At 32.7% G+C, this 72089-nt stretch overlaps 1 protein-coding gene across 1 annotated transcript; it reads right to left on the reverse strand.

Moving 5' to 3' along the window:
* Positions 1-24154: 24154 nt before the first annotated feature.
* LOC143078316 (uncharacterized) lies at positions 24155-35622 on the reverse strand. The gene is made up of 3 exons (XM_076253210.1): positions 35378-35622; positions 32155-32364; positions 24155-24635 (listed from the first exon to the last, which is right to left on the reverse strand). Exons 2-3 carry the CDS (start codon positions 32362-32364, stop codon positions 24264-24266), a joined length of 582 nt encoding a protein of 193 aa, XP_076109325.1. The 5' UTR covers positions 35378-35622; the 3' UTR covers positions 24155-24263.
* Positions 35623-72089: the final 36467 nt, after the last annotated feature.

The raw sequence follows: 72089 nt of genomic DNA on the forward strand, positions 1-72089 counted from the left end.
TTATAATATGAAGATAGAAGTGCTTTTATGTGCACTGAATCAATTCCCATGTTTAACTTCCTCTTACCACAATGTTATATTCTATTAAATTAGTCATACAAACTACGTGGCACAATATTAGAAGTATGTTTGAAGGTTTGCGTATTATTTCTTCTTCTGATTTCCGTAGCAGCAACTGAGTTTTAAAGACAAATCCTTTTATTCAGATCTACCAATAATATCTTCTTTATATTTTATTTTTACTTTAGTTTAGGTAAAAGCTTCAAAATAAGCAAATAAAAAAATGGGGTCACCGACCTCGTTTTCGATTTAAAACGCCATATTTTTCATGGAATTTGGAAATCGGGACTTCTAGTCAATAGCAGTGTAATATTTTTTTAAAAGTCCGTATCCAATAAAAACTTGTTTGTTCTGTAAACCTAGTTGTTAATACAAACTATTTTAATAATATTACCATTGTCCGAGTGGAAAATAATAACGATTAGTTGCTATAATTGTTTTCCCGCCTTTTTATTGTGAAATACCTATAAAAATAAAAAATAAGTTTAATAAAAATTGACCAATAATTTCTCTTTGAGTATTCAACAGAATAAGCGTTGTTTATATCTAAATAAAATCATGAAATAAAAAGATGGGGTCACCGGAATGGAAAAAGAGATATTTCTAAAAAAGGTTTAACAATTTGAATTGGCGGGAATACATTGCGCCAATTCTAAAACAACGTCGAAAGACGTTCGGCCGGTTTGGGCAACATTCTTACAAATTACGGACAACACAGATCTCGAAATTTGCTGTTTTGTTGTTTTTTTGTTTTCAACTACAATAAATGCACATTAATTTACACATGATAGTACTTAGTTTTCAGTCAGTTTCACAGACACGTAATATAAATACGGTGGTTGGAAAACAATGCAATGTACAAATGTACTCACGAATACTTCTATAAACAACGTTTCTATTCAGGTTATCTATAGGGCTTTAAAACATGTCTGTCTTGAACAGAAATTCTTCTTAAAATAGTGAATACATTGTTTATATCATTTCATAGTTCAGTCAAAGTATATCTGAAAGACAAGACAGAACTTTGCCTACGATATCATGAATTCTAATTTCGGTTAAGAATTATGTTCCTTTTTTTTATGGCAATTACTTAAAATCAATAGAAATCTAAGACCCCGCTCTCACTAACAATAAAGATCGCCGATCTTTAGTATTGCAAAAATGAGAAGGATCGATTTCTATCGGACTTAAAAATACCACCTCCTGGATTGCGTTCAATATCGTAGCGGCTATATATATATATATACATAGGGCTACGTAGATTTATGACTATTGAACGAGTAGCTAGTCTAGCTTATAGCAATATCTATGTAGCAGCTAGGCTAGCTACACGTTCAATAGTCAAAAATCTAAGTAGCCCAATGTAGCCGCTACGAAATTGAACGCAACCCTGATCTTTGTTTAAATAAGTGTAAACGCTTAGATACATCGCGATAGACCGATCTACAATTCAAAGTGTTTTATGTAGATATGAAAATAAATCTGCGCATGGTCAGTTTAAAATATTCTTATAAGTAACTGATTTTGCACAGTGTTTTAGCCATATTCTCAAATGATTTGAAAGAACATGGAGATAAGAAAGATAAATAGAAACAATGAGAGGTGGTATGATTGCAAATAACACAACTTTCCACAAGAGACAAGAAATATAGGCCTACGTACGGTTTTCAACAATGAGCAAATCTCATACCGCATATATACAGCTATAAAAGGTTCAGAAATGACAAATGTAAAACAATTCAAACGAGAAAATAACGGCTAAATTTATGAACCAAACAAAAATAAATGAAAAACAGATATGTAACACTTTAACAAACGACAACCACTTAATTACAAGCTCCTGGCTTGGGACAGGACCCGTTTCAGTGCTCGACTGATACCGTTACTTATTCGTACCTTATTTGCTAAATACACGTTGTAATACATTGAAACTTTTAAGAAAAATATAGTTTTGTTAATTGATTGTTGATTGATTGTTGGTTGTTTTACTCGACATTAGCACAAAAAGGCTATAGCTTGTCTCTGGTGTAAACTATGTTTTCTTAAAGGTTAAACATCCCTGTTAGCGCATATGTACCCGTTTCAGCGCTAGACCGATGCCGTGTAACTTATTTGCTTATAATACGTGTGTTATATCTTTTAAAACAAATCTTTTCCATTTTTTCTTGCGTCTGGTGCTAGCTATTGGTTCTAATAGGTAAAATAACCCTATTAAGGCGTAAATACTCGTTTCAGTACTTGACTAATGCACTGTTACTTATTCGTTCTTTATTCGCTTAATATAGGTGTGTTAATCGGTGCACATTTTAAAAAATATCTTTACAATTGTATTTAATCATTATTATTGGTTTTTTTTATTTTCTGTAAATTCCTCATCTTCAAACCAAATGACCGTTATAAGTAAAATTATTCTGACATTTCTTTGTTTTTTGAGGACTTATGACATGTTAATCAAAAAGATAATTAATAAATGTAAAAGCATATTTAATGAACCAAATATTTCCTTATTCTATTTTCTACGATTTTTTTTAACGAAATGATTAGACCGATTATTTTATGACTGCAATGTATACTAAATGTAAACGCACAAGTTATGAAAAGATCGTAAACGCGAGATGCTCTTAAAGATCGATTTAATTTTGTGCAAGTGTTAACGGGGTCTATTTAATATACTTTCTGTTTTAATCATGCATCCATAGGCATCTATATATGCATATCGAAATATTCCGTAATGTTGCTAGACAGTCTAAGTATACTCATACAGTTGTCATACCGTGATTATGAATGGAACCTAGTCCGACCTCTTTTTCTCAAATGAAACTATTGATTTTTTTTCATATGTATTCCTCTTTAATTCTTTATTCCGACAACTTTTAAACACAGGCACGATTATGTTGTTTTTATATAAAAATTGCGCACCTAGTACGTAAATATTAAACTTGGCAAATCGGATCAGACTTGGAGTAGTCAAATACAAAAACCTACAATGTTAGAAGCGTATGTGTTAACTTCTCTAGATGAACTTTATTTTACACGTATGCGTGCATGGTTACTGTTTTGTTGGTGTTTATTAGAAATCTTAACACTATATTCGTGTAAAAATGTAATCGCCGTGCACATTCAAAATACATATTTGCCATATCCATATATAGGTATATATGTACGAAATGTACCTTTTGCTATCGATACATTGAATTTTGAAGACATGATTGATGATTTTCGTACTTTCTTAATGATTTATGAAAATATAAATACAATTTAAAACCTACCAAAGAGATTGACTCTAAAGAACACGGAGAAGTTCATACACGTAGCAAATTAAGGAAATTAGTATTATATTATAATTTAATTGGCTCAACTTTTTGTCGAGTCTCCAGATGTTGTTTCGTTTCTTGACAGTCGTTTTATGTGTTTTTTGCTGTTAGATTGCTGTATAGTTGACTCTCTTTTTATTCATATATTTCATAATTTGCTGTTTTGTTGTTTGTTTCAGCCACACTAAATTCACATAATTAATGTGTATATCCAATTCTGGAACATGTCTATTATATAAAAACAATTTTCATTTTCTTCTCGGCAAATCTACGTATCAAAACGATTGTCACTCTCTCCTTCGGGTCAAAGAGGAATAACTCTTATTTACGTTTCGAGTTCGCGGAAACCGCGACGTCATAAACCGCTGACGGCATAGTACTGTTGCGCTTGTATATGCGCAAAAACAATAGAGGGATTTGTCTTTAAGGTTTTTATTGTAATGATAGATTTTACTTGTAAAGAGAAATTATACTGTCTGTCCATGCGGATTTAGACGGGCAAGGACCTGGTTCTTCCCTTTTGGTGCTTATGATATGATGAATGTTTAGATTTTTTTATTTTAACTCCAAACGTTGCTTGCATTGTATCCCCTTTTACAAATTCACGGATCCGGACTAGTTTTATGTTTTATTTAAGACACTTAACATTTTAATATGTGTAACGCATTCTTACTATATAAGGTTATCTTGTAAAAACGACAAACTAATCGGAAAAGATCCTAATGTATGTATAAAGTTCAATAAACGTAAATTTTGTTAAACACTTTAAAATAAATATATATGTCGACGACTTAACCAAAAAAAAAAGAAAAAAAGAAATAGGTTTATGAAGTAACTGGAAAGCATGACATATATTCTCGTTCGAAAATTGGCTTCAGAAAAATAGGAATGTATCTTGATCCACTATCTGCATGAAATTAGGCATTAAATAAACTCATCATTGACTGGATAAAAATATACAAAAAAATGAAAATTCGCTATAAATTGTATGCGGTCGACGCGCTTTTCTGGATTTGCTTCCATTAAGAACACTCAAAGCCGAATATTTGAAAGCCAATGATGTATAAAGACCTCAAAAAAGACACCAACAAAATAGCCAAATCTATCTAAGGTCAACATAGTACGAGGGATATGAAACTGTAGTTTCTAATAATTTCGAAATTTATGAAAGGACAATTTAAAAAAAGTTTGTTATTAATCCTGTCAGTACAGAAGTACTGACTACTGAGCTGATGATACCTTTGGAAAATGTTAGTTGACCAGCAGAGGTTTCAACCCAGTGCTTTTAAAAAAAACACGTTATAAATTTCATCCGTCTGACGTGCTTTTCTGAATTGACCTTTTATCAGGAACTACCAAAGCCGAATATTTGAAAATCAAGGAAGAACAGTTAAAGAGCTATATAACCTAAAGGGCTCTAACCAAACAATAAAATTGAGAATGGAAATTGGGAATGTGCCAAAGAGACAACAACCCGACCATTGAAAAAAACAACAGCAGAAGGTCACCAACAGGTCTTCAATGTAGCGAGAAATTCCCGCACCCGGAGGCGTCCTTCAGCTGGCCCCTAAACAAATATATACTAGTTCAGTGATAATGAACGCCATACTAATTTCTTAATTGTACACATTTTATTTAATGCATTTATTTACCATTCGTTCGAGCGTTAAGAAAACGCAGCTGGCAGGGGCAATAGGTCTGTAATTTGTTGGATCCGAATATCTTTGTTAAGCTTTGGTATAGACACAACGGTTGAGAGCTTAGATAAGTATGTGATAATTATCTATATTCTAAGGTGTTATTCATAAGCTGAAAAGGAGCTACAAGAGAGGAATCTGGCAACTATTTTAAAGCTAAAAATAGACATTAAGAGACACATAGGTTGTACAAAGTATCATGGCTCTTGAACAAAGATGTATTAAGTACTTCTTACACAAAAACTGTTCTAACCGATTGAGATTTGCATGAACAAGAACCATTTAAATCGACAATACATAAGTGGTATGGTCACTATCAAGAATGTCTGTATCTCAACTCAATATCGCGCTTTATTAAAAGGTTTTTCAGTCTACAGTTTTACTCATTTCGACAATAAAACTTGTTTACGAATTCGGGGACTCTTCATTGGAATGCTGGGCAAGTTCAATAAATACATTGTTAACAGCAGAAAGTGCAATTTGTTGTTTTTGAATGAAAAAAAAAAAATGTTTACAAATAAGGAGTATAATAATTTCGATAATGTGCTATATCATGATATTAAATTCGCATTCACGTGCGATGACTAGGCTACGTTGTCAGGATATTAGATAATTTCTGAGTTACAATTTCTTTTTAATAAGGTGTATATATACATAAAATAGACGGGTCAGTATTGTATCGCAATGAGAGCAACCCATAATATCTGTTCAGATAGTATCAATGATTTATATCCATTTCAAAAATATCATATGCTAATATCCTATTTTTCTTATCGTGAGACAGAGAAAAATATCCATGTTTTATATCCATTTCAAAAATATCATATGCTAATATCCTATTTTTCTTATCGAGAGACAGAGAAAAATATCAATGTTTTATATCCATTTCAAAAATATCATATGCTTATATCCTATTTTTCTTATCGAGAGACAGAGAAAAATGTCAATGTTTTATATCCATTTCAAAAATATCATATGCTATTATCCTATTTTTCTTATCGAGAGACAGAGAAAAATATCAATGTTTTATATCCATTTCAAAAATATCATATGCTAATATCCTATTTTTCTTATCGAGAGTCAGTGAAAAGTTTATGACGTTATGGATCCTAGTCAATAACCATTTATAAAGGTTTTAATTTTTTGTTGAAAATATAACGGAATTGTATGCGGCTGTCATACAAGTGAGAGGTTCAGTTAGATATGAAACCATATTTAATCCACCATTTCCTACATAAGGAAATGTCTGTACATAGTCAGGGATATGACAGTTGTTTTTCGATCGTTTGAAGTGTTTGAGCTTTTCATTTTTCCATACGATTAAGGACTTTCCTTTTTGAATTTTCTTCGGAGTTCAGTATTTTTTGTGATTTTACTTTTTGCATGTCTTAATTTTGTTGTTTTAAGGAGGGCAACCAATATATAACATGACCTTGACCAGATTTTAAAGCATTAGTGATTAACCTTTGTTCTTAACGAGTAAGTTCTTGCTTGATATATGCAGACATCTGTACTTAAAAGATATTTAAAACATGTAAAGATTTCTGGTAAAGTTCTTTTTCTATTGACTAAGAAGATGAACTGGGTAATTTATTTGCACATGTCAAAGTTAGTGCAAACAGATTTTAAGATAAAAGAATGATACAATATGTTAAGTGAAACAGCACAAGGATTAATTTTTGTTACAATGATTAGAAGAAAGTTCACGCTCGGAGAATAACAACTCACAGAAACAGAAAAACAAGTCTTTTTTGAAAATGATACTATAGTAATGAAAAATTACACAATTATGGTATTTATATATTTGTTTAAGGAACAAATATACATTAAGTCATTTTGAGAATGATGTTTCTTCAAGATTATAGATACACGAAAATACATTAAAATATTTGTACTTTTTTTTAAATATTGCGATAAAAACATTGTATAAAACTTGTTAGGTATATAAACTACTAGTTGTGTGTGAAAATGTCTTTGATCAAAATATTTGAAAGAAAACGATAATACAAACCATAAAAACCGAGACATGACAAAACAAACAAACAATAGCGGTCATGTTAAGATTGTTCGTGTCTCCCTTATGAATATTGAATATATTCCAGCTGATTTTTTTTTATTATAATCAATATTTTCAATAAGTGAAATATTCAACCCCTTTTTTAATTTCTATTTGACATACTGTAAATGGATTTTGCTTTTATTTACTATTTTGTAGCTATCAGAATGTCTAGCCTCAATTAACTTCTTTGACGAACTGTTTTGTCCGGTTTTTTTAGGAATTTGAAGAATTTCTACTATAATATATACTCAAACAACGGTCGTTGAGACTTATGTATTTGGATTCCTTTTACTCTTTGTTTTTTACTTATAGTTTGTTTAATTCAAGGGGGATTATTTAATTAAGAATATCCTTATGACTATACACACTTGGAATCTATGCTTATTTCCACAGAAGATTAAACATTCGAGACAGCGCTATTTAAATACAAAAATGAACATTTATTTTTAATTTTTCATATAAGAAGACAACGAGAGGAGTAAACTGAAAAAAGTTCGATCGGGACAGACAACACCACGATAAAAGAAAAAAAAAAACCAAACAGACAACACAATAATTATACTCTTTAAAATATTACACAGAACACTTAATGTTAAGCAAAACAAACCAATAAAAAAACAAAAATGAAATCAATTACAAACATTGATAGAATCAACTTTGTTTGTTCATTTCTGTCCATGAAAATAAAAAAGATAATACAGTATTATCAAGTACATTAAAAGCACCAAACGTTTCGCATCCTCTTTAAATTAAATAGAGAAAGAATTGAATGATATTTGTGCTTTTAACTAAGCGATAAATATATACCATATGTTATTATTCGTAAATACAGAAATGCATAATCCGATTTTATCTTTAAACGCCCATCTAAATATTTGTCAAAGCTGTTCGAAAGATCTTCTGTAAAAACGATTAAAGCTATAAATGATCATTACCACTCCATCATAAACGAAAGAGATAAATTAAACAAGATTTATAATTTGACAGTGATAAATGGAAGCATTTATTTAATATTCTACAAACAACGATGTCTAGTTTACATGCAAATCGAACATCTATAGAATGTATCTTGTTTGCGACTATGTAAATCACATAAAAAAAATAACCGTTATACGATATACTTGACCAGGTCACTTTATAATGAAATAAGATAATTGTTATCTAATTAAAGCTTAATATGCCATTAACATCAAAAGATAGTATTATTAGAGGGGATTGATTATCCCAGAACTAATTGCTAGTAATAAAAAAGTAAGTCAGGCATCTCAACGTTACAACCGGCCATCATCTCCCAATACATCTTTGTATCACACATAATCGAGCATGTAATTACGGAAGGTAATTTTTGTCTTTCGTACGTCAAACACTTTCATCAACTATCTGTCTAAAATGACTATAAAGTCAGTATTAGCAACGCATGAAATTTTCTTCGTCATCTGGAAAAAAATGTTAGACAAAAGAATGATAGGAACGAAATAATCTATCTTGATCTCTCTAAAAGAAAATACAACACGTACCTGATGCATTTAGCAGTCTAACTCTGTCTAAGTGCAAACAGATTTTAGGAGAAAGGATAATACTGTTACAGACTATTGTTACATATACTTGGGTTTTACAGTAAAATTAATGATCGGAGTAACAAACGACATCAACATTACATATTTATTGTGCTTCCAAAACGCCTTTCTAGATATACTTTCATTTGGAACACTCGAAACCAAAGATTTGAAATCCCTTGAAAAGTTCAGGAACTATACGACCAAAGGGACCCTAATTTGATAGCTAATTCCGCTCAATTTTTTCGAGGGATTCGGAACTTGATCTTCTATATAGTTTCTAAATTTAATCAAAAAGCACTAAAAAGCAATATAAAGGACAACGTTTACGTGATAAACACACCAAATTTAAAATTATCAATTGAGATTTCGTATTGTGCAGTATAGGATCGTTATATGATATTTATAATTCGTGATATGTTTTTTGGTAAACTGAATTGTCCAATTTTAAACCAATGTTTGTTTTTTTTTCAGTACAAAAAGTATATCTTTTAAGATCTGTCTGCACTCGGATTGAATCTAAAATTATCAATTTTCTTTATAGAAAATGTAAAATTTGTTATCTATTGTGCAAAAATTAAGATTAAAAGATTGACTTTAGTTGCTTTATGTCCAGTGTCTTTCCATTTGAAAACAGAATAAATACTTTAGAAACCACATAATTATGTACTTCAATGTCAATCGTCTGGAGTTAACGGGTTGAACATTTGAACTAACATTAGAAAAAGGTAATGTTGATTAGAACAAAAAAAATACCCTGGAAAATACCCTTATATCTTCTTCAGACCTTGCAATAGTGTTAAATCTGTCTTAACTTCAAATGTATTCCCAATTCCAAACTATATGACTTATTTAAAGAGTTGGTCATGCTTTGTTTCATAAAATGAATGGTTTTCATGTTTCTAGTCTTAGGGATGATAAATCGCACAATCAAAAACTTCTCTGAATCAAACAAAAAAAATATCTGAAACTAACATTATCAAGATGTTTGTTTCCTTGATGGACAACATATTTGTTACGTTTGGGTGAAGTGTTTTTGCACAAACGATCGGCATACCCATGGGCACCAACTGTGCTTCTTTTCTTGCCGACTTGTTTTTCTTTTTATATGAGGCTTGCATTACACATGAACTTCTTAGGATGAAAGAAAAGATGTATACTAAGCAGTATTCCTTAACTTCACTCTCCACTATACAGATGATGTTCTCTCGCTAAATCATTCAAAATTTGGTGACTATAATGAACGCATCTATAACAACGAACTTAAGATAAAGGATACAACAGATACAGTAAAGTCTGTCCCATATCTCGAATAACAAATAAAAATTGACAAGGAGGGTGGGTTGAAAACAACTTTACCGCAAGAAATGATTCCAGCCTCACAACGTAAAACTGTCCATGTCTGTGTAGATACATTCCAGTAGCGCCTGCAGACGGAATATATATATATCCCAGTTGATACGATATTTCAGTGACTGTATTTACTATCATGATTTACATCATATATTGATGGTTTGGTTAGTATTTAAAGCCACTTTCAACACTGCATGTAATGTGCTATTTCATGGCGATCAGTCACAAAATCAGTGTTGACTGGCCAGTGATTACAGTAATTGAAATACGTAGACCTCTCTGCCACCGATGTTCCGTCTTTAATAGAGGGTTCCTGCTTACAAGGAAGCTCTTAAACCAAGATTTCAAATTGGGGAAGTTTAAATCATGCCTTTGTAAATTTTACGGTCGTCATCCTCGTTTTTTTAATCGAGTGTCGATCATGTGTCTTTTGTAGACAAAACGGGCATAAAAATTGTGATCCTGGTATCTATGATGAGTTTATTCAAAAGGGTACATACAAAAACATACGATAAAAATCGTGTTCGTCCTATCAAAGACTATCATATTAATTATCAATAAACACAAGTAATTGAACTTCCTGTTTAATTATTATCCCATTTCAAATAATGCTAATACAGTGTAATTTTACCCACTTTAACATCATCATAGACAGGTTATATTAACAAAACAGAATTGCGCCGTTTTTCATCAAACACTTTTCTAGATACAGTTCTTTCAAGTTGCTCTTACAGATATTGTTTGGCTTGTCAGAAACCTGATATGTAGGAATGACCTCTTGAACAAAATTAATGTTCTATAAGAGTTAAAAGACTAGACTAATAACAAGGATGGTTTTTATTTGAGTTTGTTATATATGATAAGTTTGAAAACAATCTCAAAATAAATCTCAGATCGACTTTCAAAGTATTCCATTTGTTTCATCAATGGCTAGCATTATATTTAAACCAAACTACGCTTTAGAAAATCATGAATTTAAAATCAAACAGCATTAAACTTCCTTATTTTGATGAATCTTCAGTTTTAGTCTAAAATCGATAGTTTTACAGATTAGTATATGTTAAATTTATAATATAGGTAACAAAATTTACAGGTAAATGGTGCTCAAATAGGGGCAAAATATACCAGAGGGACAGTCAAACTCATAGATCTAAAATGAACTGACAACGCCATGGCTAAAAAATAAAAAGACAAACAGACAAATAATAGTACACAAGACAAAACATAGAAAACTAAAGACTAAGCAACACGAGCCCCACCAAAAACGTTTTGATTCCATGTATTTGGTGCAATTAATATCACCAGAAAAGAAGAGCGTGGTGCAATTGATAACTTTTCAATTTTTTTAGCACAAATCGATTCTGGTCAACCAAATAACAATATTATGAAAATGAAGGATAGGAATTTACTAAGACATAAAGATCAAAACGAAATCTTGTTTTTGGTGCAAACTACAACCATATTTTAACTACAACTGTTACCTTATTTATTCATTATATATGAATGATAAGCTAGAATTCTAATTCGATTCTAGAATATTTTACAATTACAGCATTTTATTACAACCTACATTGATGTGTGGTCAGATGTAACAATTATTGACTGCCCAAGGGTAGAGACTAGAACTTTCAATAATCCAACTTGGACAAAACATCTTCTTTTATGTCATGTATGCGTTTAAGATAATTGGACTACAGCACTGTGATATCATGAACTGTCATGTCTAAAAGCATTTCCGTGTAATTGTGACGGAAAAGGACATGTAAAATTCTTTAACACAAAATGAAATTTTGTCTTTACGACCCACGGCTGGTCAATTTGGTGGTTAATTTTACGTACAATTTATGGCTATTTTTGAAAATTCAGATATAAGATCTACAAGTGTGCCAATCTCTAAGGATAGTTTAGACGTGCATATTGAACCCTGCATGGTTGAACACTTAGATATTTTGTGCAGTAATTTGTCATTCTAATCAATCGATTTTTTTAAATTGATTTTGCTTTATATAATTTGTTTTTATCGTAGAACACTCCTTGTCTAAAAAGACGCTATTTTTATCAAATGCTTAACTATAGGATATTTATTTTGTCCGTCCTGGTCGCCATTTACGAGCGTTTAACATTGCCATGTATGTCAGTTTCATACAAAATGTAATGATCTTTCACTATTTTCTACTGCAAAGAATCATATTCCATTATCGAAAGAACCATTTTAAGAGAGGCTTGTCAATTATTATAAATTGAATTAAATTTCCCAGACGGATGACGATCGACTCTTTCGTATCTGATTGTATTAATAGAAAATATTACAAGTTGCAAAAACATAGTAAAATAGTTTGCAATTAGGTTAACAATTTCCTGTAATCATAAATGCGCGATGGGCATTGGGATATAAGCATAAGAATATCCAGAAAATCATTTTCGTAGCAAGAAAGTTAAAAGTGTTAATTTCTATTGCGTCGTAATATCTTTTGGAAACTTTTGAATCATCACTGTGTAAATTAAAATTGTGTTGTCTTCTTGAATAAATGCAAAATGTCAAATATCTGTATATTTTGGTCTTTAAATATCGGTTAGTAATGGTTATTTTATCCTTTAATTTACATTTTTTTTTAAACCAAATGGCGTAGTTATAACCATTATAACATACTTTTGACAAGATTAGTGCGCCATACTTTAAGTTAATTATCTGAAGGAACACAAGGATTTGTATAGATTTGTTTTTGCTGTACACATCCTTGCACAACACAAATGATCGTCATCAAATGTGACTACATATGTTGAATTAAAGTTGTAGATAAGGAAGGTTTCAAGTACTTTTATTCGTGAGAGCCGTAGAATGCATATACAGATTTAAGAATCCACACAGGGGAAGCAATCTTTGCTGCTTAATCTCTAATATATTTTCAATCAGTAAGTTTCAAGGGATCTCTTAAATGTCATTGATAAAAATACATGGATTTAAAGATCAGTGATCATGAGTAAAAAAGAAAGTCTCCAATGACTTCAGTTGACACCAATCTATAATTCTTTTCCCCTAAACGTTCATGTAACAAGGTTATAATTTTCAGGAAGGACCACTACGTACGCTTATTTGAATCACTTTTCCAAAGTATTCCTGCTTGGCCTCCGCCATCATTATATAGCTAGTCCCACTCATTGAAATGATATAAAAAATAGGTAAACAATTTAAATCCTTCTATTTGAACACCCTAGATTTTGGAACTATTTATAATCCTTTCTTTTACATTTTCTTATTATTCAGTCGGATTAATCCTAAAATACAGTACAGACGGGGCAATTAAAATCACAAAAATGCTGAACTCCTAGGAATAGTCAATGACCGTTATGTTTGTTAATTGGTGTGGAACTTACCAATTGTTTTCATGTACCCGGTCCGAGTCACGAGTATGGATTTTAGTTGTTGATTTTAATTGCGGTGTGAAATATTTTTGTTTCATATTGTTTTACTTTTAGTCATGTCAAGACCTTTTATAGTTGGACTACAGTAACATTGGTTCTGTGCGTTGTAAAACGGTATGTTGGGTGTCCTATTAAAATTGATTTCACCCACGTCATTATGACTGTAGATGGATTGTTAACTGATTGACAAGTGGTATTTTGTTAAATCATGGTTCTGATTACGGTTAGGTTGATGTAAATTTAAAGTCGGAATGACTTTTTTTGATAACGTGTTGTCCTTGTGACATAAAACGTTGTTTTATTCAGAATGAGACCCTTTGGGGAAAATGAAATCCAAATAAAGCGAAAAGAGAAAAATATTATGATACAAACATGCAGAAAAAATGTCTAAAATTGGTAAAAAGGAGAATGTATGATAAATCAAACTTTCTTGCCAATGTCCTTTCCAACAATAAGAACCTCCGAATTTTGTTGTAATTTCTACATTTGAGCATCATGTTTGTGTTGCAGACCTCTTGAATTCATTTCTTTCTAATTAGAGAAAAACGATAGTGTATAGAACAAAAACCGTAATGATAAAAATGCCATCTACTTTAAAAAAAATGCAATCATGTTGTCTGCGTAAAAATGATATGCGCCTTTTAATTAACATTTACAAAAGATTTTCAAGCTTTAACTGAACATGCTTCTAGGTGATTAATGGAATATAAATATATTAGGAAATGGTCTTGATGACGATAAGGAATTTCATCGGTCATATGAGTCATTTATTTACAAAAATAACAAAAAGCAAATAGAACTGGTTCCCGGCAGCCATTATGCAAGGACAAAACTGTTTGCTCTTCCTTCCGGTTAAATTTAAACCATATTGAATATCTACTGTAGTTGTTTAAGGTTCAATTTTCTTTTCATCTTTCTCATGTTGAGGAGTCTGAGAACATTTATAAATGAATTTGATAGCATTCCAACCTTAAAGATGAGCCAGACTCATCCGTTTTGTAAAGCACTTGTATCATTTTCCGGATGGCGGTATAGAATTAGCGATTTAGGTTTTGTTAATTGGCAATTATTGTCCATTAACGAGGAATGGAGAGGTTTATATACGCATTTGTCTACTTGTAATATCTCCGTCTGATATTTCCGATTGTCGTTTCTCAATTGTGTAGTAATGTTAAAATGTCATTTTGCCATACAATGAAATCAGTTTTTTTTCTATTTCAGATACAAAGAGGGTCACCTTGGATCAATGTTATCAATTTACTAAGTTGGTGGAGTAGGTAGATTTTTTTTGGAGGTGACGTGTTGTATATATAAATCTAATTTTAATATCTTCATTACGATAGAATTTAGTCAAATAATTAGAATTATATTAAATATTTAGTATATTCTTTACCAAGACCTTGTTGATAAATATTCGAGATCAACTTCACAAATAATACACAATGGTTTGAAATATAGATTCATGGTACTGCCGATGTTTAAGTATTCTTTTAATTGTCTTTATGAATATTTTTTTTATTTTACTGTTTAGTCTGTTTTTTTGTACACATAAAATTTGCAATAACTCCCGTCATTGTGTTATTGTGTTTTTGTGCTATGGAAAAAAACGTATTCTCGTTTTTCTTTTTTGCTAATATGCTTTGTTTATACATATGCTTTTTTGTGTTTCTTTGAATCATATTGAATATCCACTGTAGTTGTTGAAGGTTCAATTTTCTTTTCATCTTTCTCATGTTGAGGAGTCTGAGAACATTTATAAATGAATTTGACTTGGCGCTGTAGTTATACATCCAATCATTTGTGGTAAGATTTTGTATTCTTGCCTTTCAGTTTAGCTAATGTGCTATGTCTATATCCTTTTTGCGTTTCTTTGTTACATATGACGTGGCTCTGTATTTTTACATCCCGTCATTGTGTTATTGTACGATGGCAAATTTTTGTATTCTTGTTTTTCATTTTGATAATGTGATTTAATACAATTGTCTTAAGTGAGAGGTGTAGCTAGATTTAAAACCAGGCTTAATACACCATTTTCTACATAAGAAAATGCCTGTACCTAGTCAGGAATTTTACAGTCGTTATCCATTCGTTTCATGTGTTTGAACTTTTAATTTTGCTACTTGATTATGAACTTTCCGTTTTGAATTTTCCCCCGAGTTCTGTATTTTTGTTATTTCACTTTATATTGCAGGTACACAAACATCAACATTTATATTGTTCTTTCAAAATTGCAGGGATACACTATAGAAACTCATTGGTGCGTGTCAAAGCTTATATTTATTATGTTTTATTATATGAATGATGCTGATTTATATGAATTTCCCATTGTAATAAATTCCGATAAACTCACTCGTGACACTTTCCACGTCTTTTGCCGGACCCTCACTTGAGACTTCCAACTGAAGATTTGCTTAAACTAAAATATTGATTCAGTGTGTCACATACCAACAATTAATAGTCCTGTTATGTTTAAAACATATCTTGGTCATGATAAGTCGGAATTCAGGATACCATACTGCCATATAATACATTTTGGTCTTTATTTCTTTTTGTAAATATATGCAATTCCATGTTGTTTTAATAGAGAAAATAGAACAATCAAAGTATAGTGATGAAATCGTGTCTTCTTGCTACCCGTGTCTGATTATGTTTACTAATTTCAATGTGGCTTATCACGCAACACGTTTGTAACCGTTACCTTTTCATGCAAGTTTGTAATTTTTTTATACACTTGCTTTCCTTCTCAATGAAATCTATCTCTGGTCTAATTCTATTCATCTTCGTGATAATCTGAGATATGATTAAAGGGAAAATGTTCAAATCACCGCGAAACGAAAATAGACAAAAACAATCCAAAATGGTTTTTATAGTTCGGACAATAAAGAATGAGAAGCACGACCTCTCCTCCTGCTTTGGGCGTCTGATGTGTTATGCGAAATGTATAAATACCTAATTATGTCTTGTAGGAATGAGTACGACCATTTCAATGCTTGCAAGTGCAGTAAAAAGATCCCCCATTCATCAAGGTACATCCGGTTTGCGTAGAACAGTAGAATCTATCTAGTTGGTTGATTGATTATTTGTATTTGTCCTTTGATACACACGTTATATTTGCCAGTATGAGTTAGGCGAACACGATTCGACATATCAATTCTTGTTAATGTTTACTAATTTCAATGTGGCTTATCACGCAACACGTTCGTAACCGTTACCTTTTCATACCAAGATGTAGAGATATATAAGACTACATTAAAATTTCATTTTCAAATAATTACATTAGATGTATGTTTCATTATGATACTTTATTCTGATTGGCTAATTGCACATCACGTGTTATTCCGTAAGCAATTGCATTGCTCAATAAAACTTTTCATTCATGATAATACGTGGTCCCACAGTAAAGTGCACAAGTGAGTTAAATAAAACAATAATACAATTCGTGTTTTCATGATCATTGCTAAAATAATGTAATTATAAGTATTGAATGCTTCTTTTTGTAACTTCATAGGGTTGTAAAAGCGTTGACCGTGCGCACATTTTTAGTATGAAGCGCGGAAGCGCTTCATATAAAATGTACTTCGGTCAACGCTTTTACACCCCAATGAAGTTACAAAAAGAAGCATTCAATTCTTAAATAAAAGTGTGTTTTTTTGTTTTTTTTTATTAGTTAAAATACAGAAGATGTGATTTGATCCTATCAATCATTGGCACGAGTTTATGTTTTGTATGTTCAAACAATGCTTCAACACACGAACAAAGGTTGTAAGTAAATGCTATCTTATAGTTCGTATTTTTTATTTTTAATTGATGTTTAATAGCTAGGATTGTTTTTTTTTTATTTACGCGTTAGAACAAAACATTACACCATTTGCTTTTTACAGTCAATAGTTAGGAGAGACCATTATAATATATCGTGTATTTGCCTTTCATGTGTGGATTCTGGGTGTTGATATAAAATAAAATTGTTTTGGCATACATAACGCCGAAAATGATCGTACAATTAACTTATAATCTTGGATCCGGCTCGGACTTCTGCTGTTGTAGAACAATTAGAATTTTGACTTGAAGGTAGTTTTATCAGTTCTGACTATATATTTCAGTACGCGTTAAAATGACTCTAAAACATAATCGTCAGAATTTTACTTGGTCGTACCCATGAAAATGATAACAAATATAAAAAAGAAGATGTGGTATGATTGCCAATGAAACAACTGTCCACAAAAGACCAAAATAACACAGACATTAACAACTATAGGTCACCGTACGGCCTTCAACAACTAAGCCCATACCGCATAGTGAGCTATAAAAGGCCCGATAAGACAATGTAAAACAATTCAAACGAGAAAACTAACGGCCTTATTTATGTAAAAAAAAATGAACGAAAAACAAATATGTAACACATAAATAAACGACAACCACTGAATTACAGGCTCCTGACTTGGGACAGGCACATATATAAATAATGTGGAGGGGTTAAACATGTTAGCGGGATCCCAACCCTCCCCTAACCTGGGACAGTGGTATAACAGTACAATATAAGAACAACTATAAAAATCAGTTGAAAAAGGCTGAACTCATTAGATGGACAAAAATACAAGTGAACGTGGCCCGGTACTTATACATCCCGACACAATGAACATATCTGAGAGTACTCGCAGTTATCTGACAGCTAGTTCAAAGCCACTAACAACTAATAAAAAAATCATGCAACTAAGACTAAACTATCAATCCGTACACATCCAACATCCAATGGATTTAGTGTAAAGACGTCATAAACAGCCAGAGAAATACATGACCTTGTGCAATGCCAAGTTACAGGTATCGACAGGTTGTAGATCCATGGATATGTATATACATATAACATACTAGGAATGTTTATTTTATGTCATTATGGTGAGATAGCTTAGAAACCAAAACAAAACAAAAAAAAAAAAAAAAAATATGCAAGACAGTGCAGAGTGTCACCCCTGCTCTTGAAATGTTATAAACGTTTGTGTGTATACATTGTACTACATATGAAATGAAGAACATTTATATTTCAATTTCATTGTAATACAAATTACGTGGAATAACGTAAACGAGAAAATATTGACTGGTGTAACTTTCATTATAGGCACCAGGCAAGACACTCACTTACTCGTCCTCTTCGTGCCTGTCAGCACACAAGGCCTCAACCAGTACTCGCCACATTTGCCTGTCTTTTGCATTCTTCTCCATCTTTTTCCCAGGTTTTCCCAAGGTCTTACATCTCAGTTTTTACCACTCTAAGCCAGGTCTCTTTTGGCATCCTTCTTTTTCGTTTTACATCAGGTGTTAATCGGAAAGCAATCTAGGTGATCTCCCCATTCCTTTCCTAAAAGCATGAACAATCCATCGCCATCTCTTCCTTTCAATCTCCGTCTCAATACAACATTGATTGGTTTTATGGTACAGGTCTTGGTTGTTTATCATATTTGGCCAGAATACCTTACAGGTTCTTCTCAAGCAGATGTTATGGAATAAGGAAGGCAATGTCTGATAAGATTTTTCTCCAGAATTCTGCCCCATGTTAAAGACTTACTTCACATAACTGGTGTATATTCTGATCTTCGTTTTCAGACTAATTGACCTACTTTACCGTATGGGCAAGACAGCAGAATGACAATTACCTGTGACAGTGCAAACTGTATAAGAGGAAAAGTCCGTGGCACTTTAAGAAATATAATTTCAAAATTTGAATTAACATTTACAATTGAAATGTGACACAATATAAAATTCTCAATATGATAACAAAATAAAAGAGATATAGGATTATATGTCAATGAAACAACACAAAGCACCAAAAGACATACAGAGATTAGGTACGCTATTAAACAAAGATGTTATACAATATATGTTAAGGTCTGAAAAAAAACTAAAAAAAAGTATAAGCAATAATATAAATCAACAAACGTTTCTCTTGCCTTTTTTCTTTTAATTTTCTTTTAAACTGCCTTGATATAAGGAATATTAAGAATACATTTTCCTTTGCATTCGTTTGTTATTGAAAAAAAAGGCAATACATACTAAAGCCAAACCAGCAGATTCATTTTAAAGATCTGCCATTATCAACGACTTCAACAAAGGACAATATAAAGATATGATATGATTGTCAATGAGACAACTCCACCAATTTGAAAGATCAAATGACATAGAATGTATCAACTTACATCGAAATAACAAACGCAACATCTTCCGATATTACTATTTTAGTACATACACCTCGGCAATCTAAAAAAAATATTGAAAATCAAACAGTTCAATCTCAATCTGTGAATATTAGGCTGCATTTCAAAGAAGGTTTCATACAACAGCGTTTCGTGAGCGTTGGATGCTGACGACATAATGTTGCACTATGTTTACTGGATTGTGTTAAGAATTTCTATGCAGAAAATGTGATTATATGACATTGGTAGTCTTCTTTTTCAATCAGAGCAAATTGATGTTATTAAACATAATTTGAAAAAAGAAGAAGAAAAATATCTTTCTTTTACTTTTAATTCGAATAATCTTTTAAAAATAATCAATTTGAGTTTCGTGTAACATTGTATAACAATTCATGTTTGATATCAATGAACATTATAACCCAAGTTATGTAGACATAGCAAACTGCAGAAATATCCACCTTAAAATATATATTTAAACTTTTAGCAGCTGATGGATTAGGATTCTTGTTCTCGCTAAATGCAATTAAAAGTCATCTCTTCGGCCAGTTAAGGAGGTAGACCTAGGTTAAGGGAAATAACTCTGAAATCATCAGTACGTTTGTGTCAGCCATTTTCATATAAATGTTCTAAGCTTCTAGGATACATAGATTATTTCCAATCTGTTTCAGGTAAATGCTTAAAATTCATTGACGAAACTTGACTTTTACAAACGCATAACTGATTTAAAGAGTTATCTTCTTGAACCAAGGTCTACCCCCTTAAAGACAATAAGTCTTAGAGAGTAATCAAATAGACTTATCATTGTCACACTGCTGAGTGTCCTCAGTGAATTACTAGAAGTTTCAATGTATGTTTTTAAAAGCAAGTCAGAATAGACAGATTTAAGATGTTGTTATCTGGTAGTAAATATCTGGACAACCTTTTGGCTGAATGTTTTTTTTTAACGTTTATCGTTATGAGTAACCTTTTCTGTTTCAAGATTTTATCATTTGTCGTAAACGCAATGAAAAACAACGGTATTATCAAACTGTTATGGTGGCCGGTTAAGGCCATTTCGCGTTTCACGTTTTCGCGTTTTCACCTTTCATATTCTATAGGGCGAAAACGCGATTTCGTGTTTTCGCGTTTTCGCCTTTCCCGTTTTTACAATATACATGTTATTATAACATAACATTTTAAATATAATTGGAGACAAGACTTCAAAGTATAAGTCATTCAAATGATTGTCATATAAATTTCATATTATATGTACTCACCATATACCCATTTTTTAGATAACATTTAGTAAAGAGATCTGACCAATTTTTAATTTCCGTATCCTTGTTTTAAAAATATAACGTTCATTCAAATCCGAGACGTTATTGGAAAAGCTACACATTAACTACAGTATAAAAATCAGAAGATGTGGTATGATTGCCAATGAGACCACTAACCACCATCGATCAAATATAGTGGATATATGAAATTATAGGCAACCGTACAACCTTCAACAATGTCTCGGAAAAAACATACCCTATAGTCGGCTATAAAAGTCACCGACGTCAAAAGTTATAAATTAATTATATTCAAAATTGCAAACAAACGGCCTAATTTTTAATTTACGAAAAACAAATATTATTATACTAACAGACATGAACCATGAACCAACAACAACCACTGGCTTAAAACCCATTGCAAATGTAATACTTACTGAACATTTTAAATGAACATAAATAGTTTATCACACTACCTTGTTTTTAAACATCAGAAAGACTATGGTTATATGTGTTTTTGTTTTTGTTTTGTTTTGTTCCCAGATAACATTTGGTTAATTTGAACGACAAGTGCACAAATAACATCACTGACAAAAACCTGATGTAAAACTCAGATTTACTGGCTCATTGAACAACTTTGTATTTACTTTTATCCAATAAAATAGAATTATTTGCTCATATATCAACTACCAATTGTGTTTTGATGACTTGTTACGAGAACTACGATTTAATTAAATAACAAAAAACAAATAAAACTGGTAATGAAACTTGAAAAGTACATAATCATCTAAGAACAATACTATAAAATAATCACCTATTGCATAGCAAAGGTAATTAGAATTGCACTTTGGGGTTCAGGCAAATATTTAATGAATACACATTGGAAATTTTTTTCAAGGTGTTCAGATAGTTACAACCGATGCATACGTGTTTGAATTGCTCTGAAGTACATTTTCCATATTGTAATAATTTGATGAGCTTCGAGTTTAACGTTAACAGTTAACTGACAATACTTCATTAGCAGTAGCATATCATGCAAACCATTTCAACTTTCTTAACCCGTTGTTTGTCCGTCCGTCCGTCCGTATATGGTGGATAAACTGTTGGTGGTATTCGGTTGTTCTCTCCCCTTTTGTTGCATTGTTGTCTCTTTGTCACATTCCCCGTTTCCATTCCATTACAGAAAAACTGGTATTTCAAAATTGATCCTTATGTTTTTCTGTACGATTTGTAGTCAGCGTGTTGTAGTTTGTACTTAGTCAGGTACCTGTTGTTCAATGGTTGTCGTTTGTTGATGTGGTTCATAAATAAAGGCAACAGTAGTATACCAGTGTTCAAAAGTCATAAATCGATTGAGAGATAAAAAAAAAAACTAGGTTACAAACTAACCCCAAGGGAAACACATCAACCATAAGAGTATAGAAACACTGATGTGCAACTAAAACAAACGCCAACATACTTAAAAACGTAATATTTGATAAAATATCGCTTAACTGACAACACTACGCGACAAAAAATTAAAACAAACACACGTAAGAACACTCTCGTTTCTCGTTTTTTTTATATATAGATTAAAACGTTGGATTTTCTGTTTGAATGGTTTTCCATTCGTCATTTTTGTGACCCTTTAAAGCTTGCTGTTCGATGTGAGCTAAGGCACCACATTGAAGACTGTGCTTTGAATTATAATGGTTTATCTTTTTACAAATTATAGCTTAGATGGAACGTTGTCTCATTGTCACTCAGACTTGTGTCTATTGTTTTAAATTTTTGATTTTCAAAAAGTTTCATCTATATCCAGGAGACATTAAAGGTTTTTTGGTGAAGAAAATTTGTACCATTAATGTTAATACTACAACTGGATATAGACCATTCTTGATGGACAGTAAATCCACAAAGTTATCGCCAGTCATGTCGCTTGCTTGCGACTCATTTCACAAATATATCATAGTGACAGAAGAAAAATTATCGTCATGTTAACAGAACATGTGCATAGTTCTGATCCCTTGTCCAGTTTGGCTTTACATTCAATTCATTTTTGGTTTTATCAGCTCTCTAAATTGTGTATTAAGTTTTGTATTTTCAAATAGTTTGGATTCGCGCATCACAGAATAGATCAGAATATACATTGCTTTCTCAATATGTATCTGCTTTAGTTAAACTGGTACCGTTAATGTTATCATACTGTGAGAATTTATTCTCTAGTATCTTGGTTACTAGTATATCAAACAAAACACTTAATCACTTGTTTGATATACTTAACAAAACAGTTGTAAATTCTTATATTAGAAGTGCTTTAAGACTGCAGGCAATATATTAGTTTACTTAATTATAGTGTTTCTTTGGATTTCAAAGATGTTCTTTGAATAACTACAGTATCATTTAGAAATCGAACTAGTTCAAGTAGAAGTTCAAATTTAGAACTGCTTCGGCATCAAAGATTTCTAAACAAATGAATAATGCATGGTTTGAACACATAGTTGAACTTCTAATCTATTTTTCTCTATTGCTGAAGCATATGATAAAAAGATCATAACATGTCATTTTTCATATTAATGTATTATCATCCCTCAGTCAATATAAGCCTTCGAGTCCTTGCCTTGTTAAGAATTTAAAATTAAAGACAAAATCTCAACAAAAAAATTAGGGCATAACTCATAAACGGAGTCCTCTTTGACATATTCCCCTTTTCCATTCTCAATTTTATCTTTCAATGGATTTAATCATTAGGCATTTTTGTAGATTTTGTATTGATGTTCACAATATCTATCTATCTATTGTAGATTTCAAAAGAACTTGATAAAACTCTTTAAATAAGTCAAAAATCTTTACTTAAGGGCAATAACTCCAATCAGGACAAAATCTATCTTCACCTCTATTATTGACTGACTGGCTTGGCGTTCTTATCAAACGTATGAAACAGTAAGTTTTAATGGCATTTTCTCTTAAGTTTGAATGACAGAATGAACGTTAAAACTGTTTCCGCTACATTGTAAAATGAAATAAAATTGATTTAGAATAAAGGTTAAACTTAGTTTTTACTGGCCTGTTTTAGTCAAATATGTTTCATTACAATTTTTGTAGATAATAGTTGAAATTAATTTAAAATAAAGAAAAGATGATGAAAATTGTTTTTTTTTATTATAATATACAAAATGAAAATTTCTCTATATCTTGAGCATAATGTCTGTATCAGACAGTAAAATTATATTGATCTTTGTGACTTAAGTTTTTTTTTAACTTTTTTCCGCAGGAATATTTTCTCATCACTATCAATATCGTATCATAAATATTTTCAACACTTGCACAATATGATGATATACTCAATAGTTGGACTGGTTTTTAAGAACATTTTTAAAAAGTTTATTTAACATCAATATTGACAACTGGTGGTGTTTCTTTTGTTGAGGTACTTGGTGTGGGTTGTGGTGTTGGCGCTGGCGTAGTTGTTGTTGTTGGCGCTGGTGTAGTTGTTGTTGTTGGCGCTGGCGTAGTTGTTGTTGTTGGCGGCGGAGATGTTGGCGCTGGTGTAGTTGTTGGTGTTGGCGGCGGAGGTGGTGGCGTTGTGATACAAGAGTAGCATATGAGTGAACAACGGTACCTCGGTTTCAACCAGCCCCAATACCGCGCAGTAAAGTCAACTTTGTTTGATCCTTGAAGTAAGTTTTCGTTGTTTCTGATGTAAAATCCATGTTTAAAGAATCCATGGCGCGTTACACTGAACGGTCCTGCAACCTACAAAACAATTTTAATATAAGCACCAAAAATAGAATAAATAAATAACGTTTATAATTTCTAATTACGAGGAATGTGTATTTTAATTATCGTTTTGATTAACATCTGCTAAATATAGCTTTAATGATATGAATGAACCACGCTTTTCTTTTTGGTAGCTGCATAACTTAACAGTCGGAAACCAAGACTGTCATATGAAGTCATCTCTTTTTAACTGATGGAAGGGTTTATCACAAACGAATGCTTTATTTCTAGATGAACATTACACTTATTTATTTTCATTCAAAAATCTATATGAATTAAACTGAAGCAAAAATGTTCCTGAATTAAAATATTGCCCGAATGTCAGCTCAAATGCAGCGAATGAATTGGAAATATAATGCAGACGTCCCCAGATAAATTCCAAATCTACGCAATAAAGCCGCATACAATTTGATAAGCTACTACATGTACAACATATTCTGACAAACAGACCATTAACAATATAGGGGACGAATAATTAATTAATGCTGAGTTCACACGTAATTCGAATTCGATTCGCATTAACTAATTCGCATTCGAAACGTTTTACGTCCTAACGTCAATTCTAATTCGAATTACAATAAGAGTCAAATTCGCTTTAAGGGCATACGATACAGTTTTGAACCTGTATTTACAAGTTGATGAAAATTTGCATATAGGCTATTTTTTACCTGATTAAATCAAATATATAATAAAAAATATACCTTCATGTGCTACTTTTTGAGTAAAATAAGGTCGAAATTTTGTATATTTGCTCAAAATTCAGATTTGTGTCCGAATTTTCTTTTTCGAAAGAAAGACATTACTTTTTTGTTTTAAAAGATAAACACAAATTGTTTTTTATTAAATAATCGGTAATTTTTGTATTTAAAAAGTATCATTAAAAATGATTCAATTTTTATTCCGAAATATCTCTATATTTATCAAATGTTCATGAATAGAGGAAAAAACGTCATTTTTTGCTGCATGTTTATCAAAATGAAAAAATTGCGCTATTTACAGTTTTATAAAATTTGGGTCACATAATCTCCTTGCAAAATGAAACGAATCGCTGTTTTAAAAAATAGGGGTCCATGCACTCGTTTTCAAATTAAATCAGTTTGAATGATAAAAATCAGTCGAAAAATGCATCTTTTCCCGACATGTCATAGTTTGACGTCGCGAAAATGACATTTTACGTTAGCAACGTCATTACCTTCCCTGTAACTGTATCGTATGCCCTTAACTGTCCAAACGACGTTAACTTTTACGCTCGATGTTGGTGACGTTTTCTGATTTCATTCACCTATGACCAATAATCGGTTTAAAATGAGAAAAATACCGTAAAGATCAACTGTTTTTTTTGTGTTAAAATCTTCGGAGCACTTAAATTATAACTTTTACGGTGGCTTTTTAATTTTTATTCTCTTTTGTCAATCAGTTTTCCAAAAACAAACGAGAAAAATCACATGTTTTTGCATGTAGACGGGTAACATACTAATGTTGTTTTTGAGGGTTCCTCCTAATTCCGGATAACCACAAACAGATAAAATATAAAAATTGTACACCATTTTGAAGAGGAACATTAGGGCTTTGTGACGGCATATTTGTATGACGTAATCGACGCAATTTTTGAATCGAGTAGACCTTGGAAAGAAGCCATTTTAGCTTGTAGACACTGAAGGAAAAATATAAGCCCTTTGCGGCATCACAGGTGAGAATCTATCGACAGCGATATAATTTGTCATCAAAGTCATTATTTTGAATATCATTATGTAAAACAAACTTGGAAAATGCTTTAAAAACATTTTTTCCCAATTTAAAAGAACGAATTCCATGAGAAATTCGACATCATAATCAAAATCAAAGCCCCGAAAAACACTGTCACAACAACGTTTCAAAAAAACATGCTTTACTTGAAATTATCAATACCGAGTAAAAATATGTAAAGCATGTTATCTAGTCAGAAAATACTACATGTCCGGTAATCTAGAACATCTGAGCGGCATTTATTCATATAACAGTCTCTTTTTTAGCATTACATAAAACCATATCATGTATATGAATCCCCACAGGGTTCCCGTCACAAAACTTTTAACTAACGTTTAACTTTAGTAATTTCGATGGTTTTTAAAGAAAACGATAAAAAAAAAAGGGTTATACATTTCAGAACGGCGAAATGAAGCCAATATGATAAATTCCTAATAAAAGAGAAACGGTTGTATGCATTCGTTTATATTTTTGTCAATTTATATTGATTACTGATGCGTTGGAAGGGTCTCTAAAATACTAAAAACAAGTTGTTACAAATCTTTAGAAATAAGAGAAAACTATATACTTGTTTAGAAAATTTAAGCGATAATCGGAAATTCTAAAACCAAAGGAACATTTCAATATAAATAAGATAAAGATTAATGTACAAATTATCAAAATGAATTGGTCACATGGTGGTCTACCAAAATGTCACAGCATCGCTAATTTGACGTTATTGACGTTCACACTCATGTAACCTTTTTTCACGTTATGGCGTTTTTGAAACGAATTAATTTTGTTATACAAACATCTAAAACTTAAATTCAGAATATATATATATATATATACTTTTTCTTTCAAAGGCTTTTTTCTTTTATGTCATTTTTTGTTAAGCTAATGAAACAGAATCTCAAGTTAACAACAAAAAAATGCATACATGTATATATAAAATAAATATCTTCAGTGGAGAATATTATTATCGTCTGAAATACAACTAGCATCATACATAATAAATATTCGTATCAATTAAAGTACTGAATAAGAAAGTTGAACGTTATGTATACATGTACGAATACGGACACACGGACACATCGATATGTAAACAATCAAATACGGAGATATTTTGTACGTGCAGCTAATTGGGTACACTTAATTACAAATACATTTTGTAAATGGTATAATGATTTATACTCCCAAACATAGGTTGAATTTTTTCCGTTCTATGATTAATATTTTAAAAGTACATAATTTTTTATGTATCAAATAAAAATCATCGATACTTTATGTTGCCTTTAAATACATAGATATTGATGTAGAAACTTTTGGACATTATAATCTACATGTTCGGGATATTTAGGTTGGCATGTCAAATATTCTCCTTAACATGTCTGATATTTAAGTTGACTTGTTAGATAATTATACTAACTTCTAAACAACAACAAACAAACAAAAAAACGCAACGCAAGCTCTTTAACGCCATATAGAACAAAATACTATACTAGAAATAATCTGTAGTGTGTCACAATATATAAATAAGGAGATGTGGCGTGGTTGCCAATGAGACATCTATCCACTAGTAAGACTTAAAGTTCCAATGACGAAGGCAAATTCAATTATATGTCACCATTACATACGATCTTCAACAATGAAAAAAGTCATATGTTATAGTCAGCTATAAAAGTCTTGATATCAATATAAGAAAATTTAAAATAAAGATTGATGAATATTGTCATTTTCCGACTTGTAGGTATCATGACAGTCATATCCAAAATTCAAAAACTTAGAGCTGAGAATAGAAGAGAACAAAAACGCAAATGGAAACAAAAGAGTAAAAAATGACTAAACAAAAGCATTATCAAAGTCTTCTTCTGCAATCCGAAAAAGAAGAAATTCCTAGAAATAGAAAATCGTTTAAACCAATAAAGGGGATACGGTCCATAAATCGCGTAAAAACAAAAAATACACAAACGGTACTACTTCGAACCGTGTCGTGCTATTGCGACGGGTGCCTTGAGGGTGACCATTGTTTGTTTCCTTATCAAGTTGGTATTTTGTTGGAAGTCTAAATAGAAGCAGAGGATTTCAATTTAGAGGACGAGACTTTAGAAGATGACAGTTATGAGACAGTAGCTGATATGATAGTTACCAGTAAAATTTTTGCAGTTTTATGTGATGAGGAAAATGATTTCTTCCTCCTTAAAGCAACATCGGGGAGTCATATGTTAACAGGAGAAGAAACTGATGAGTGGGGTTCGACTTTCCCTGAAGGAACATCTGTAATTAATGGACATTATTTTATTTCATGAAGAGAAAAAATCACGTTTTACAGTATAGTCTTTTTGAAAAATCAAAAATGAATTGTCCCGAGCGCTTCGGTGTTGGATGTATGTGTTGGATGTATGCCAAGACAGTATTTTGAAAAGAAATACGCTCGTTTTAACCGAAGAAGAGAATAATAGTATTTATGAATGTGTTAATTTATGTGAACTTATTCATTGATTATCATTTGAAATTTATATTGTGTCACCGCTTCGTAATGTGTCGCGGCATAGGATGAGAGCACTACAAAAAACTTTCTCAATATTAATTCAATAGTGTCCAAAGCAATAACATATATTACATTGAAGAGTTTTTTTATTATTATTTTATTTCTCCAATTGATATTAAAAGAAGTGATTTAGAAATGTATGACGCGTAATTTATCTTTTTTCTCGCGTTAGTTATATCTTGCATTATACAATGAGTATTTTGATTGTGATACTTAAGAGAAGTGCATAAAATAAGAAATTTTACTCGGGAGAAAATCACACATCTTTACTTATCACTAAAATTGTATTCTAAGGAACAGAAAAATATTTCGTTGAGAATAAAGAATGCGCCAAACAAAAACATTTAAATAAGATACCATCAACGACAAAAACGGGTAACTGAGAGAAAAAATAACAGGAAAACAAATACAGAACAAAGTAAAACATAAAATATAAAAATTGAGAATGGAAATGGATAATGTGTCAAAGAGACCACAAACCGACAAAGAGCAGACAACAGCCGAAGGGCACCAATGCAGCGAGAAATTCCTGCACCCGGAGGAGAGCCTTTTACAACCATCCCATTTCCCAAAAAATCAAACTTGGCCATCAAATATTGTCATCATAGAATTTTGACAGACATTAAAATCTTACAATTATTGAAAATTGATTTGTTAAAGGTTGACCTTAAAAAAAAATAAATATCGGTCCTCCCTACAGCCATATTTATTAAGGTAAAAAACAAAATGAACAATTATTGAAAAAAAACTAAAAAGTGTAAGGCGTTTCTCCTCTTCAGTACGATTTTCATAAAAACAAAAATCTGGTTTTTTTTTTTTCAACAGGTAAACATTATTTTGAAACAAATTGTGCATGAATGCATACGAGTGGACTTGAATGTAGCGTATATCCGACATTTCTGTCCTTTCACAGAACACCATAGGTATTCCTTATATTTCCATTTGTCTAGAGGCCACCTGGCATACACCTTTTATTAACAGAAACCCAAGTGTTTAATGTATATACTGGACGTCAATATCATGATATTATACAGTTACAGGGAAGGTAATGACGTTGCTAACGTAAAATGTTATTTTCGCGACGTCAAACTATGACATATCGGGAAAAGATGCATTTTTCGACTGATTTTTATCATTCAAACTGTTTTAATTTGAAAACGAGTGCATGGACCCCTATTTTTTAAAACAGCAATTTGTTTCATTTTGCAAGGAGATTATGTGACCAAAATTTTATAAAACTGTAAATAGCGCATTTTTTTTTAATTTTGATAAACATGCAGCAAAAAATGACGTTTTTTCCTCTATTCATGAACATTTGATAAATATAGAGTTATTTCGGAATAAAAGTTGCATAATTTTTAATGATACTTATAAAATACAGAAATTACCGATTATTTAACAAAAAACAATTTGTGTTTATCTTTTAAAACAAAAAAGTTATGTCTTTCTTTCGAAAAAGAAAATACGGACACAAATCTGAATTTTGAGCAAATATACAAAATTTCGACCTCATTTTACTCAAAAAGTAGCACATGAAGGTATATTTTTTATTACATATTTGATTTAATCAGATAAAAAATAGCCTATATGCAAATTTTCATCAACTGGTAAATACAAGTTCAAAACTGTATCGTATGCCCTTACTAAAAGTGACACCAACATCGAGCGTAACGTCAAAATTTTCGTATTAACAAAAACGTATTTCTAATTCGAATTGGGTAATTCGAATTAGCCACTTCAAATTAAAAAAGAAGAGTGTGTGAACGCAATAAGCGAATTCGATTCAATTAGAATTAAATGTCCGTGTGAACGAGGCATAATATAAACCAAAAATACGATTTTGATTTTATTAACGCAATTTTTGTTTATATTCCTCGTTCACACGTACGTTTAATTCGATTTGAATTCGAATCGAATGCGAATCGAATTCGCTATTTGCGTTCACACACTCCTCTTTTTTAATTCGAATCGAATTCGAATTGGTTAGTTCGCATTAGAAGTACGCTTTTGTCAATACGAAGTGTAAGTTAACGTCGTTTGGACAGTAAAGCGAATTTGACGTTAGGACGTAAAACGTTTCTAATGCGAATTAAACTAATTCGAATTAGTTAATTCGAATCGAATTCGAATTACGTGTGAACACAGCATAATAGTTTTCTGCGTTTTTTTCCGAATGTTTCCTATCAAAATGAATTTCAAGAACTATCATGTAAACTAACACAATAATATACGGGTTTTACCATATTGTGTATGGTCAAGATTTGAACTTGCCGGAACCAAACTACATCTTAATGACAATGGAAAACCTTTACACTTAGTCTGTATGAGAATATTTGTGAAAAGACTTGTCGTATCAACATAAACTTTGACAAGATTACACAATGTTAGGCTTATATTGAATCATTTAAATGGTAGACGAATGCTTATTTTTTTTTCTTTGAAGCTTTCAATTGTGTAGACATTGTACATTGAAGCCACTTCGTATATGTAGATTATCTCAAAGGACTGACTTTAGTCCTTGATCGTTTTTCTATTTGTGTTTGCAATATATTTGATTTCTTATTCTGACATTCAATGTTTTGCTCGGAGTATACAGTATATATTTTCTGATACGTTGTTGCACCCATGAAGCTATGGTATTTCAAATGAGAATGTAATAAACAAAAGGAAATTTTGTATTATCCTTTCTAACGAACAACTTTATTATCTTCCAAATTACTTACAAGAGATAAACTGTACTGTTATTATAGTAAACTTGAATGTGGTACTTTTATAAATTGAGAGTTTCTTAGTTAATATTATATAAACTGAGCTGTTATTATAGTAAACTTGAATGTGGTACTTTTATAAATTGAGAGTTTCTTAGTTAATATTATATAAACTGAGCTGTTATTATAGTAAACTTGAATGTGGTACTTTTATAAATTGAGAGTTTCTTAGTTAATATTATATAAACTGAGCTGTTATTATAGTAAACTTGAATGTGGTACTTTTATACATTGAGAGTTTCTTAGTTAATATTATACATGTATAAACTGAGCTGATATTATAGTAAACTTGAATGTGGTACTTTTATAAATTGAGAGTTTCTTAGTTAATATTATATAAACTGAGCTGTTATTATAGTAAACTTGAATGTGGTACTTTTATAAATTGAGAGTTTCTTAGCTAATATTATACACTTGCTTGCTTTGATTTTCTCAACTTTTATATAATTACCTCTGCAGATTTTACGAATCCGCGAATGTGAATTTTAGCTTTAAATGATTCTGTTTCAACGTCACATGGGAGATCAAAAGTACAAGATCCCTCCATATCTTTAGTTCCAGGTCTCCATCGGTGTGTTCTTCTACTTCTTCCCCAAAAGTGACCTTCGCCAACACTTATCACTGACAGGAGAACGAAGAGAATGAATCCAAAATACTGCATCTAAATTAAGAAGATTATAGAAAATATGGATGAGTTCTTAAAGCAGCAAGACATTTAAAAGTATTTTATATGACACCCAACCATACCAAAGGATCACTATAATGTATTACAGTTAATTCCGTGAGGGTGCTGAATGGAACTTTCCCCCGTTTTTGTTTAATCCCGCGACATGTCCAAAAAGTTGTACAAAGCCAAAGCCTCTTTTCACGAAAAAATCTTACGACACAATGATTCCAAGTTGTACTGAATTTGTATTCTTGACCTTCTATTAATAAGAGCCCTCTTCCTTGGTTAAACTTTGACCAACATAGTGGCGCAGGACGAATTGCTGATGTGTTTTAATCGAGTCCATGCATTGTTAATTGTTTATTTCAGACTTTTTGCAATTTCGATGTACGTTTAAGTAACTATGTAAGACATCAAATATTAAAATTTGACTGAAATCAGTGAACACGAAGTTGACTGATAATGCTCCTTTCATTAAAAATCAGTAATGGATAGGATTTTTATACAGTACAGCTGTAAAAATCATTGGTAGTCTATTCTGACGTCCCATAATAAACGTATCAGAGAATCTTGATCTTTATCAAATGAAAGATGTTACTTTTTATCTTTTCATTTACTTAATAATAGATATATAGTGTCTAAATTAGCATTGGATAAATGTTGAAACTAAATATTAATAAAAAAAAAACATTATGTGGAGTAATGGTCAGTCGAAAGTAACCTAGTATCCAAAACCAGGGCCGTAACTAGGGTTAGAATTCAGGGGAGGCAGGGGTTTGGGGCCGGCGATTGAGCCCCCTTTGATAGGGAGTAGGGGGCTACGCCCCCCGCCGATTTTTTTTTCTCTCAGTCATAGGCTAAAAATTACCCGTTTCCCTTCGATTTCCTTACTTTAAGAAACATCAGTATTGCTTGAACATGGAAGCAACTTTTATGCAAAAGCATGCAAGCTCAGATTGCTGTTCGGGGTGAGCCAAGGCTAGCTCCGTCTTGAAGGCTGTACTTTGACCTATAATTGTTAACGTTAAATACATTGTGACCCTGGATTTTTTTCTCAAATGATAAGGCTAAAATTACCCGTTTTCCATCGGTTTCCTTACTTTAAGAAAGATCAGTTTTGCTGGATCCTTGGAGCAATTGTCATGCAAACAATTATTATCTGTATTTTCTGTATTTAAAGATATTTTTTTTAGAAACTGGTTAGTTCAAAAAACATATAAAGCAAGATTATAAAACGCAAGATATTTTTTTTTATCGAGGATCTTGAAAATTCAATATTGTTGAAAGCTGAACAGACATGTATATAACTACAACCAGGGACTTTCTATACTAGTCTAGTATAAACTTAGTATAGAAAGTCCCTGCTACAACGAATGGAAGTCTTTACCTACTAAGGCATCGACCATAATGTTCTCGTACGATTGGGAAACTTAAAAAAACGATCCAACAGTTGATTCAGCTGGTAACGAATTTCCGATATCTTAAAAGATTCACAATACAAAAGGAACTTCCTCTGCTTAATAATTGAGCTCCCAAATAAATGTGAATAGTTAAGTTTTTATTCAAAATTATCGAAAGCAAAGTGTCATATGTGTTCTCATACGAATACTGACTCCCTCAATACTGAATAACAGACGGACGGCCACACAAAAAAAAAAAAAAAAAAAAATAAAACAAATACTGAAACGGTTTACTTTCGATCAAAAATCCGAAAAATGACATACATATCACGTATCATGATAACACTGTTAAAACTGTTAACTTGTGTTGTTTATAATATAAATTCAAGTTCTTCGTGTACATATTGTCAATATTTTATTTTTTTACTTCAAAAGAAAATTTTGGTGCAGAAAATTCAGGGGAGGCAGTTGCCTCCCCTGAACTGCCTCCCCTGCCTCATAGGTAGTTACGGCCCTGAAAACAGAAACTGAAACCTTTGGCTGTTTATCAATATGCGAATGCACTGTGTGTTGAATATCAAATAGATTTTAAACTTTTCCCATGCTTTGTTAAGCACAATTATCCAATAGAAATTTCTTTAAAAAAACCAACAAAAGTGCAAAAAAAATGAATAAATAAAGTCCATTAAAAAATAAACTCAAATGGCTATTTAAAAAAGTTAAATGTTGTATCTAAAAGAGTAAACGTCCCGCGCCGCAAACTATATCATATTGAAATCTAACTGCTAACTGCCTCCGGCTGACTACTACTATCAGATTATCACATGTATTATCAGCCCTAAGTTTAATATCAGCCCAAGAGCTGCATGGCCCGAGGGCTGATATTAAACGAAGGGTTATATTGCATGAGATATGAAACTTGACATGCTATGATCTTTTTATCATATGCTTCAACAATGGAGAAAAATAACAGATTCAATAAAATGATCCTTTTACGTGGTTCCAAAATAGAAGTTCAAAGATTGAAAAGTACACTGACGTCGCACCCCGGATTCAGTACATTCGATATGAAATCTTTCTATAATAAGCCTCAACACAGAAGAAAAATATTTTAATATGGACGAATCGACAAAATAAACCAACAATATACATAATGAACACTGTTTGTAAAAGTCAATTTTTTTTTAAAGAAACTTTCTGAATTATGTTTGAAACTTTAAAAAAATGCGTTTTTTTTAAGAAAAATTTATTATTATTATTAATTATTATTATTTTTTTTTTTACACAAAATAATTTCCAGTATCCAAATAATTATTTTGTACACTACTTTGTAATGTTTTTCAATGAAAACGTAGTATTGAGGTGTATTTTCCGGAACTTGCCGAGTGTCACCGGAATGCCATGCGGTAACGTTACGGAAAGGCATGTGATAACAATCGAAACATGTGATAAACTTTTCATTTCAGCCCGCTAAGCACCAATTTGAAGAAAAAAAAATATAGAGTTTACATTAATTTAATGTTATTATCATACAGTAAAAATCATATGTTATTTAGTCTAAGTATACGATAATAAAAAATATACCCATAATAAAATAATTTACTTACATCTGTTCACAAATAAAGTTTGGTCTGTTTTTTGTGAGAAAATAAATCTTAATGATACAAGTGTAGCTGCAACTTATTTTATAAGGCCATCCGCTTTAATTTTTTTACGTATTTGTAAAATAAGTTGGCGTCAAATGTTTTGCATAAATGTTTAAGTACAATATATCCTGGTTGAGAACAGATGATCACATATGTACAGGAAACATCTAGCCTGCATATAAGGACAGGTCAAACAGATTTGAATAAAAAAAATAAAAAAAAAAAATTGGTGAACTTATATTTTTATTTTCATTACTTGCGTTATACATCGACGTCATATCTACTAACTGGGCATCATCGTTGAAAAAAGCATATCGGGCTTATAAGTCTGTACGCCTGATACGCGTGTTATCTTCGAAAGATTCATCAGTGACGCTCGATCGAATCTGATATAATAAATGGACAAATCATGTACAAAATGTACGATGTTATTAATCATCATTGACGCTCGAATCTTAAAAATAAAAATAAAAGACCAAAATCAAATACAAAATCTACGAAGTTAAAGAGCGTGGACGACCTAAAAATCTACAAAGTTTTGCCAAATACTGCAAATTAAAGTAAACCTCTATCAGCAGTGAAACGACCCATTGGTTGTTAAAAACTTATCAAAATACCAGGCTATATATATAATTTGTTTGACGGAAGTGGGAATTATCAATAAGTCTGTAATATATATATATATGTAACTATATATGGTCCTTGTTGGCATTCCTGCACAATGCACTGCTACAAAATTTAATGTGAACAAGTGGACGAGTGTGCAAGGAACATTGGCATGCGTACAGTAAACTCGCTAAAGATCATTACTGTATACCGTTATATAATTAAAGTTAGGCAGACGACTAAAACAAAGGTATGCAATGTATGTAAAACAATAATAAATAATACTTTATCATAGAATTTTAGCAGTTACTTTACAAAACGTAAGCTCGGGTAGAATTTATACTGGCAATTCACAGGATCCACAGGATCACTCCCCTTTGAAACCATTCTGTTGACGGAATAAGCATAGTCATACAGACTGTTAGTTTTCTCCTTGAAATTGTTATACATTTGTCATTTCTGAACGTATAGTTTTCTATGAGGTCTAGTGTCCTTTGTTGAAGGCATGTACGATGACCTTAAGTTGTTAACTACTACGTCATTTTTTTATCTTTTGTAGAGTTTTCTCACGTGGCAGGCATACCACATCTCTTATATTAGAGGTTCTTTTCGAAGTCTTGCTTCATGAACTTTAGTCAAGTAAAGGTGAAGGTACAAATGTATGAAAGAGACACCTTTTTTATTCAATTTGAAATAAAAGATATTATAGGTCTACGAAGTCACATCCATAACATGTTTGCAAAATAGTAGGAATAATTTTAAGACATAATTTTATGATGGCTTATACATTGTACTAACATATTCATGTTATATTAAATTCTTTAGTGAACTTTCACTTACCAGGGACGGATTCAGCTATTTTCAATAGGGATGGGTCCCAATCCAGGATATGTCCTCATTCAAATGCATTGATCGACCAAAAAGGGGGGTTTTCAACCCCCGGAATCCTCCACTTAGATCCGCCACTCTTATGTCCTTACTATCAAAACAACTGTTAAAATATGTTGAAATGCAACTACATGAATCCAACAAAGACCAAAGGACAAGAATACTTTGCAAGCTATTTTTCTTATAATATATGCGAAGCCTTCGCTATAATACTGGGTACTAGGGTTGATACTTCATGTGGTGGGATTTAACCATTCACTGTTGTCACATTTGATAATGACAAATGTTATTCCTCTATTTTTACTTGAAAACAGGTATTACCATACTAATGAACTACAATTCTTTGACAGACACGTGAAATCTAAGCAAAAGCCATGAAAGTTTTGCTCAATTAGGAAATGTCATTTTCAGGAATTTTGAACTAACTCCGTAAGGACAAAAGGTATTATATTCAAGAATAATTTGTAATATGTCTTTCCCTCGTAATCCTTGAGAGTTATATCGCAATGACAAGCGGTAGGAGTAGTAACATCATTTGGGACCGACATATCAAAAACATTCAAAACAATATAAACCACCTCAGTTTTATCACTGTTGTTGTGAATCAAATCCTTATCAAAAGGAGCCGACGTCATCAGACTCCCTTTGCTTCAAATCCTGCTGGCTTAGATTCTGTTATCCGCAAGTTTCCTATTTGTTAAATGCTGTGTGTTGTTAAATTCTATATAGTACAGACTAAAGAAATGACACACTTTCTTCTTTTTTAATTATATACTAATAATATGTATATGCATGTAGGAAGATATTCGTGCAAGGACATTGGGTTATCGTTTTGTATGACATCTGATACCAAGATGTCGGTCAAAAATAAAGGTATTTCAGTATCTTTGTAATTTTTTAATTTGCAAACAGTGCACCAGGCCTACTTCGATCGTTTAAGCTCTTCTGTCCCTTCTTGTGTTTTCTTATTGCCTGACGACCAACGACAGAGAATTATAATTTCTAGCAGTTATGGTTTGTTCGGAGTCGTCTCAGCTGAAGTTTTCAATTTTATATTTTTTTATCAACAAGACAAACTATTTCAGCATCTTAATATTTAAAAAAATATTGGTCTGCTTATTTTTCACGATTTAAGTCATTATACACCTGTCAAAAAGCAGATGCTGCATTTAAGATAAACTTGCGATGGTTCAAAGAATGAGTGACAACGAGGATGATGTAATCTCCATTCCCATTTATTTGAAATTATAAGACCTAGTCCAAGTCTGAAAACGAAGAAGTTCTGATATTTTTGACGTAGAATTAAAATTTCAAGTGATCAATGCAGTGATTGTAATCAAAGCCTCTCTGAATCATCGATTTTTTTTTAACCTAACATCTATTCTTTATAAATAAATAGTATTAATAATAAGAACGAAATGCAAACGAAGAGAGTAAAGTGAGATAAAACGCTATACATACATATATACCACTTCATTGAACCTCTTGATACAAACTCCTGGTAACAAAAGTCATGGTGATTATATGAAGTAACAAGCAGGGAAAGAGCATCCCAAGCTGCATCATTATTGCCATTGTGTATATCATATTGTCATTTATGTATCTTTTGGTTATTTTTGTCAAAAGGGTAGAAGTTCATACCTGTCACCATATCACGTGCCCTTTTTTTTTTTTTTTTTTTTTTTTTATTAATTTTGCCTATGAAAATTCTAATTATTTTCAAAAAGAATTTTAAACATTCAGAAATTTATCAAATTGGTAAAAATGGTCACATTTTGGTCAATTTATCTTCATTGAAGCTCCATCAATGACTTTTCTATATAAGCTTTCATTATTTTTAATTATATTTGACAGCTTTAAATCAAGGTATGCTGTTGTAATACAGCTCACTTTAAATATCGTCAGTTTCCGCTTTTCATGTTTCAGAAGTCTCGTGTACGAAGAGATTTGAATTATTTTCGTCATTGTCATCTCTCCGAGCTTTTTATATACGAAATATACTTTGATTCATAATTGTATGCATTAATATACGAATGGGGTAGGTCACATTCCAGCCGCACTTCGGTACCCATTTTTAACCGAATACTGAAGTAATCCCCCACCCTTTTCATGTTGAATTGATGCGGTTCCCCGGGAGGAAGTGTAAAAATATGTTGTTAAATTGCTGAGAGCGCCAAGGTAATGTGTATTACAAAGTGTTTCAGTGTAAAGTCAATATTCAGTACCATATCTGCTATGAAATCAAATTTAATTTGCCGGGCAGACGTGTAATGACGGAAAGGATGACGGAACGTAAATTTCAAACCCGACCGTCGTGAAGGACGATCGATCCGAACTGGCTTTTTCCCGATTTTAACCCCCCCAAAAGATCTTGAAATAAACACATAATAAACTACGCTGGTCATTACACCTTTATGGTATAAAACAAAATTCGGTGATTTTATGTGAAAGAAGAAAATGCGACACCCAATTTCAACTCTATTCATTTAGTAATATAGATAACAGATTAAATGCTTGTTTACTTGATGGAGTGAAAGCAATAATTTAACCTTTATAAATTTTCTTCTCAATAAATATTCTAAGCTTAAAATTTTTAAAGTCGATAATTAGGAAAAAGATTGCAACACAATCACGATATGATTTTTACGTAATATTGCTTATAATAAAACAGGCATTAATATTTCATAGCGCCTCTCTGATTTGAAATTCTAGAATTGTTACATAATAAACTACGCTGGTCATTACCCCTCTATGGTATAAAACAATATTCGTGGATTTTATGTGAAAGAAGAAAACGCGACACCCAATTTCAACTCTATTCATTTAGTAATATAGATAACAGATTAAATGCTTGTTTACATGATGGATTGAAAGTTTAATAAATCATTCAACCTTTATAAATCTTCTTCTCAATAATAAATATTCTAAGCTTAAAATTTAAGTCGATAATTAGGAAGAAGATTGCAACACAATCACGATATGATTTTTTACGTTTCATTTTAATATAAGATTGCTTATAATAAAACAGACATTAATATTTCATAGCGCCTCTCTGATTTGAAATTCTAGAATTGTTATATCAAATTTTCATCTTCAATACAGAAGGGAAACATGACGGAAAAGTATACTAGTAGTTTTATATAGTGTTAATAAGTTCGACATTTTTGATGTATGACTTCTATTATAAAAAAAAGTATGTACTTTTAGTTTTCTCTTTCGACCTGAATGTATTTAAGAAGAATTGCGATTTAGTCTATACGATTTACTTGATATGTTTATATACAATCCTCGGTCAAGACATTGATGTATCCCGTGTATATTTGAATGTGTATTCGAGTTTGTAGGAAAATTATGAGAGTTTTTTTTTTTTTTTTAAATTATGCTTTTATATTTGCTTCGTAATAGTCCAAAAAGATTTCCCCTCAAACTAGAAACAGTTTAATCGATTTTTTTCCCGTGTTGATATCCTCATTTTTAGCTCACCTGGCCCAAAGGGCCAAGTGTGCTTTTCTTATCACTTGTCGTCGTCGTCGTTAACTTTTACAAAAATCTTCTCCTCTGAAACTACTGGGCCAAATTTAACCATACTTGGTCATAATCATCATTTGGGTATCTAGTTTAAAAAATGTGTGCGGTGACCCGCCCAACTATCCAAGATGGCCGCCATGGCTAAAAAAAGAATATATGGGTAAAATGTAGTTTTTGGCTTATAACTCTGAAACCAAAGCATTTAGAGCAAATCTGACAGGAGGACAATTTGATTTTCAAATCAACATATGTCTGCCCTGATTTTCAAATGAATCGGACAACCGGGTGTTGGGTTGCTGCCCCTGAATTGGTAATTTTAGGAAAATTTTGCCGTTTTCGGTTATTATCTTGAATATTATTATAGATAGAGATAAACTGTAAACCGCAATAATGTTCATCTAAGTAAGATCTACAAATAAGTCAACATAACCAAAATGGTCATTTGACCCCTTAAGGAGTTATTGCCCTTTATAGTCATTTTTTACCAATTTTTCGTAAATTTTTGTAATCTTTTACAAAAATCTTCTCCTCTGAAATTACTGTGCCAAATTTAACCAAACTTAGCCACAATCATTATTGGGGTATCTAGTTTAAAAATGTGTGCCAGCCAACCGACCAAGATGGCCGCCATGGCTAAATATAGAAGATAGGGGTAAAATGTAGATTTTGGCTAATAACACTGAAACCAAAGCATTTAGAACAATTCTATCAAGAGGTTACATTGTTTTTCAAGTCAATATCTATTTGCCCTGAAATTTTCAGATGAATTGGTTAACTGGTTGTTGGGTTTCTGCCCTCCAACTGGTAATTTTTAAGGACATTTTGCCGTTATTGGTTATTATCTTAAATACTATAATAGATAGAGATAAATTGTAAACAGAAATAATGCTCAGTAAAGTAAGATCTACAAATAAGTCAACCAACATAACCAAAATGGTCAGTTTACCCCTTCAGGAGTAATTGTCCTTTATAGTCAATTTTTAACAATTTTCATTGATTTGGTAAATTTTGGTCAGTTTTAACAAAATATTTCCCTCTGTAACTAAAGGGCCAAGTTCATTAGAGATAGATAAAATTGTAAATAGCAAGAATGTTCAGTAAAGTACGATCTACAAACTCATCACCATCACCATGAAACAATTTTGTCATGAATCCATCTGTGTCCTTTGTTTAACATGCACATAGACCAAGGTGAGCGACACGGGCTCTTAAGAGCCTCTAGCTATTTTATTGTTTTACCTTTTTTTATCATCTTTGTGAAATATTGATATTTGGCCATCGGTGTATTACTGTAGTCTCTAATTGAAGAATTAACTGTCTCTTTGAGATGAACAACAACAATAAAGGTCGTTCATTTGCTTTGAGTTTTATCAAGTTCTTGAAAGGATTGTGTGCCTTTGATACACCAAATACATTCCTTTTGCATTATTAGATTTGAATCTGAAGTCGCAGAGAACAAGACAATACCATGACCAAAATGAAAAATAGGGACAAATACATATTCTTCAATTTAGCGTAGCAAAATGCTCTTGGCGAGTGATCATGCATAATTATTCTTTTTTTTGGGAAGCAACATGAAAAAAAGAAATGGAAGTTCTAACTATAACAATTACAAATAACAATGATAAGAGGGATTAGAATGCATTCTTGATCGAATGTGTGTTGTTTGTAAAACTTGATATTGTTTCTAATACACTAGGCGGCATAACACAAAAGAATTCTTTATAAACAGCACGCCACATGAAAGTTTGTCTGTAAAACGACATTTTTCTAGCTTTTATACAACTTAGAATTTTTATTAATAACAGTAAGATGTATTTTAAGTCTGTGACACATTTTTTACTGGAATTAATACAGCTTATGTTTTTCGTAGTAAAAGTAATATTATATCGTTAATATTGACATTATCAGATTACAAAACAAACTCAATGTGACGATTTTATAGCAGAAACCATGGTGGGAAAAGAATTAAAACAACCATCACACATTCCAGGATTCATTGGTCAGATTATGGTATTTTCTTTTTGTATTTAGTTCTAAAATGTTGCTAAATAAATTCAAAAACAACCTCATCTACATACTGACGCATGTAACAAGCTGTTATGACACTGATTTGGCGATGACAGTTTTTGTATTTTTCAGTAAAATAGTTATGCAATAACAAAAAAAGCACACCAATGATGGCTGACACATTGACTACTAGTATACAAGAAGCCTGTTAATGAATGAAAAGAAAAAGCACGTAAAAATTGTTTTTATCGCACAGAAAAGCATTTGGTTTTAGAAACGAAAATAACACCGGTTCAGCCCATTTCTAATCAGATGTCTTGTCTATTGTTTTTGTATCTTCTTTTCTTCATCTTCATGTATCATTTTATATCCATTTGATCGTATTGCAACTGGCACAATTATAAATAGTCATTATTGACAGTTGTTATCTTCTTATGAAATCAATTCTCTGTAAGGAATTTGATGTCATGTGAATTATATTGACCTTGTCGACGAATTGTATTGACCTTATCGACGAAATATATTAACCTTCTTGAGGAGATAAAAATCTGGTAATGTGATTTAACACATCATAATGTTAAAACCTTTGTACTTGGATGTTAATTAACATTTATTATGATCATTAATTAATTGTGTTTCCAGCCTTTCTTCGAGGAATGTCTATTGAACTCTATTTCGGACATATCCCATTTTGACATTATAGGTAAAAATGACAAAAATCAGGGGTACAGCAGTCAACGTTGTGTTATCATCTTAATAACTATAAAAACAAACAGATATATAAACGAATCTTTACCATGCCACAATAACACTATGACGGGATGTACAAGTATAGAATCACGTCAGATGGAAGAAAGAAACACAAAAAAAAAAAACCCACACAGACAAAGTACATAAAACCAATAGAGCGAGGCGTCAATTTGCTTGTCCAGGATATGTATCAATACACTGTTGCCTCCTGTTGGTATAGGGATGTTTAAATCGAACTGCTTGTGAAGGTAGAGCACTCCAAGGACTTTAACAACCCTTGCAACCACGGGGTAAAGGGGTCGTAGGTAGTCTTTTGCAAGACACCGTTTCTATTCTATAAAACATTTCATTTTTCAACTTAAATTTTTCACATTATCACGGTTTACATATATTGAAGAACATTAATATTGTAATACCGTTATTTGTTCTCTTCACCTTGACGAATATGCACGAAATATTTGCCACTGAGTTGTCAACCAAGCAACAGGCAACTAAACTAATTTTTTTTTCTCCACTAACGGAAGGTTAAGGCATACGATACAGTTTTGATTCTGTATTTACAAGTTGATGAAAATTTGCATATAGGCTATTTTTTACCTGATTAAATCAAATATGTAATAAAAAATATACCTTCATGTGCTACTTTTTGAGTTAAATGAGGTCGAAATTTTGTATATTTGCTCAAAAATTCGAATTTGTGGCCGTATTTTCCTTTTAGAAAGAAAGACATAACTTTTTTGTTTTAAAAGATAAACACAAATTGTTTTTTGTTAAATAATTTGTAATTTCTGTATTTTATAAGTATTCTAAAAATTTATGCCTTTTTTGTTCAGAAATAACTCATATTTATCAAATGGTCATGAATTGAGAAAACAACAGTAATTTTTTGCTGTATATTTATCAAAATTAAAAAAAAAATTACACTATTTACAGTTTTATAAAATTTGGTCCACATAATCTCCCTGCAAAATGAAACAAAATGTCGGTTTAAAATATGGGGGTCCATGCACTCGTTTTCGAATTAAATCCGTTTGAATGCTAAAAATTAATCGGAAAATGCATCTTTTCCCGATATGTCACAGTTTGACGTCGCGAAAATAACATTTTACGTTATAGCAACGTCATTACCTCCCCTGTAACTGTATCGTATGCCCTTGAGGTTATTTTGATCACGTTAACGTTCAGTGAAAGAAAAACGCTAAAATAAATCAAACAAAATGATAGAGAACACAAAAATATTAATTTACAAAAAAAAAAAATACATCTAGAAATCTCAAATTTGATGTCAGTCAGTGAGAGACAAACGCTAAAACAAACCATATTACAGGTTGTAAATTGCGTAGCAGTCAGAAAAGAGGTAGATAAATTTGATTATATAACTCTGGCGAATAGAGATATGAAAAGAAATCAATGCATAATTCCGTAAATAGACATAACATTAACAGACAGGAAAATTCTTTGAAAAATATTATTGATAGGAGCAGGCACGTGGTGTGTGTTAATACCAAACATTTCCTACTTTTTTAATTGATCAGTTGTCGAACAAATGATTCAGTAAATGTTTTTTTATGTGATCCAATTCTACTGATGACTGCAGGTACACAATCTACAAGTGCATGGATGATTTTTTTATTGTTGAATGCCATAAATCACAAAGATGCATTTTTGATTGTTTGTATACTACTAAGCAAGATTCTCTACGTCGACTACCATTGTTAAACGTGTTGTTTTCCATATTTTACTACCTTTATCTTATGATGAATAAAGCATGAATCAATACAAAAAATTAAGAAAATGTCTTAAAGCTATATTTTTTAAAAATTTTATTATGAACAATTCAATCATAAAAAGAGACGAAGCCTACCAAAAGGATATTAAGAGTGTGACTCGAAAACAAATGTTCAATGCCAAAAATAGACGAAACGAAAAGACAAACCTCAGTATACAAACTACAATATACACAAAAATAGATATTAAGTTTAAATGTACAACGCACTTTTATAATTCCAAACGTTGTGTGTAGGAAGCTTCAACTTATAGAAGATAATCTAAGATTGTAAACATTCACACCTCATCGAATTTGATCCTGTTGTAATTAACACTACTTCCTGTATAATTCTTTAATCCTGATCCGGAATTTTTAGTGTCTTTGACTTTTAAATATCATAGTATTACTTTTAAAGCACACTAAAATGCTCTGAAATTTTTATTCGAACATCAATCAACTTTTTTTGCCTGATATATTTTTTGTTTGTTAAATCTAGCTTTTTATGAACTTATTCCCCTTACGAACATGTGAATCCTTTAATCGATTAATGTTTGAACTATGCATTATACCAGTGAGTGTAGACAGTTTGCAAATAATTGAAAAACATGAACAGACAACGCCAGTGATAAAGAACACAAACAAATGTACCTGCGCTTTCTAAATAGTATTTTTACAGTGTGGTGTATTAATTTTGGAAAAAAATAAAGAAAAAGTCACCAGCTCTAACTCAAAATGTGTACACTTTTAAGGGGATCTTGAAGTCTTTTGATAGCTTCAGACATACTAATTTTTAACCTTTTTTCAGCAGGAAAGATTACAAATAACATGAATAAGTTAGAAAATTAGTATTATGTCCGCCGTTGTACACAAACGTTATTATGTATACGTGTTATAGTACACGTAGTAGGTGTTTTCTTAAATTCATACAAATGTTTATAAAAAAAATATCATTCAACCTTTTGGCAGTTTTTGTTATCTTTCACAAAATGATTATTCTTTACTTTTTTAACATGTTTAACAGATATCAAATATTTTCATTCAAAATAATTTACGATGCCAGTATTTACACACCATGTTCAAACAAACAAACCCAGTGTTAAGAAAATCTTCTAATCGCAACATATGTCACTAGATATTCAGATATAGCATTAAACAAACATTCAAAGAAACATATGAAAAGACAAAGTTATGACTTTCTTACTCTAATCAAAATCATCTTCTTGACATTTCACTTCACTGATGAAAAGTTAGGGCAAAATGTGTCAAAATGATGCACGATTACGAAGTTATTATGTTTGGGTGGAGAGTTATGGGAGAACAAATTTATATATAACTCAGTTATTTGTTTGATAAATCAACTGGAATAAACCCTGTCATTCATATTATGTGATTACAAAGAAACTTTATTTAGAAAATGATTACTAGATATTTAAGTTTGTTTAATGGATGCCATATTTCAATTCGTACAGTACAATATCTTACTCCTATGATATTTGTTTGTTTGTCATTTCTTTATTTGTCGTCTGCTCTTTGATCTTTTTCGACTGATTTTCATTGCTCGTTTTCTGTCAACCATCAGAGGAACAGTTTCGAAGGTTTGACGGTGAACCAAGAAGGAAATAGACGTTCAACATGTTCAACGAGCAAATCAAAACTATGGAAAGCCTGGAAAAGCAGTTTCTGTTTTATGTCTACAAAAGCGTTATTTTAAGAATTCTTTTTGCTTATCTAAACATACCAGGATTTGTAACACTATTTGTCTCTCACTGTTCCGACAATATATTTATTTTATATTAGCATTTTAACATGTTTAAATCGAGTATCACTGATCTTTTGTCCATGATCACGGAAAGCCTGCCAAGCATACACAATTATAAGCGTGTATCTTTGGTGAGTAAGAGCACCACTCTTTGAATCCATGTTTTAAATGAAAAGATCTTATAATAGATATATATATATAATTTTCGTTTTACCACAAATCACTGCAACCCCATCAATTTTGCGCAATTACTTCCGCACTATTCAAGAATCAAATAGCTCTATAATAGTTTCCTTGTACTTTAGACTTACGGGGAAGGTGTAAAAGGCAATACAGAGATACGAGATACAGCGATACAAGATACGAGATACGAGATACGAGATACAAAATAACTGAAAATTATATAATAATTAATTAAAGCTAAAAAAATGTATATTATGGAAATACATGAAACTTGTTAATGCATTAATCATTGATATTAATGTTTTTACAAATTTCAGTTATTCTAATACAATGGCATAAAGAGGACAGTCTTATGCAAAAAAAAATAATTTTAAATTCTCTATGGTTCATTTGAAAAAAATTATATAAAATTGCTTATTTGGTGACAGATCTTGCAAGATAAAAACTTGCATTGATGAATATCTATCAATTATTTCAGTTATTTTGAATTGAAGAATCATATTTATCTTAATGACATAATATGTATACATTTAATTGTTGTTATCAGAATTAAAAAAAAAATGTTTTATGTTTTTCAATATTTAAGACACAACCTTGTAACACTCATGAAATGTAGCATATCAAATTAACAAACCATAGGTCCCTTTCAAAAATAAAAAAATATACTGACAATTTGTTGAAAGTGTATGTGGAAAAGGTAATAAAATTGCATTTTTATCAGTAAACTTTTTATCACAATGTCAGCAATTAAACAATTTTGAAACAGTACAGAGGTTAATAGTGTCACTTTACATCTTAAAAATATAATAAACTGAGGTTATGGGAATGGTTCCAATGTTGGACAATAAATAAGCCACTGCTAGATACTGGTTCAGCAAAGCAACATGTCGAAGAAATTTTTTTTAAAGAAAACTTATGCAGAAGCCCTTAGGGGTTTACCAGAACGAGAAATGAAAGGTAAGTTTTTTTCTTATTATTAGACTTTTACACTGTGAGCTATTGTCATCACTTGAAGTCTGTCGTCTGTGTCATTCCTTAAGTTTTCATGATTTGATATTTGTTTTGAGAACCACTAAATATAATTTCACCAAACTTTGCAGATATGTTCCTGTCAATGTCCTTTTTAAGTGTTGTTAATTTGTTCCTGAAAGGTGAATAAACATGTGAGCCCTGGGGGGTCATCTTGACCCCTCCTGTTTGATAATTTGAAAACAGTTGAGATCCCCACCCCTTAACTATATATTTTCTTGTTTTGGACAATTAAACAAATCAAAAGTAATATAGGTGGAGCCCTGGGGGGTCATCTTGACCCCCTCCTGTTTGATAATTTGAAAACAGTTGAGATCCCCACCCCTTAACTATATATATTCTTGTATGGGACAATTAAACAAATCAAAAGCAATATAGGGGGAGTTCCCGGGGTCACCCCCACCCCCATTGTATTTGATAACTTGTAAACGGTCCAGATCCCCACCCCTAAACCATATATATTCTTGTATGAGACAATAAAACAAATCAAAAGAAATATAGGGGAGTCCCCAGGGATTACCCCACCCCCTCCAGTTTGATAACTTGTAAATGGTCGAGATCCCCACCCCAAAATCATAAATATTCTCGTATGGGTCAATAAAAAAAAATGCATGTGTTATTTATCGTCATGTAGTCAAATTCACTGGAAAGAACTGGTGAAAACTTGGACATGTTACTTCAAGAAACTTTAACATTTAAATCATGCAGAATACACATCAACACAAAATCAAAAGAAAACCTTGCTGTTCTCATTCATTTTAAAGAATGTTTTTACTATTTTTTAAAGATTAAAAAAAACATGGGAAAAAATAAGAGAATAATGCGTAAAAAATCACTTTAAAAAAATAGATTATTTTTTTTCGCCGAGCGCCGAGCGCAGCTAGATACGACTGCAGAAGTCCAATCCTCTGTTTTTAGACTATAGACAAAGAAATAGCAAAATAAATTGTGAATAATCCTTAAATTTAAAAAAAAAAAAATTGCCCCCCCACCCCTAAAAATATTTTACCCCCAATTTTTTTTCCAAAAAAACTGGTAATTTCGTAAATCTGGAAGAAAAAAAGTTTGGCCCCCCCATTTTTTTTTACCCCCCCCCCCCCAATTTGTTAAGAAATTTTATATTTGTAAAATGTGGTACAATTTAAGAGATATCCATACACTTTAACACATGTTATAGTCTGAAAACTAGAAAAATGCTTGTTTTGGGCCCCTTTTTGGCCCCTCATTCCTGAACGGTTTTGGCAATTACCCCCAAAATCGATCTCAACCTTCTACTTGTGGTATTGAACCTTGTGGTATTGAACCTTGTGGTACAATTTCATAGCAATCAAAAATTTTATTCACAAGTCATTGTCCAGAAATTAGAAAAATGCTTGTTTTGGCCCCTTTTTGGCCCCTAATTCCTGAACGGTTGAGACCATTACCCCCCAAAACAATCCAAACCTTCCTTTTGTGGTATTGAACCTTTTGTTTAAGTTTCATAGAGATCCATTCACTTAAACTAAAGTTATTGTCCGGAAACCAATCTGTCTACGGACGACGACGACGTGATATATAGCAATATACGAACGCAAATTTTTTGCGGTCGTATAAAAAGGGGTGAAAATTAAATGTTTACAGAATAACAGACCCCCACCCCCACACTCCAGACCCTTATAAATAAGTTTTAACCCAATTGTTACATGGTAATTTTTATGATTGTGAAAAAAAAAATAGTTAACAGATAACTCATTAAAGCATAATTTCACAAAGATGAATGAGATAAAATTCCACAGAAGTATTTGTGTGTGTCATTTTAACTCCAGTAGAAAACAGAAAGTCTTTTACAAATTATAAGGTACACAAAAACATAATTGTTATAGTGAATATTAATATGACTTTATTATTTTTAAATAAGATGACAATAAACAAATGATTAAGAAATCAATTTAAAAATCTATGTTGAAATAGTCTACATTTATATAATTAACAAGATGTTTATCTGTTTTAAATAAATAAATCACTAAAGAATTTTTATATTTGACCATAGTAGTATCAAATTATGGCACAGGCCAATAACCTCAAATAAAATTAAAGTGTATAATCTTCAGAAGCTTTTATTTATTGTAATGCTTGTGTTTTAAATTGATGTTGACAAATTTATCTATTAGTTCCCAGAGTTTACAATTTTAACAGTTTGGAAATTAGTGTAGTTCAACACACTTGACTTATTTTTTTCATATTACTTATAATTGTTTCTCATATCTCGTATCTCGTTTCTCGTATCGCTGTATCTCGTATCTCGTATTTTGTATCTCTGTATTGCCTTTTACACCTTCCCAGACTTACGTGAGGCAATCCAGATTATGTTGTGACTTGATTGTCAACTTTAATTTTCAAATTTACTAAGACGTAACAGTCAGACAATTCATCAAGTATAAACAATTTCCTGGGTTTAAAAACAGGATCTAGACTTCAAATTGCTGCAGAATAGTTTATGATCGAAATAACACGGTATATTTGTAGTTATATGAAGCATGTCGACAACATGCATTATGTCTGACATATTGACACGAATTGCAATAGTATGTAGAATTTATTGAAACTTTTCGTAAGTTTTGCAGCCTCATGGACTATTTAGAAATGTATCTAACATGGTTAAGATATTTTTGCATGTGTCTGTCTAGTAATAATTAAAATAACATATTTTAACTATAATCAAAATATACAGGCATGTTTTATTATAACAGATGTGAAGAAATTCCGGTCATTTCGACACTCTGCTTTGGAGCTCACCTGTGTTTCATTTTTATCATGTATGATGAAGATTGCAATAGTGATACATACATGAAACCGACCACTCAATACACGGGAAATGTAAAGTGGGGTGGTGGAAATAAAACACATTTCGTTTAGAGACCTGTTTTTCTTTTTAGGGGCAGGGTGGGTGGGTGAGTGGAAGGATGGGTGTGTGTGTGTGTGTGTTGGGGGGGGGGGAGGGGGAGGTAAACGAGGGAAAACCCCGCTTACTTAATAGTATATATATAGTACTCTTTTCCCTATTACATGTAAGACGTCAATGCTTAAAAAATATATTTTGACAGTTTATCAAATTGAATATGAAAATACACAGCGGGTCGACCTCAAAATACTTGCATAGACTGAAAAGATTGCTATTCAAAACGAGACAAAGTATAGATATGAAAGAACAATTATAAACACAAAGGAAAAAGAAAATAGAAGACCTATGGAGACACGGAAACAAATAGAAAACTGATGACTAGTATAAAATGTCGTCTATAGGTATAGTTGTACTACATAATAGAAATCAATCTTCAACAAAGGAACGCTAATATCTATTGTATAGAATGATCTGTCTGTCAATCACTGTAACAATTCGACGGGATTTGTGGCATTGTATTTGTATTATAGTGCAAGGGTATTTTTAATTAAATAAAGAACACTTTGAAGTATGAACTTCAACTTCTACCATGGCTGCTCATCAAAATCTGTACAAAAATATTAAATTAATATGATCTTCGCCAGCTGTTTTTTCACTATTAATGAAATTGACCTGTAAGATATGACGATAGGCAAATCCCGTTTCCAGCTGGGTCATTAGCCGCATTTGTATTTTTAACTTTCATTTGTTTCCATAAAAAACAAAAGCAGTTTTAGATGAATCCAAGTCTACTATTCTAATAAATAATATTAATTTATGATTTACGTTTTATGATTTCGAAATAAATTCATACCTGTATTATTTTTATTATGTTAAACTTTGTAATTATCTATGACTCATGATAATTTCTTGTCCTATTCAATCTTTCAAACGCTTTTGATACTTGTTATATTTTTCGGTTCCTTTTCTCCACATGTTGTACCCTTCTAGTTGTGTTTTGTTTGAGCGTAGCGGTTTATTTAGTTGTACTTTAAAAAATAAAAACAAGTGTAATGAAAGGGCACGTGCGACAAAGTGAGACAAGTGTGAGTAAAGGTACAGTATGGCAAGTATGGTAAAAGTACAATAAAACAATAAAAGTAAGGCAAGTGCGATAATAGAAATGTAGCTGCTGTAAATATAAGGCTAGTGTAGTAAAAGTCTATTTATTTCGAAGAATTGACAAATGGAACAAAACAGCGTATTCGATAGTTTCTGAGTCACCAAAATTTTATTCTGGTTTTCTTCCAACAAACTCAATAATTGTATTTCGTGGATCACGTGCAAGTGGTGACGTCAGAAAAAATGTTGGAGGACTTAATTAGATATTTTAGGTTTGATTATTATGCAAGTTAGTAAATAGTTGAAACAAGATTCATTCAGATTTATATAAAAATATTTTCCATTTGATGACATGAATGGAGGGATTGATCGAAGAAAAACATAGAAAAGTTCCGAATCTATTTTAACATTTCGACTTTTAGATATTACAGTCGATCCGATCGGCTTTGAGAATGTGCTATTCACATGCTCCATTTACAGATTTTAAAAATCTTATAAAACTATTTCACGGTGTATTACACTCTTTTAAGACAAATTGACATTCAGACATTATTTTCAAGCTTCTTGCAAATAACTCATGCTTTGTTATTTTTCAAAACAATGACTATAAAACACTGCAAGATTTACTTAAGAATGAATATAATATTATTCAAATTCGTGCAACATTATCGTTTATTATTAATGAATTTCCTATTGATTGATACTGATTTGCATTCAGACTGTGTTACTATTATATTCACTATGCATAGCCCTCTCCTAGCTATCATGACATCAGTCTGTTTTAATTTGTCATTTGTTCTTCTGTCTATTTACACCACTTTCAACGGGGACTAGATTACTTAACTTTCTTTCTGAGAGTAATCGGGTGTACTGTTAAGCAGTTAAAGCCTATCAGCTTATAAAAGTTCCAATGCATATACTTATTTTGTAATTCGAATACAAGGGTCTTGTAAGATATGCATGTTTCCACAGTATTCAGGATTCTCTTGCGTGAATGTTTTCAAAGAGATAGGGCTTATAATTTTCTGTTTGACTTTACAAAAGTGATGAAATAAAAAGTTAAACCATTAAGCATCTGTCATGAAGTTTGTAGATTGATACATTTGGAAGTATTACCGCCTAAATAATCTTTAGGAATTTTGGGTCCTCAGTACTCTACAAGGTCGTACTTTAGTTGACCTTTGGCTTTAGAACTTCTTTTTTTTTTTAAATATTGCGTCACATGTAAGTCTTTTGTTGACGAAACGTGCGTCTGGCGTATACATTTTTTATCCTGGTATCTAGAATGAGTTTATTTACGACTCGAGGGTATCAATATCCAAGTAGTCAGCACTGATGTGTTGACATGAATTATTATTGATATGGTTATAATTAAAAACTTTTTTCGAAATACTAAGGAATTTAAGCTATAGAAATAGATTACCTTAATTGTTTTTATCAAAACTATGAGTCTTTTGTAGACGAAACGCGCGTCTATCGTACACAATTCTGGTATCTTGGATGATATAAGAAAGAAGATGTGGTATGATTGCTAATAAGACAACTCTCCGCTAAAGACTAAAATGACACGGAAACTTACAGCTATTAAAAACATGAGACATTATGTATTAACCATATTCTGAAATGACAGGTGTCATGGGTGTTATAAAAACACACAAGGAAGCATTTCAATGTGAAATATTTTCTTTTTTAAATGGAAAATGGCATAAGTTAGTTAAAGACGAACTATACGTCGACAAGAGGCTGGCTAGGGATTAAAAAAGTGAACAAGTTCCTGTCTTTACAAACGCATATGCAAATGTGGCGGACTTGAATAATATAGTTAATACGATATACTCTAAGAGCTTTACATTATATAGAGAAATTCCTGTTATTGAAAACTTTATGTTGCCCTTTTGAAAGTGTTTTGGTTATTTTGTTATTTGGTGTCTGATGCCATACCAAATACCCATCCTCATATTTTATTCAAGCATTACCACTCAACACTAGTTTTGTACTTGACAAAGCTCAATGAAGGGTTACCGTTTAGAAGTAAAATTATAGCCAAAGCAACGGAGACCAGATTGTTTTAAGAGTAGTTTTTTCGACGATTTAATTATGTTTATTTCTTACTAGACTAGTTTGAAGGGAAATCACCTTACGTTTGAAACATGACTACTTAAATTATTGCAATATGAAAACCATCGCTTATAATAGCTTTCCAGATATCGTGTACGAAATTAGATTGAAACAGAACTTTGTACTTAAAATTTTATAATGAGATAGATATGCAAACAGTTTAATCCAGTATTTCTTCATTTTAGAGATACAAAATATTCATTTTTAATATTTTCACAATTTTTTCAATTTTTAGTCACTTTGATGACCGCGCTGAAGTACGTCCATTATTCATAGTTCATTATTCATTATTCAATAATGAATAATGAAATAGTTCATTATTCACTATTCAATATTGAAAAATGAATAATGAATAATGAAATGGTTTATGTTTCATTATTCAAATTGAAGCGGTGAATAGTGAAAAAAATATAAAAAAAATTGACCGTGACACTATAGCTATATTTTGATTCGCAATGACCATAAGAGGGTTTACGGACGACCTAAATGCCACAATATGCATAAAAAATGAGGAAATATAAAAAAAAAAGAAGATGTGGTATCATTGCCAATGAAACAAACATCCACAAAAGACCAAAATGACACAGACATCAACAACTATAGCTCACCGTACAGCCTACAACAATGAGCAAAGCCCATACCGCATAGTCAGCTATAAAAGGCCCCAATAAGACAATGTAAAACAATTTAAACAAGACAACTAAAAGCCTTATTTATTTTATAAAATAACGAAAAATAAATAAGTAACACATAAACAAACGACAACCACTAAATTACAGACTCCTGACTTGGGACAGACACATACATAAATAATATGACGGGGTTAAACATGTTAGCCAATTTTGAATAATGAAATGGATATTTTGAATAATGGAATGGACTGCTGCGACCCTTTAGCCCCTAATTATAGATAAACTTTTTACCTCATTCGAAAGCTTATAACAAAAGGAACAAAATGTATATAGTCGACATGTTCAGCAATGCATATTAGAGGACTTAAATGTCGAAATACGCATGAAAGTTAAGAAATAGCCAATTTTGAATAATGAAATGGATATTTTGAATAATGGAATGGACTGCTGCGACCCTTTTGCCCCTAATTATAGATAAACTTTATACCTCATTCGAAAGCTTATAACGAAAGGAACAAAATGTATATAGTCGACATGTTCAGCAACGCATATTAGAAGACTTAAATGTCGAAATACGCGTGAAAATTAAGAAATAGCCAATTTTGAATAATGAAATGGATATTTTGAATAATGGAATGGACTGCTGCGACCCTTTATCCCCTAATTATAGATAAACCTTATACCTGATTCGAAAGCTTATAACGAGAGGAACAAAATGTATATAGTCAACATGTTCAGCAACGCATATTAGAGGACTTAAATGTCGAAATACGCGTGAAAATTAAGAAATAGCCAATTTTGAATAATGAAATGGATATTTTGAATAATGGAATGGACTGCTGCGACCCTTTAGCCCCTAATTATAGATAAACCTTCTACCTCATTCGAAAGCTTATAACGAGAGGAACAAAATGTATATAGTCAACATGTTCCGCAACGCATATTAGAGGACTTAAATGTCGAAATACGCGTGAAAATTAAGAAATAGCCAATTTTGAATAATGAAATGGATATTTTGAATAATGGAATGGACTGCTGCGACCCTTTAGCCCCTAATTATAGATAAACCTTATACCTCATTCGAAAGCTTATAACGAGAGGAACAAAATGTATATAGTCAACATGTTCAGCAACGCATATTAGAGGACTTAAAAATCGAAATACGCGTGAAAATTAAGAAATAGCCAATTTTGAATAATGAAATGGATATTTTGAATAATGGAATGGACTGCTGCGACCCTTCAGCCCCTAATTATAGATAAACCTTATACCTCATTCGAAAGCTTATAACGAGAGGAACAAAATGTGTATAGTCAACATGTTCCGCAACGCATATTAGAGGACTTAAATGTCGAAATACGAGTGGAAATCAAGAAATAGCCAATTTTGAATAATGAAATGGATATTTTGAATAATGGAATGGACTGCTGCGACCCTTTAGCCCCTTGTTATAGATAACCTTTATACCTCATTCGAAAGCTTATAACGAGAGGAACAAAATGTATATAGTCAACATGTTCAGGAACGCATATTAGAGCACTTAAATGTCGAAATACGTTTGAAAGATAAGAAATAGCCAATTTTGAATAATGAAATGGATATTTTGAATAATGGAATGGACTGCTGCGACCCTTTAGCCCCTAATTATAGATAAACTTTTTACCTCATTCGAAAGCTTATAACGAAAGGAACAAAATGTATATAGTCAACATGTTCCGCAACGCATATTAGAGGACTTAAATGTCGAAATACGCATGAAAGTTAAGAAATAGCCAATTTTGAATAATGAAATGGATATTTTGAATATTGGAATGGACTGCTGCGACCCTTTAGCCCCTAATTATAGATAAACCTTATACCTCATTCGAAAGCTTATAACGAGAGGAACAAAATGTATATAGTCAACATGTTCCGCAACGCATATTAGAGGACTTAAATGTCGAAATACGCATGAAAGTTAAGAAATAGCCAATTTTGAATAATGAAATGGATATTTTGAATAATGGAATGGACTGCTGCGACCCTTTAGCCCCTAATTATAGATAAACTTTTTACCTCATTCGAAAGCTTATAACAAAAGGAACAAAATGTATATAGTCAACATGTTCCGCAACGCATATTAGAGGACTTAAATGTCGAAATACGCATGAAAGTTAAGAAATAGCCAATTTTGAATAATGAAATGGATATTTTGAATAATGGAATGGACTGCTGCGACCCTTTAGCCCCTAATTATAGATAAACTTTATACCTCATTCGAAAGCTTATAACGAAAGGAACAAAATGTATATAGTCGACATGTTCAGCAACGCATATTAGAAGACTTAAATGTCGAAATACGAGTGAAAATTAAGAAATAGCCAATTTTGAATAATGAAATGGATATTTTGAATAATGGAATGGACTGCTGCGACCCTTTAGCCCCGAATTATAGATAAACCTTATACCTGATTCGAAAGCTTATAACGAGAGGAACAAAATGTATATAGTCAACATGTTCAGCAACGCATATTAGAGGACTTAAATGTCGAAATACGCGTGAAAATTAAGAAATAGCCAATTTTGAATAATGAAATGGATATTTTGAATAATGGAATGGACTGCTGCGACCCTTTAGCCCCTAATTATAGATAAACTTTATACCTCATTCGAAAGCTTATAACGAAAGGAACAAAATGTATATAATCGACATGTTCAGCAACGCATATTAGAGGACTTAAATGTCGAAATACGCGTGAAAATTAAGAAATAGCCAATTTTGAATAATGAAATGGATATTTTGAATAATGGAATGGACTGCTGCGACCCTTTAGCCCCTAATTATAGATAAACCTTATACCTCATTCGAAAGCTTATAACGAGAGGAACAAAATGTATATAGTCAACATGTTCAGCAACGCATATTAGAGGACTTAAAAATCGAAATACGCGTGAAAATTAAGAAATAGCCAATTTTGAATAATGAAATGGATATTTTGAATAATGGAATGGACTGCTGCGACCCTTCAGCCCCTAATTATAGATAAACCTTATACCTCATTCGAAAGCTTATAACGAGAGGAACAAAATGTGTATAGTCAACATGTTCCGCAACGCATATTAGAGGACTTAAATGTCGAAATACGAGTGGAAATCAAGAAATAGCCAATTTTGAATAATGAAATGGATATTTTGAATAATGGAATGGACTGCTGCGACCCTTTAGCCCCTTGTTATAGATAACCTTTATACCTCATTCGAAAGCTTATAACATGAGCAACAAAATGTATAAAGTCAACATGTTCAGGAACGCATATTAGAGCACTTAAATGTCGAAATACAATTGAAAGATAAGAAATAGCCAATTTTGAATAATGAAATGGGTATTTTGAATAATGGAATGGACTGCTTCGACCCTTTATCCCCTTGTTATAGATAACCTTTATACCTCATTCGAAAGCTTATAACGAGAGGAACAAAATGTTTATAGTCAACATGTTCCGCAACGCATATTAGAGGACTTAAATGTCGAAATACGAGTGGAAATCAAGAAATAGCCAATTTTGAATAATGAAATGGATATTTTGAATAATGGAATGGACTGCTGCGACCCTTTAGCCCCTTGTTATAGATAACCTTTATACCTCATTCGAAAGCTTATAACGAGAGCAACAAAATGTATATAGTCAACATGTTCAGGAACGCATATTAGAGCACTTAAATGTCGAAATACGTTTAAAAGATAAGAAATAGCCAATTTTGAATAATGAAATGGATATTTTGAATAATGGAATGGACTGCTGCGACCCTTTAGCCCCTAATTATAGATAAACTTTTTACCTCATTCGAAAGCTTATAACGAAAGGAACAAAATGTATATAGTCAACATGTTCCGCAACGCATATTAGAGGACTTAAATGTCGAAATACGCATGAAAGTTAAGAAATAGCCAATTTTGAATAATGAAATGGATATTTTGAATATTGGAATGGACTGCTGCGACCCTTTAGCCCCTAATTATAGATAAACCTTATACCTCGTTCGAAAGCTTATAACGAGAGGAACAAAATGTATATAGTCAACATGTTCATCAACGCATATTAGAGGACTTACAAATCGAAATACGCGTGAAAATTAAGAAATAGCCAATTTTGAATAATGAAATGGATATTTTGAATAATGGAATGGACTGCTGCGACCCTTTAGCCCCTAATTATAGATAAACCTTATACCTCATTCGAAAGCTTATAACGAGAGGAACAAAATGTGTATAGTCAACATGTTCCGCAACGCATATTAAAGGACTTAAATGTCGAAATACGAGTGGAAATCAAGAAATAGCCAATTTTGAATAATGAAATGGATATTTTGAATAATGGAATGGACTGCTGCGACCCTTTATCCCCTTGTTATAGATAACCTTTATACCTCATTCGAAAGCTTATAACGAAAGGAACAAAATGTATATAGTCAACATGTTCCGCAACGCATATTAGAGGACTTAAATGTCGAAATACGCATGAAAGTTAAGAAATAGCCAATTTTGAATAATGAAATGGATATTTTGAATAATGGAATGGACTGCTGCGACCCTTTAGCCCCTAATTATAGATAAACTTTATACCTCATTCGAAAGCTTATAACGAAAGGAACAAAATGTATATAGTCGACATGTTCAGCAACGCATATTAGAGGACTTAAATGTCGAAATACGCGTGAAAATTAAGAAATAGCCAATTTTGAATAATGAAATGGATATTTTGAATAATGGAATGGACTGCTGCGACCCTTTATCCCCTTATTATAGATAAACCTTATACCTCATTCGAAAGCTTATAACGAGAGGAACAAAATGTATATAGTCAACATGTTCCGCAACGCATATTAGAGGACTTAAATGTCGAAATACGCGTGAAAATTAAGAAATAGCCATTTTTGAATAATGAAATGGATATTTTGAATAATGGAATGGACTGCTGCGACCCTTTATCCCCTAATTATAGATAAACCTTATACCTCATTCGAAAGCTTATAACGAGAGGAACAAAATGTATATAGTCAACATGTTCAGCAACGCATATTAGAGGACTTAAATGTCGAAATACGCATGAAAATTAAGAAATAGCCAATTTTGAATAATGAAATGGATATTTTGAATAATGGAATGGACTGCTGCGACCCTTTAGCCCCTAATTATAGATAAACTTTATACCTCATTCGAAATTTATAACGAAAGGAACAAAATGTATATAGTCGATATGTTCAGCAACGCATATTAGAGGACTTAAATGTCGAAATACGCGTGAAAATTAAGAAATAGCCAATTTTGAATAATGAAATGGATATTTTGAATAATGGAATGGACTGCTGCGACCCTTTATCCCCTAATTATAGATAAACCTTATACCTCATTCGTAAGCTTATAACGAGAGGAACAAAATGTATATAGTCAACATGTTCAGCAACGCATATTAGAGGACTTAAATGTCGAAATACGCCTGAAAATTAAGAAATAGCCAATTTTGAATAATGAAATGGATATTTTGAATAATGGAATGGACTGCTGCGACCCTTTAGCCCCTTGTTATAGATAACCTTTATACCTCATTCGAAAGCTTATAACGAGAGGAACAAAATGTATATAGTCAACATGTTCAGCAACGCATATTAGAGGACTTAAAAATCGAAATACGCGTGAAAATTAAGAAATAGCCAATTTTGAATAATGAAATGGATATTTTGAATAATGGAATGGACTGCTGCGACCATTTAGCCCCTAATTATAGATAAACCTTATACCTCATTCGAAAGCTTATAACGAGAGGAACACAATGTGTATAGTCAACATGTTCCGCAACGCATATTAGAGGACTTAAATGTCGAAATACGAGTGGAAATCAAGAAATAGCCAATTTTGAATAATGAAATGGATATTTTGAATAATGGAATGGACTGCTGCGACCTTTTAGCCCCTTGTTATAGATAACCTTTATACCTCATTCAAAAGCCTATAACGAGAGGAACAAAATGTATATAGTCAACATGTTCAGGAACGCATATTAGAGCACTTAAATGTCGAAATACGTTTGAAAGATAAGAAATAGCCAATTTTGAATAATGAAATGGATATTTTGAATAATGGAATGGACTGCTGCGACCTTTTAGCCCCTTGTTATAGATAACCTTTATACCTCATTCAAAAGCTTATAACGAGAGGAACAAAATGTATATAGTCAACATGTTCAGGAACGCATATTAGAGCACTTAAATGTCGAAATACGTTTGAAAGATAAGAAATAGCCAATTTTGAATAATGAAATGGATATTTTGAATAATGGAATGGACTGCTGCGACCCTTTAGCCCCTAATTATAGATAAACCTTATACCTCATTCGAAAGCTTATAACGAGAGGAACAAAATGTATATAGTCAACATGTTCCGCAACGCATATTAGAGGACTTAAATGTCGAAATACGCGTGAAAATTAAGAAATAGCCAATTTTGAATAATGAAATGGATATTTTGAATAATGGAATGGACTGCTGCGACCCTTTAGCCCCGAATTATAGATAAACCTTATACCTCATTCGAAAGCTTATAACGAGAGGAACAAAATGTATATAGTCAACATGTTCAGCAACGCATATTAGAGGACTTAAATGTCGAAATACGAGTGAAAATTAAGAAATAGCCAATTTTGAATAATGAAATGGATATTTTGAATAATGGAATGGACTGCTGCGACCCTTTAGCCCCTAATTATAGATAAACCTTATACCTCATTCGAAAGCTTATTACGAGAGGAACAAAATGTATATAGTCAACATGTTCCGCAACGCATATTAGAGGACTTAAATGTCGAAATACGAGTGAAAATTAAGAAATAGCCAATTTTGAATAATGAAATGGATATTTTGAATAATGAAATGGACTGCTGCGACCCTTTAGCCCCTTATTATAGATAAACCTTATACCTCATTCGAAAGCTTATAACGAGAGGAACACACAATGTATATAATCAACATGTTCCGCAACGCTTTTTAGAGGAGTAACGAAGGACTTAAGTATCGAAATACGCGTGAATATTAAGAAATAGCCAATTTTGAATAATGAAATGGATATTTTGAATAATGAAATGGAGAGCTACGACCCTTTAGCCCCTAATTATAGATAAACATTCTGTACCCAAGAGTTTATACCACATTCACATTCAAACCCATTTACGCATTCCAGTCGGGAGCTGTCACAAACAAGTTCAACCTCAATCCAAAATCATCGCCTACCCAAGTTAACGCTACCAAACTTTAGCGGAGATATATTAGAATGGCAATATTTCTGGGATTCATTTGAATCGACGATTCATCATAACAATACACTATCCGACATTCAGAAATTTTAATATTTGAAGTCCTTATTGCAATCAGATGCTGCAAACGTAGTTTTAGGCCTCACCATGACCAACCCAAATTACTACAATGCTATTGAACTTTTAAAGAATCGTTATGGCCAAACCCACAAGATAATCAATGCATATATGAGATCACTTTTGGATATGCCGGTGCCTGATGAGCGTTTAGAGAGTTTAAGAGCATTTTACGATAAGTCTGAGGCATACATCAGAGGTCTAGAGTCATTAGGCCAATGCCAAGAAATGTTTGGTTCATTACTGATTCCAGTTATTCTAAGGAAATTTCCGACAGATCTCAGGAAAAATATTACACGGGAAAACGGAAGTGATGATTGGAATATACAGAAACTACGAGACGCTATTTGCTGAGAACTTTCAATTCAAGAATCAGGACATAATGACATGAATGAATACATGTATCAACCGCCGACAGCTAATCACACCACAAATTTTGTAGCAAGCGTTAAGAAGGATTTAAGCAAAACTCGCCCACAAGGAAAAACATCGAAGTATCAAGGTATAAAAAAAACCAATTAATTCCGCACAATAAAAAGCCTGCACATTCTGTGAGGGGGACCACTTTTCCAATGACTGCACGGATGTCGCCGAACATGAAAGAAGAATAGCCATTATTAAAGAAAAGAAATTGTGTTTTAATTGTTTTGGAAAGCACAGAGTATCAGATTGTGCCACTAAATACGACTTTAGAATTTGCCATCGTAAGCATCATACATCAATTTGCAAGAACAATATAACACAACAATCAGAAGATAAGGACACCACAGAAACTCCAAGCTGTACACATCAGCCAGTCAAGAAACTTCAACCGTTTTGCTTAAAACAGCAGTAGCTCAGGTAATGTCGGTGAATAATACAGCAGAGACAAACATACTTTTCGACGAGGGTGCACAACGGTCTTTTATTACTGCAGACTTAGCTACTAAATTAAATGTACAGAAAGAGGGATCCGAAAATCTGAATATTGTTTCTTTCGGGAATAAAACTAGCTGTATAAGAAATTTAGACAAAACCACGGTATAGTTGAAAGCCAATAATGGAGAGATTATACCTATAAAAGTACTGATAGTTATCACCATAGCATCACCGCTTCAGAGCCAGAGCAGAAAAATCACGCAGGGACTTCACTATCTACATGGATCATCTCTAGCCCACCCCGTTACAGACGCAGAGTCTTTTGAGCTTACTCTTCTAATTGCAGCAGACTTTTATTGGAATATAGTGCAAGATAAAGAAATGCTTGGAAATGGTTCGACTGTTGTGAGCTCTAAACTCGGATATTTGTTGTCAGGCCCAGTTCCAGTCAAGAATAATAACCAGTCAACTTTAATAATGAATGTTTTGATATCTCATAAACAGGAAAATTGCGATTTAGAGGAATTTTTGAAACTGGAATCTTTAGGAATTGACGAAAAGGAAGTTGATACGCAATTGATAGATGTCATGGAAACCTTTGCCGAATCGTCCATTACAAAACAAAATGGGAAATATGTGTCCAAACTACCATGGAAAGAAAACTACCCGGAGTTTTTAACAAACAAAGATTTCGCCAAAAGAAGAACAGAAAATGTAATACGTCGTATTTCAAAAGACAATGAAATGTTCCGAATGTATGGAGATATTAAAGCTGACCAAGAACGGAGAGGTTTCATAGGAAAGGTAAGCGATGAGACTCTTACTGAAAATTTAATTCATTATATACCACATCACGCTGTTAAGAAGGATTCAACAACCACGCCTATACGAATAGTTTATAACTGTAGCTGTAAAGCAAATTCTTACAGCGCTAGTCTCAACGATTGTTTAGCAGAATATCCGCCTATGATGAACGACCTTACTACTATGTTGACACGCCTTAGAATGGAGAAATATGCAGTGACAGCTGATATAGAGAAACGATTTCTACACATATAATTAGACGAAAATGACAGAGATGTTACGAGATTCTTTTGGTTACAGAACCCCAACAATCCGAACAGTCAATTAATAACTTACAGATTCAAAGTAGTACTGTTTGGTGCAACATGTTCACCCTTTATTTTGAGTGCTACATTGATGAAACATTTTAGAGAAAATCCATCTAACACATTCTCAAAACTGCAAAGGAACATATATGTAGATACCATTCTGACGAGACAACTCTACTCAAGTGTTATGCAGAATCTCGACATTATTACACGATGCCGGTTTTAACTGGAGATCATGGAATTCTAACAATGAAAACTTACGAAATATAGCAATACAGGAAAAGGCAGGAGACGAGGACCAGACAGTTTAAATACTTGGAATGCGTTGGAACACAAAATATGATAACATTTTGTATAATCAACTAACTTTCACAAAAAAATGATGATGTACCATTAACAAAACGAGAAGTGTTGCGCCAGTCGTGAAGAATATTTGATCCGCTTGGATTAATATCCCCAGTTACTGTGACATCAAAACTCTTTATGGGAAGATTTTGGAAAGAGAAGTTAAATTTGGACGAGCTATTACCGTGTTCTTTAAAAGAAGAGTGGAAATCGATCGCTATGGAAATAGAAGAGGCAACAGAAACAGAAATTTCCCGCCAAAAAGCACCTGAATATGATGCGCAAGACGAGACTGAACTTCATTATATTTACAGACGCCAGTCAATAAGCATATGGCGCGTATGCCTATTTAGTCAAAGGGAACACGTCTAGTCTAATCATTACAAAAACAGAGTCGCTCCGGTAAAAACTATAACTTTGCCACGTTTGAAATTAATGGGTGCGCTGATTGACGCCAGATTAGCAAACTATTTATTAAGATTTATTGAAACACACAAGACATATTTTTGGAGTGACAGTCAAATAGTGTTGAGTTGGATATCGTCAACAAAAACGTTATCTACATTTTTATCTAATTGTCTCAAAGAAATAAGAAAATTGGCCGAAAACAGTGATTTGAGATATTGCCCAACAGACCAAAACCAAGCAGATTATCTTACCCACGGAATTACGGCAAAACAGCTGATGAATAGTGTACTTTGGATAAAGGGACTAAAATGGGTCGCCAACAAGACAGAATGGCCAAACTGGACAAGAAATGTGGAAAACTGTAACACATTTTCAACAATTACACAGGAATCTATGGACGCTGAGATAAATGTACCAAAGACAAGTTGTATTCAAATCGACAAATATAGCTCGTTTAGTAAATTGGTTAGAATAACAGCATTTGGAATAATCAGCATTCAAGAAATTGGAGAAGCCGAAAATACATTTATTCGTAATGTTCAGCGGACGACATTTGAACTCGAGATTGATAGTTTGAACCCATCATCGAAACATAAAGTTGCTATAGTTAGACAACTTATACTTTATTTGGACGACAACGGATTATTGCGCTGCGGAGGAAGACTAAACAACGCATCATTAGATTATAATACGAAGTATCCAATTTTGTTACCAACGAAACTCCATTTTACGTCGTTGATAATTAGAGACATGCATCACAAAAATTTACACTCTGGACTAAACAGTACAATTGCGCATATTCAGCAGAAGTTTTGGATTCCGAGAATTCGTCAATGTGTGAAGTACCATCTTAGAAGCAGTGCAATAAAGTAACAGAAAAACCTTACCGTTCACCTGAGCCACCACCGCTTCCGAAAGATAGACTTAACGATGAATTTCCCTTTTTGTTACAGGTGTCGACTTTACAGGCGCTTTGTGTACAAAAGAACCGAATAACATTGACTGCAAAACTTATATTTGCCTGTTTACATGTGCAGCAACACGAGCAGTACATCTAGAAATTGTGCCGGATATGAAAGAAGAGTCATTCGTGTTAGCTTTTAGGAGATTTGTGGCACGTCGTTCACTTCCAAGAATAATGATGTCAGATAACGCTAATACATTTAAAGCTGCTGCCGAATCAATTCAACAAAAAAGTGGTGGAGCGCGGAACCGAATGGAAATTTATCCCAAATAGAGCCCCATGGTTAGATGGATGGTGGGGAAAACTTATAGGACTAACCAAAATGATATTAAAAAAGTATTAGGTCGATCATTTATTACTATTGACCTGGTTCGAACCATAGTGACTGATATTGAAAGCATACTTGATAATCGTCCGATTACGTATATATCAACAGACATAACAGACCCACAACCACTTACGCCATCACACTTACTAAACGGAAGGATATTGGATTCGCTACCACATCAAATGGATGATATTGAAAACTTTCACAATTCTAACCATTCGTGTTGTTACAAAAAACTTCAGAGACAACATCAACTAATTTAATATTTCCGTTCACGTTGGAGGAATGAATATTTGACATCTTTACGAGAATTCCACCGTGCAACCATCTTCGCTAGCCAAGGGTTACGATCCATTCCCGCTAGAGAGCGGGAGTGGATCGTAACCCTTGGCTAGCGAAGATGCCGTGCAACTGGTACTAACGTTCAAACTATTGAAGTAGGAGACATCGTTCAAGTTCACAACGATTCCAATAGACTTATGTGGAGGTAAGCCGTCGTGAAGGAGTTGATTCGTGGAAAAGATCGATTTATCCGAACTGCTATTATCAAAACAGATACTGGTATTATAAATCGACCAATTGTTAAATTATATCCGTTGGAATTGCAAGGACCAACTAGTGAAATTTCTTAAACGCACTATTAACTCCGTTCCCGCCAAAAGTAAACAAAAAAGGACTTTCACGTATCAATTACATTCAATGACGGAGGGGCAAATTGAAAGACAATTGTGAATTAGTTAAAGTAATTTTCAGGAGTCATTTAAATATCGTAAATTACAGAGACAGTAAAAGTAAATTCCTTTTGGATTCTTTTGTGATTGTAAATTTTATCATTTTTCTTTAGTAATTTCCATTTCGGTGGCCCCCAGCATGTCGAGGATTGCGGGAACGTTATGCGTTCGTATGTGTGCCGTCGCGTTTCTATGTATATTGTATTTATGATTCTATGCTTGTTTGAATGAATGTTGAACCACACGATTGTATATATTGTTAGCCAAACCCTAAACGAACACAACACGAAGTACTAACACACTCAAAACCCAACAAGTGGTACGACAAACTCGGGCGGTGGAGGTGGGAGGGCTGGCACTGTTTCAGGAAGGTCTGCAATATTTTGGTGATCTGTGAACCTGCCTCTCGCTGAGCCTCAAGCACAGGATTGAACACCTTGTAAAGGTCCCGGCTAAGTTCAGTCTTGTCGAGGCGATGCTGCATATTACTGGCTTGAATATTTCGTTTGGTGTCTTGCAACTCCTTGACAATTGTATCATGCTGCTTAGGGTCGATAATCTTGATAAACGTCATTACTCAAGAAGGATCGAATGCTGCTAAATGCCCCCAAGCGTTGGAGTGAACGCCCCCAATCGATGAGTTGCACATGAAGGTATTACACAGCTGATTCGGATTCCTTTTCTTCGAAAAATCCAAGTGTCATAGGTATGTGCGCTGGTGGCCTCGAATCGTCTTTGCAGGGCATACGGGTTGAGAATATCGCTCCACCTTATCATAATGATGAATTTACATGCATTGAAATCACCTCCACAGCTTTAGATCGAACGAAGGATCACACAACCGCATCTTCAACATATGCTCCTCGTATCGACTGGAACCAACTCAAAATTGCATTTACAGGGCCATTCAAACGTGGAGGGCTAGTTTTTCATTGTGTCTACATATTCTTCATCCTTCAGTTCCATAACGAAATCTTCGGGCTGGTCCATTCTTTATCTTGTACCTCATAGAACTCCTTTTTATTTGCATCGATATTTTCCATTTGCCTTGGTGCTTGTAAATCGATGGTTACAAATTCATAGGGCTTGGACTAACAATGCTTACACAGAACGTCAAACTGTTCCTTGGTGAGATCGTTGCAGTGATCGTGTCGGATGTGGTCGATATTCTTAGCGTTCTACTGGAAGAGGCAGGGGAAGTTGGCATTCTCCCGGATCGACTGGCGGGGAAGTGTGAAGTTGTTCTGGCATAGGTAAAAACAATCGACGTTGTGTTCACACGTGTTCTGTTTTCTCAGCATCCGGTCGTCGAACACCACTCAGGGGTCGTGGTAGTGTTGACCTCATCGACCAACGAGTAGGGTGACATGTCCATTGCACTGTAGGAGGTATCGGATATCTTCTTAGGGAAGCTTTTATTCAGCGTTTGCTCCAACAGCTGGTAGATAGGTTGGTGAAGCGATTATCCGAAGACGTACAATCGGTTGTAGTATGAGCCATCCACAGTCCAACTTCCCAATGATCAACCGTTTTATCGACCGCTGAGGTATGAGGTAGTGATTACTCCTCATAGAGGCGTTGACACTGTAGGAAATGTTTTCAACGTTCATTTATTTAAATAAAATAGCGATGATTTTCTGCGTGAAAGTCGTAGCAGAAAGACTGACACAGTTAACATCAGCGAGGTAATGACCAGCAACAGGCGAAGGAGAAAGGTTGGCAACTGCAAGGTGTGCGATGCCAAAGAAATCTCAGTTTGTTGCTACAACCGGTACAGGGTTCATGAACAAACTAATCAATCGATTACCCATGGAAATGCATCTACCCGGACACAACTTCGCCGTCCAGGGACTAAACTTAGCAAGCGCCTACTTCCGAATGGCATTCCGAAGGCTAGGTCAAAACCCATTAATCAAGTTGACCAGGCAGCATATCACCACGATCTGTGTTATGCCCAGCACAAGGATGCAACCACACGCAACTCCATATGTGACTAAGCTTTGCTAGCCTCGCTTAACACCATTCCCTTCTCTACCACACGCGAACGCTTCGACTGCAGCATCGTCGGACCCTTCATCGGTACCAAAGTTTGATTTGGTCTGGGTGTTAAAAAAATGTTCGCTGGACCGCTGATCTACCTGAGAAGTTGCACAAACCAGTTCGACTAGTTTAATGAACGCTGTGTAGCGTTGGGTGGTTTGGATGAGACCTTGGCGGCCGACCTTGATGATATGAGTGAATTCTCCAGGGACAACAAAGGAAATAAATTTATCCTGAGCATTATCGTTGTCTTATTTCCAAATATGGCTGGTGAATACCACTCAAGAACAAGACGGGGGTGACGGTGCTGGCTGCCTTCCAAGCGGTGTGCCAAAGAAGATATGGACAGACATAGGCACTGAGTTTTACAACAAACATATAAAGCAGCTGCTTCAAAAGCATGTTATCGATCTCTACTCCACCGGGAACGAAGAGAAGTCGAGTATTTTCAAACATTGGAGTCGCACCATAAAAGAGAAAATGTTCAAATACTTTTCAGCCAACTCCACACGCACCTATATCGATGTCCTGGACGATCTTGTTCGCCAGAACAATACCAACAAACACCGCTATCAAGATGGCCCCTAGCCCTATTGCCGCAAGTCATAAGGAGCATAAAAACTAGTTGTATAGGTCCCTTTACGGCAGCATATCTCCCATGAAACCACTGCGATTTTATGAATCACCAAGACAAAATGTACATTCGAGAAGGGGTACACCCCCCCCCGCTAGACCTAAAAAGTATTCACCATTTCCCTAGTTTTGTCAGAGGTCCACTGGGTAATCTTTTCTACGATCTTTTCATCCATCTCCTCAAGGGTTTCAACCAAGTCCGTGGCCGTGGTGAAAATCAAGTTTCTCGAGTGAAAGTATCCCTCGTTCAATCCCAATTTTCTATAAGTTTCACCCGTGACATCCGAAAGACCTCAAGGGAGGTCTGCACATCCATGCCAATAATGGGGGTCATATTCCAGGTAGTACATAGAAATTAAACAGCTTTCTTTGGCGAATGTACCTCAATTTTATTCCCAATGGCTTTCTTATCTTCCCAAATCTTTTCCTGCACCTTCTTCAGCTCACAATTTGCACAGCTCGATTGGGTCTTCTTTGTGGAAGTCAGCTGCATGTTTAGTCTCTCACATCCCCATTTGCAAAAAGTTTCCCCTTTCCAGCATAATGTTATAATTTTGTATACATTTACCTCGTGTCAACATCTTTCATGTCTTTGACAATCCAGGGTGAGTCCTGCCCTACTTCTCGCCATTTGAGAATTTCCTCATCATTGCAGCGCTGTTCTCGATTGGCCTTAACAGCGGCCAGGTTTTTTTTCAGAATTTCTCTTGCGCCGTATTCTATTTGTGATCAAACATATTTATAATATTAAAATCCATTGTGTATTTTCTATCTGTGAATTTGTGTGTGTGTGTGTGTGTGTGTTTCTCCTCAGAATGGGTGTGTGGCAGAACTCTCATTATCATACTACTGTTCCTTCCTAAATAAGCTTTCCTCATTTTGTAAAAAATGGTGTTTAAGCGAAAAATCTGATAAAAAATCTCTTGATTCTTATTTAAATAAATATATGAATGTAATAGATAAGAGAATATCACATTTTGAAAATGATTTAGAAGTAAATAATAGAGTACATAATACAGCTATTTCCAGAATAAGAAATAAACTTCAAATACTTTCAAAGCGGTTTGTTATTGTACCGACCGACAAAGCAGCCAACAATGTGGTGGTGGTATGCCGTACATACTACACGGACGTTCTTAAGAATGAAATTTTAAATTCATCTACATTCAAGTCCATCCGCTTCACAGATAGCCATATAGTTAACAAGCATATCACAACCCCATCAAAGCTTAATGCTTCTTCTGAACATTTGAAGGTCCCTACTATGTATTGGCTACCTAAACTACACAAAAAATCATTTGAATATCGTTTCATCTCGGCCTCTAGTAAGTTTTCTACAACTAATCTGTCAGTGATCTTAACTAGTTCATTACCTGCTATTAAAGAGCTTATCATAAACTATTGTAATAAAATATATGAACATAGTGGTATAAACCATTTTTGGAGTGTAAAAAATTCTTTGGATGTTTACATAAATTACGGGCTTTTGATGGTCCTTTTGATTCTGTTAATTAGTTTTGATTTTTCTACTCTTTACACTACACTTCCACACTATTAAACAAAAGTTTTCCTATTTAATTGAATGGTCGATTGGTAAAGCTGAATGTAGATATATTTGCTGCAACTCATTTAAAGCCTTCTTCTCATATAAGAAAGGTAAATATGCTAGATATACTTACTGGAGGTGTGATGAGATGATTGAAGCTGTTAATTTTCTCCTTGATAATATTTATGTACGTTTCGGCAACAAAGTTTATCGACAGCTTGTAGGTATCCCCATGGGCACTAATTTTGCCCCTTTAATAGCAGACTTGTTTTTGTACTGTTACGAATCACAGTTTATGACTAAACTCAGTAAAGACCCGTCGAAATTGCATTTAATAGATAAATTCAACAAGACTTACCGTTATCTTGATATTTTTTTCGTTAAATAATCAAGAATTTTCTCAATATACTGCTGAAATTTACCGCAAGGAACTTACTTAAATAAATCAAATTTATTCGGTAATAACTGTCCTTTCCTGGATTTAGATATTTCGGTTTTAAACGGGAAACTCCACATTAAAATTTATGACAAAAGAGACGATTTTTCGTTCCCTATTGTTAATTTTCCATTTTTAGATGGCGATGTTCCTTTGGTACCATCTTACGGTTTTTATATTTCACAACTTGTTCGCTATATGCCCGTGTTTGTTGTGACGTTTTTGATTTTAACGAACGCAACCTATGTATTACTGGTAAATTATTAAACCAGGGATATCGTTACCATAAATTACTTACAACCTTTACTTAATTTTTCCATAGATATAAAGATTTGGTTTTGAAGTTTGGTTGTATCTGTAGAAAACTTATTTCAAACGGGATAGCACATCCTCATTTTTACGGAAATGTTGTTAACCGTGCCCGGAAATTTAGAAATGATCCATGTAAACTTGTCCCTCCTTTAAATAAACTTATTCTAAAAGGTAACCTATTCAACACCATCATTGAATATCGTTTTTATTGGTATAAATATTGATTTTGTTATCAGTAGATTAAAAGCTAACTAAATATTACTAGACTATGTTGCATACATATACATATTCATGGACCTACAAT

The sequence above is a fragment of the Mytilus galloprovincialis genome, chromosome 6 (genome assembly GCF_965363235.1).
Source record: "Mytilus galloprovincialis chromosome 6, xbMytGall1.hap1.1, whole genome shotgun sequence".
Lineage (NCBI taxonomy): Eukaryota > Metazoa > Mollusca > Bivalvia > Mytilida > Mytilidae > Mytilus > Mytilus galloprovincialis.

Bases quoted from the DNA above. Each gene is read 5' to 3' on its own strand.
- LOC143078316 (XM_076253210.1), bottom strand. From the start codon at position 32,364: ATGCAGTATTTTGGATTCATTCTCTTCGTTCTCCTGTCAGTGATAAGT. The intron at 24,636-32,154 runs GTAATTATATAA...ATTGTTTTGTAG, and splicing joins GATTCGTAAAATCTGCAGAG to GTTGCAGGACCGTTCAGTGT.